At 36.9% G+C, this 72,089-nt stretch overlaps 1 long non-coding RNA gene across 1 annotated transcript; it reads left to right on the top strand.

The window, feature by feature from the left end:
• Positions 1 to 34,955: 34,955 nt before the first annotated feature.
• On the top strand, positions 34,956 to 58,342 carry LOC125267300. Its single transcript, XR_007184646.1, has 3 exons — positions 34,956 to 35,474; positions 54,596 to 54,736; positions 57,532 to 58,342. It is a non-coding gene; the product is annotated as an uncharacterized LOC125267300 (long non-coding RNA).
• Positions 58,343 to 72,089: the final 13,747 nt, after the last annotated feature.

Below are 72,089 nucleotides of genomic sequence, written 5' to 3'. Positions count from 1 at the left end.
TGGATGTTAAAATACTTGCTTCAATCCCAGTTTAATATACAAGAAACAAACTAGACAGCAAATCCCTAAAGAAATGGTCCATCATCTGCTTGGGCCCCATGAACCCCACTGGGATGAATCATAACTGTAAGTGGCCAAAGGCAGTCATGTCTTGTTTGCTCTGTGAGCTCCATCTGGTGCACTGGCTGGTGACTGTGGTAAGCACTCAAGGACCTACCGCCTACTCAGAAAGATGCTCTATTCCAGCAAACTACTCGAAAAAGTATTGTTTCTCTGCCTCTTCGTCTTTCTCCACTAATTTTGTAAGTGTTCTCAGGGAGGTTTTTGTGCCATTGTTGCATTTGGCTGCTCTCTGGGGTCCTGAAGGGATGATTCTTTGTAAAACTCTTGCAGAACATTATGTACTGTGAAAAGTGCTGTAAAAATAAACTGAAATTAAATAAACTTAAACTAGAAAGGTCTGCAGAGGCTACAGAATCAAGATTTCCACTCAAATAGATGATCTGCTCTGATAGGGTCATGGACCGCAGGGAAAAATAATGCTTAATTTGAATAATAAAATGCAACTGGTCGTAAACTGTAACAGTGCATAGTTAGGAATGCAAAAAGGAATTAAGAATCATTCACACCAAGGATTATAACTATATTTCTTGAATCATTTTCACAACATTTTTTTTTTTCCAGCTGATGAATGATAAAAACAATGACAGACATGTTTTCCTGTTTTACTACAGCCCTTTAGTTTATCATAATGTGCTTTAGTCTGTGACAATAAAGCCAACAAAAAACTACAAGACCGAAGCTGTTGCTTGATTTTTTCCTTCTACTGTATTTCATTTGTCTCACACTCTTTTCTGTTGCAATAGAATACAATACAATCACAACGGCTGTTGCTTTTGCTAGTTAGCGAAACACACCTGGCACTGAATCAACTACTATGATTTACACATGTGAGCAAAAGTTAGAAGAGTTTCAGTGACCTGTTGGCGAAGTCGGCGATTTGCTTAAAGGATTATTTACCCAAAATGGCAATTGTTTACTCACCACCAAACTCATATGAAAGAAGAGATCTAATTCCTTGCAGATACTGTACAGCAACAGAGGACCAAAGCTTCAATATTTTCTTTAGGTTATGTACAATATTCCAAGTATTCATATGACAGTGAGTGACAGCTTTGTGTGACAAACAGACCAATATTCAAGTTGCTCTACACTGAAAGTCTTGACACCCGCCTTAGCAAACGTCAAAAATTCTCCTTTAGAGTTGCACAGAAGAAAAAAGTCCTGGCATTTGGGAATGACATGAGGGTGAAGAGATGACAGAAATTTTGTTTTTTGAGTGAACTATTACTTTAAGGATGGAGTTATGAGTGTCTGGCTCAATATAAGTATTTAGCTATACGCCTCAGGCTTGATGCCATTTCAGATTGACTCAAATGCCTCTTTGCTGCATGAATAAACTTTATGTGCAACAGCATGAGAAGAATGACAAAACACTTCCCCTGATAAGGAGGTCAATAACTCATGAAGAACATCTAATGTCACTGACATTGGAAAATTGATCTTTTGCAATACAATTCTGAAATGCCTTAACTCACCATCCAGGTTGTTTGTTGATATGAGGAAACGGCACATTATGATCCACATGGAGTGCTCAGGCAGTCTGTGTTGTCACAGGTTTAGCTAAAAGAAGTGCTTTCAACACAAAAGCAGACAACATTTGTGACCTCTCAGGAGAGATGAGTGCAAAAGAAATTTATTCATGTTAATGAACGCTCTCAGTCTGATGTGTGATGTCTCCGGATAGAATATGACTCGCCCACTCCGAACGAGGCACACTAGTTCTCTCACCTGACAGACATTTTAAAGCACTCAGCCTGGATTTAGACAGGAACTGATGTAGTTGTCTGCTTTCTTCCTGACAGTATGTAAATTTGGAAACACAAGTGCTGATACTGGTGATGCTGTTTCTCTCACACAAATAAGGCATTGAACTTTATCACATTTTATATTCATTTGCATTTCTTAGCATGCGTGTGAAAAGGAAAGGTGGATGTTACAGAATTTCATGCCATGAACCTTTAAACTCTTGGAAAATCCAGTAACTAGTTTATCCTTGCTCACTGTAGCAGCCCAGGAACATGTAAACATGAATTTAGTTTCCAGTGAACTGATAAAACCTTTGCACTCTCGACTCCTGAGAGTTGCATAAAGCCAACCAATGACACCGTCAACTTAGGAAAGTTCTTGCCACTTTTGCATGCTATATATAGTGCTATGCACAAAATAAGAATTCTGTGCATTTCTTCATGCATTCTCACTGATCCATCTCTACATTTAATTATATATTTGTATATATGACTACTATCAATACATATTGTATATAAAATCATGTGTGTGTGTGTGTATGTGTTTGTATGTATATATAATGAACTATTAGTTTTTAGCAAGGACTCTTGGTCAAAAATTACAGACAATAATGTTACAAAAGATTTCTATTTCAAACAAATGCTATTCTACTGAACTTTCTATTCTTAAAAGAACAGAATTCTGAAAAAAATTATCACAGTTCAGAAAAAAAATATTAAGCTGCTCAACCGTTTTCAACATATGAAAATTCAGCTTTGCCATCACAGGAATAAATTACAATTTAAATTTAATAGAAAATAAAATATTATTATAATTTTAAATATTACTATTTTACTGAATTTTTATATACAATATCATCTTATTTACAATAAGGTCTCATTTGTTAACATCAGTTAACAACATTAATTAATGTGAACTAACAATGAAAAATACTTTATTATCCATAGTGGGGAAAAAAAAATACTATGGTAGTCAATGGGGACCATCAACTTGGGGCTGGACGATTAATCAAACAGTAGTCACTTTCACTCGCGTCTTCACTAAACTGTGTCAATTGTATGTGATTTAAGGCTTGCCAGTTTGGACATTCAAGCGATTTTAGACCATCGGATGTGTATTATCAAGCCGCATTTCCACCGTAGGAACTTTACCCAGGAACTAGGAACTTTGGGGTGGTACTCGGTGTGTTTCGACCGCAGGAACCAGGGTCTAAATGAAGTTCCGGGTAAAAAATTCCCCCTCTTAAAGTCCCTGCTCGCTAGGTAGAACTTTTTCAAAATTCTGGAATTGTGGTGCACAAACACTCATAACAGACAGTAACGTTAGCTGCACACCACGTGAAGATTGCATGCACAGAGAGTAGTGCAGAAACTGATTTATCACTAAAGTAGCTTAGAAACTCAGTTACAGCATATACTTTTCAACTTTTGAAGTAACTACTTACAACCCACAGCTTCACAATTAATAGAGAGACGGTATGACTAATTCACACACGCAATTGCTCTCATTAATGCACGTAAAGGTGCCCTAGAATTAAAAATTGAATTTATATTGGCATAGTTAAATAACAAGAGTTCAGTACATGGAAATGACATACAGTAAGCCTCAAACTCCATTGTTTCCTCCTTCTTATATAAATCTCATTTGTTTAAAAGACCTCTGAAGAACAGGCGAATCTCAACATAACACCGACTGTTACATAACAGTCGGGATCATTAATATGTACGCCCCCAACATTTGCATATGCCAGCTCATGTTCAAAGCATTACACAAGGGCAGCCAGTATTAACGTCTGGATCTGTGCACAGCTGAATCATCAGACTAGGTAAGCAAGCAAGAACAATAGTGAAAAATGGCAGATGGAGCGATAATAACTGACATGATCCATGATAACATGATGTTTTTAGTGATATTTGTAAACTGTCTTTCTAAATGTTTCATTAGCATGTTGCTAATGTACTGTTAAATGTGGTTAAAGTTGCTATCGTTTATTACTATATTCACGGAGCCGTCGCTATTTTCATTTTTTAACACTTGCAGTCTGTATAATTCATAAACACAACTTCATTCTTTATAAATCTCTCCAACAGTGTAGCATTAGCCGTTAGCCACAGATCACAGCCTCAAATTAATTCAGAATCAAATGTAAACATCCAAATAAATACTATACTTACATGATCCGACGCATGCATGCAGTATGCATGATGAACACTTTGTAAAGATCCATTTTGAGGGTTATATTAGCTGTGTAAACTTTGTTTATGCACTGTTTAAGGCAAGCGCGAGCTCCGGGGGTGGAGAGCGCGTGATTTAAAAGGGCCGCAACCTGAATCGGCGCATTTCTAATTATGCCCCAAAATAGGCAGTTAAAAAAAATGAATTAAAAAAAAATCTATGGGGTATTTTGAGCTGAAACTTCACAGACACATTCAGGGGACACCTTAGACTTATACTACATCTTGTTCAATGGCACCTTTAAATAAATGTTCTGGTACTGGTAATTTATCTGATTTACAACAAGCAGAAATCTGTAAGAAATGTTACGAACCATGGATAAAATAAATGCTGAAAGGGAGCTGTTGTGTCGAAGCACTCTTTTATTAGGAAAACATATCCCACCTTTAATAGTCAAGCATATTTACAGTACAAACCTTGTCAGTGAACTATAAGGGCAAAATTGTTCATTAATCGTAATCAATGTAAAATGTTCAGTTAATCGAGATTTTGATTTTAGGTCATATCGTCCAGCCCTACATCAACTGTGTGGTTACCAACATTCTTCAAAACATATCTGTAATTCAACAGAATAAAGAAACTCATACAAGTTTGGGTGAGTAAATCATGATAGAATTTTCATTTTGGGGTGAACTATCCCTTTAACTAACAATAACTAATGGACCTTATTGTAAAGTGTTACCAATTCAGCTTTTTTGAGCATAAAAGATTTCTTTCAAGAATATTTTTAAAATCTTACCGACCCCAAACTTTTGATATGATGTACTTTTTTTGCTTCAATTCACAGTTTGCAATGCTGTGATTCATCTCACAGCTGGCTGTTTTTGGTTCATGCTTTAGAACTCTTTACTGATGAAATGTATAAATTCTCTAAGAAGAAAATAAATGGGAAAAAATACTTCCGTAACCGAGGCCTCTAAAAAAGTGGGCCATCGCTGTGGGTGGCTGTATATGCGTCAGGCAGAGACTAAAAGCAGTAAAACCTCAGGAATTGTTGTTTATCTACACTGTTGTTTTTATGATATAAGATGAATTTGTTCCTCTAAACAACCAAATGAAAGGGCAGAACAGCCCATGAAAACAAAATGGTTTCTTCAAAACTAATTCAGGACAAGGGTGTATGCTAATATTCATCATCAAGTACGGCAGCACAATTAATCAAATAAATAACTGAAAATATTGATTACAGTAGTCAATTTGGGTCCATTTTCTATGTACAATTTGATTAATCTAAATTAATAACCACATTTACAACATCAAGGAAAATAAATCAACAAATAAACATGCAGTTGTCATATCTCATTTTCGATATACACCTCCTAAATCAGACATGAAGGTTAAGCGACCTTGGAGACGTTACCCAATATTTTAAATAAATATTCCTTGTGGGCTGACACTGCAATGGCAGATACAAGGAACTGTTAATGCATTCTTCATTAAACTTTTAGCTGTTTATTTTTAAAGCACTTCCACCCCACTGGAAACAGCTATGACTTCCTGTGTTTTGTTTGTCCAAAGTATGGCCTACTTTTTTGTTTCAAAATCCTTCTGATGCTGTTTTGACAAAAACAAGGAGCTATGGAAAATCAAGTTATTCAGACTGCAGAAAACCAGTGTTGCTGTTGGTAACAAACAATTATAAATGTTTCGTTATCAAAATACATAAATATTAGAAAAACTTAAACAACTTAGGGACTTTTACACAACACCGCTTTCAACTAAAAGCTGAAAACTTTTTATGCGTTTTGGTCATTCATTTACTCAACAAGAGTGTTTTGGGGGCCTGAAAATGCAAACTTTTGAAAAGGGGTTTCAAAGTGCAAGTTTTTAAAAAATGATAACATTATCGTCAAAGCTGACGTCATGCACATGCATATTACATGTTTAGTCTATATGCGCATAGTGTTTCTTTACAAAGTGACATCGCCAACTACTGGCCTGGCAGCATAATACAGCGTTTTTAGTTGTTTTCACAGATCCATGTGAATGCAGGAAAACAGACAATCTCTTCAATGTAGTCCACTTCAACTTCCTGTTTAAATAGGAAATTCCTCAACACAGGGGGAAAAAATGGTGTCAAGCCATTTCACAGGGTTTTTAAACACTAAATTGTGTTTAAGAGATCATTCTAAAACAACTCAGCTCACAACAGAATTATTATGAAAGAAAAAGGAGTTCAAAGACTCACAGCAGGAACACAATTATAGTCACAGCTGGCCAATCTGACATTAAGAGAGATGGTCAGGCGGTGTTCTTCTTGAAGCTCATTTCATCAATCTACCCTACAAAGCATTCTCTCAATTATCGATCACCATCCTTTTCATTTGCATTTCTCTTTAAGTAAACTGTTTAAAAGTTCTCCAAAAGCCAATAACTGCTCGCAGAAAACATGAAAAACTGGTGTTTCTAATTCAGCCCAATTTGTCTTATTGAGTCAAGCTGTGGGAACAATTTGAATTATTAATCAGGGTTAAATGGGTTCTTGTGGTCTGTCTGTTTCTGGATTCATGAGCAGATTTCTTTGTAAAGTTTAACAGAATAATTTAACCAACAGATAAAAATTTAATTTACTCACACGCATTGTTCCAAACCAGTATAAGTCTTGCCGAAGTCTTGCAGTAGCTTTGTGTGGCGAACAGACCCAGATTTCATTCTGGTACAAAAACTATAATCAAACTCAGTATATAATTGAATCAAAACATCATAAACATTTATTTCACTGCAAAAAAGTGATGTGATGACTCAAATTAGTTGGAAAATCAGTTTGTACTTGGAGAAAACAGTGTGCAACAGTGCCCGTCACTTTTTTCCATTCTTTTTTCCCATAGGGATTTTAAAAAAAGTCTTTGGTAAAGCATTATAAGCCATGAACTAAGTCAACCAGCTACGAGGTGAATCATAATATTACAAACATTGATTTGAAGCAAAAAAGTATTTGAAAATCTGACAAAAATAAAAAGGTACAAGACTGTTAATGGCTTTAGTGAGGGAAAGAACTACAGCCCCATGAAGCATTTCGAACAGCATAAATCGAATTAAAAATGATGGAGAAGTATAAAACTACTAATTTAAAAATGTTGATTATATATATACATTAAGTTACACATAAATATTGAAATATTAAAATATTTTGAGAGTGTAGGGAGACTCAATTAAGTCGTTCACATGCTTAATGAGAGTGGGAGGAGCTAAAGAAATGTTCATAACAAATTCCACTGTTAAAGGGTTAGTTCACCCAAAAATGAAAATTACCTCATGATTTTCTCACCCACAAGACATCATATATATTACTTTTTCTTTCAGACGAAGGAAAAATATCCATATTTAAAACTTTAAAAATTAAAATAATTAGCTTCCGACAGACAGCCGTACGTATCGATTTACGGTGAAAGAGTGAACTCTGGCCCAGTTGATCCAACTGACAAACACGGAATCGCAGAGGATAGAAGTCTAAAACGAAAATTTTTACAGAGAAATGTTGGAGGATTTTGATATAAGAGAAGAGGAGCTTGAGTTTGTTGCCCAGCTCTATTTGTTTGAAAAGCGAGAGGCGTAAAAGCTTACGATACTCCTTCATCTCGTCAGGGGTTACTCTTTTGGCGTAAACTGACGTGTGTATGGCTGTCTGCCGGAAGCTAGTTATTTTAATTTTAAAGTTGTAAATATGTATATTGTTCTTACACAAATGCATCGCTTCGCTTCAGAAGGCCTTTATTAACCCCCCAGGGCCATGTGGATACCTTTTATGATGGATGGTTGCACTTTTTTGGGCTTCAAAATCTCATCCTCTATTCACTGCCATTATAAAGCTTGGAAGAGCCAGGACATTATTTAATATAACTCTGATTGTATTCGTCTTAAAGTAGAAAGTCATATTCACCTAGGATGGCTTGAGGGTGAGTAATAACGGGGTAATTTTCATTGTTGGGTGAACTAACCCTTTAAACATGATTATTTTAACACCAAGTTGAAATAATGCGGGCTGCAACAGAACTATCGATTATCAACCTAAAAAGTAGTAGGGCTGTCTTTAAAGGTTTATAAATTATATCATTAAAAATCAATTTCCCTATGGAGAAAATGAATAGTTTTTACTTCTGGAACCCAACTGTTGCACTTTATCCACCTTATTTTTCAGGTAAGACTGGGCGTGGCCATTTGTAAATTTAAAGTGTCCTATTATGGATTTTTGAAAATTACCTTTCATGTAGTGTATAACATAGCTCTAAGTGAATGAAAACATCCTGCAAAGTCACAATGAAACATTAGTATATTGCCCACCCACTTATTGTGCGTGCAAACGCCAGGTAAATTCATTTTTTCAACAATACCACAGCAGTACAATCTTTTGTTGTGTTCCCGTCATTTTACTGACGACTGCTTCTCAAACCTCTGGGAGTTTAACACAGGATTCACAAAATGCTTGGTCTTAAAATATGGATCAATGCCCAGCTTATTTGGACCAGCTTGCTCCTCTGAATCTCAACCTGTAAGTATGATTAATAATTGATGTTTATATTTTCTAGCGATCGTTCAAAATTCGTAGTTTTGTATGTTACGTTGTGTAACGTAAAGCCTAGTCCGTATGTCTCCTGCTAACCGGCTAACTCACGTTTCTGTAGTTCTGCTATTCAGATGTGGGCAGGGACGTGCACAGACATTTTGGGGGGCAGGGGCTCAAGTGGAAAAAAGGGCACTTCTCATAATTATTTATTTAAAAAATAATGAACCCTTAAATATATTAAGACAACTCTGACTTCACTTACACTCACGCAATTGTTTTATACTCCACAGATTTCTACAAAATAATCAGTTCACACAGAGACCATGGTCTTCTTTAGTATTCACTAGGTTTATCACAAGAGAAGTCAACAACAACTATTTTCAAGTAGCTATATATTTAGAATAAATGACTGCACCAAGGAGAGGGACATAGTTTCACTAATAATTTGTTTATTTTGCACAAATCAATAAATCGTTTTAATTTTTTGGTGTATTGGAATACTTCTTTAATGAAGTGGACAATTTTAAGATTTTACAATTTTAAGGTCCATTTTTGCTGCCATGTCTTTTACTCTAATGGAAAGAAAACTTAACCTTAACCCTACACATTTAGATGGAGTTTGTTTTAAGCCTACTACCCTCCGTCTGTTTGCATCTGTAGATTTCTTCTAAATTAACCAAAATAAGCTAATCTGCATATTTAAACGCATAAAGAATTTTTTTTCCCTGAACTGTTAATACATTATATATTATAACAAATGCCTGCAGAGGGCGCCAAAAGCCTGCTGATTTTTGTTGTTAGACAGCACAGCACGATCAAATCCACGATCAAAGCCAACCATGATTAAAAAAATATATTATTAGTTAAATAATAATATTCGCCCACTTCTTTGTGATAGAAATGCTACAGCCACTGTAATTTCTTCAACAAGAATATGTGGACATCAAACATGCAAAGACAGAGCGAGGGTTTAAACGTTTATTGATGTATTATCCTGTGTAAGTGTAGATTTAAGAATAGCATTATGTAGCTGATGCTGTATTATGATTTTTAAATAGTTTTAATAAACCATGCATCCTTAGAAAATTGTCTAATAAAGTGGTTCATGGATGTCCGTCCATGGAATGCTTCTCTTCTGGTATTGACAGCCCAACCTATCGGTCAAGTGTTTACCATGGTTCAAAAACGCAATGCATAGCACAATACAATAATTTAAATTATAATATGACACATATTTCATTAGTATCAAATCAGGCAGATGTGTTGATTGTGGTCAAACTATTAATGCAGCGTTAAATGTATAAATAACCCTTAAATAGACAAAACTTTCAGGTTTGTGAACATAGGCTAGCCTACCTGAAAGAAATGCACGGTATACATCCATCTAGGGCCTTTTTTCTTTTTCGCTTCTTATCGCCAGACAGCAGCTGCGTTTTCGCGGGAATAGTTGTCACAAGTTTTCAGCCAGCAGCAAACTCGAGGTGAGGTGAGGTGGGGCGTGGCGCGCGTGCGTGCGGGCATGAATGGCGTGTCACGCAGTGAGGGCATCTGAACTCGACAAAGCCGACCTCATATAGTATTTTTTATTATTATTTGCTTTATACAGTAAATATATTTGTTTGACAGGGAAGCTGTGAGCAAACAGGAATATATATTTATTTATAAAAAAAAAAAAAAAAAAAAAAAAAAAGCACCCCAGAAAAAAGGGCACTTTCTCTCCAGGAAGAAAAGGGGCAGGGGCTCAAGCCCCTTTTTTGTCTATGTGTGCACGTGCCTGGATGTGGGTCCAATATTGTCTAAAAATGTGTCGATTAATGCAGCTTGTCTGAATTATTATTTGGAGTATTGATCAAGGATGGAGCACGACTTTTGTTTACAAAGTGTAACGCATTATTAGCTATTCACATTTGTGCTCGGCTAATGTGGGAGTTTACAACATATCTGTAGGCCCGGTTCGCTTACATCACTGGGAAACAAACTGTTTTTTTCCTCTGCGTTTTTATTATTACAGTAGAGTGGAGCTCTATCTGTATTGAAATAGGATATTAAGATGCTAGTCCACACTAACTAGTTGAAGTATTCTCTCTGTAAACAGTAAACACCCATTATAATGTCAAACAATGATATAGCCATTTCTTACTTTGTTAATAGTTAAGACGAAAAAGTCTGTGTCACATCTGGCCTAAATGTTTATCTTATGTTAAAGGTTTTCAGCTTCGCTTGGCATTCTGATCCAGTTCCCACAGGTGTACATGAAGTATAACAGTGACGCTGCTATCACGTCTTATAAATAAAGCAAACTAAGGTGACACTTACCTATAGAACCGTCCTACTCCAGTCGTGACTGCGAATCAGTTTCTGGCTGATCGAATACTTCAGACGTTTCATCGTCGGACTCAGGCTCGAACTGATACGGTAAAATCGATGCTATCGTTTCTGTCCATAAATTGTATACAATGTCTTGCGAATTGATAGCTGTCATTCAGTTATGGCAATGGGCACGCGGTGCACTCAGTAGACCAATCACAAAAAATTGGGCCATCTGACCAATCAGAGCAGTGTAGGCTCACGGAAAGGAGTTTAGAGAACTGCTTCTAACGAATCGTTTACAAAACATAGATATCTGAGGTGAAATTAAATGTATATTATGAGAAAACGAAAGTGTTTTTGACCTTGCATGCATGTAAACCTGTTGTAGGAGACTCCCAAAACAATATTAGAAACCTTAAAAAAAATAAAATAAAAGGCATAATAGGGGCACTTCCGGTGTCATTCGCTTCCAGTTATTTTTAGCTGTACAAAACCATATTACCATATTATTTTATTATTGTCTTACTTATAAACACACTGGTTTGTAGCACAAACAGTTTTACAATTTGCTGCACTATGATATTCTTCTCGTTATTTCCCTATAGCGGCTAATAAATCAGAAGTCTCGCACATTCACAAAAAACACCTTACTTCCGCATTGAAAACTTTTACATATTTCCTTAACGCATTGTGCAATTATGGACAAGACATGTTGCCATTATTTCCTGCTAAACCCTGGTTAAATACAAGCCACATTTGGCAGTTCATTTGAAAATGTGACCTAAAACTCAACCACTCTCTTTGGTATTCTGCACAGGCACATGGCACAGAACTCAAACATTTTTTTATTTATTTTTTATTTTTTTCCGGCTGAATGACAGTGCTGCTATACAGTGGACACTTGGAGTGTATCATAGATGTCCAGGAATAGCTCAGGAGAACGACACCATTAAAACCGAGCAGGGGTGGAAGATGCCAAATGACAGGTGTGCAAAGATGGAGAGCAAGAAATCTAAGCCACCTCTCCAACCTGAGCTGCAGGTGGCTTACACATTTGACAACAGCCCCATAGTACAAATGTCTAGGATCCAGGAAAAAGGAGAACTGTGGGGGAGCGCACAGACGTCAGTTTTGTTTTAAACATTGGGCCGCCCTTGACAGAAAGACAAGAGGACTGTAGTGATGATAAAAGGGGACAGAAAACAATCAATTTATGTTTAACATGTAGACGCGCGTCAAGGAGCGATGTGTTTCACCCCGCTGGCTTTGCTGACAGCTCAGCTGGTGTGTTTCTGTATGAGCGGGAGGTTCCAGGGGGCTTTTTTCTGCAAGTCAAGAACAAAGAGTTACACAAGTGTGATTATATATTGTAAAAAAATTGATTTCAACATTTTCTGATAAAAATGTGAGTTTTGTTTGGTTGTTTAAACTCACCACCACATCGCTAAGGTGATGTGAGTGGTTTCCAGGGTGTTGCTATGTGGTTAGCATATTGCTAGTGCAATAGTCGGGTTCCGGAAGTAAAAAATCCCATTCATTTTCTCCATAGGGAAACTGATTTTTTATGGCAACTTATAAACCTTTAAAGACAGGCCTACTGTAAGCTATGAGGTTGTCAATCCATGGTATTTGCTTCTGTTGAAGCTATCAGCCTGCATTATTTCAGCTTTTTTTTTTTTGTTTTTTGTTTTTTTAAACTGTGTTTAAAAGTGCAATTCCTGGTGAAAAACTACATTACCCATGATGCTGTACTGCAAAGTACACCAATCAAAGAGTTGGAAAAAAAGCACTCTGGGTGGTTGCTAGGGGGTTGCTATAGTGTTCAGTATGGATTCTAAGAATTCTGGGTGGTTAATAATTCTGGTGCTAGAAGGTTGTTATTGTTTTCTGGATGGATTCTATACATTCTGGTTGCTAAGCGGTTGCTAAAGTGTTCTTTTTGGTTGCCAGAGAATTGCTAAGAGGTTTCTATGATATTCTGGGTGGTTGCTATGTGTCAGTTAGGGCATTGGATATTTCTAAGGTGTTCAGATTGGTTGCTATGGTGTTCTAGATGGATTCAAAGCATTCTGAGTGGTTTGTAAGCAGTTGTTAGAGTTCTGTGTGGTTGCCAGAGAATTGCTATAGGAGGTTTCTATGATATTCTGGGTGATTGTTAGATGTTGCTATAGTGTTCTAGGTGATTTCCAAGCTGTGTAGAGTGTTCTGCATGTTTGCTATGGTGTTGTTAGGCTGCTACTATGGTATCCTGGGTGGTTGCTTGGTGGCCATTGGGGCATTGCCATTGCTAGGAGGTTTCTATGGCGTTCTAGGTGATTGCCAAGCTTTGTCTGGTGTTCTGGATGTTTGCATTGGTGATGCTAGGCTGTTAATATGCTATTTTGCTTGGTTCCTAGGCAGCTGTCAGGTCACTGGCAATTGCTTAGAAAAAAGAATGGCACATCAAACAGGCTGGACATGTGTAAATACTTCGGGCTAGGGTTTCAATCAAATAAAATATGCAATAGTAATGGTGCCGCTTGCATTAGCACAAACCACTAATTAATAAGCACACCATGTCAGCAAATGATTATGCGTTTGATTATTTTAATTCGTTGGAGTAGGTCAGGATTAAAATATTTTGCTGTGAGTGTTTGGATCTGTAATAGATTAACATTGTTCAAAGCAATTAATTAAGGTGTTCTACTTTCCCATATTCCAATTCATTATGGAACTGAACAGGGAACAGAAAACAGTAAACAAAACCTGCGGAGGTATAGAGGTTCAACATGGAGTTAGCTTTTGTCTCATTCTTCAATTAGCACCTCTCACACAGTAATACCAGTAAATTACCGTAAAATGACCAGAATGACTTTACCTGGCTTTTTACTGTTAAGAGACCATTTACACATCAGCATCAAAATACCAGTAAATTCTGTGATGTCAGTCACGGACAATGATCTTTAAACACTGCACTGTTGTCTTGATTCACGCACATGAGGAGACACTATCTGTTCAATTTGACACCACATTTTTGTACTTCTGAGTGACAGACGTAAGGGGATGATCACAAAAAATTCATCTTAAACACATGATCCGTGCATAATAGTATCCAACTGCAGAGCCGCAGCACTGATGAATGAGAAGGCAGGGTCTCGAGCGCTACACGCTGAAAAAGCTGCAAGATGTGGAGCAATAGTCAAAGATGTCCATCTACTGCATATTTACATTGAAAAACTATTAAAAATCAGGAGAGCTCAAAGGATTAGTCCACCTTTAAATAAACTTTTCCTGATAATTTACTCACCCCCATGTCATCCAAGATGTCCATGTCTTTCTTTCTTCAGTCGAAAAGAAATTAAAGTTTTTGATGAAAACATTTTTTTTCCATATAGTGGACTTCAATGGGCACCAAACAGTTGAAGGTCAAAATTAGTTTCAGTGCAGCTTCAAATTGTTCTACACGATCCCAGATGAGAAATAAGGGTCTTATCTAGTGAAACCATCGCTCATTTTCTGAAAAAAAAAATTGAAATTTTATACGTTTTAACCAGAAATGTTCATCTTGAACTAGCTCTCTTCTTCTTCTCTATTAGAATTCCAGCAGTGTAGACACTGCTAAGTGTATTACTGCCCTCCACAGGTTAAAGTTTGAACTAATTGTTATATACTATTGAACTAGCATATTGCATATAAAAATTAGTTCAAAACTTTGACCTGAGGAGGGCAGTAATACACTTAGCAGTGTCTACACTGCTGGAGTTCTAATAGAGGAGAAGAAGAGAGCTAGATCAAGATGAACATTTCTGGTTAAAATGTATAAAATTTCAAACATTTTTAGAAAATGAGTGATGGTTTCACTAGATAAGACCCTTATTTCTCATCTGGGATCGTGTAGAACAATTTGAAGCTGCAGTGAAACTAATTTTGACCTTCAACTGTTTGGTGCCCATTGAAGTCCACTATATATGGAAAAAAATCCTGGAATGTTTTCATCAAAAACTTTAATTTCTTTTCAACTGAAGAAAGAAAGACATGAACATCTTGGATGACATGGGGGTGAGTAAATTATCAGGAAAAGTTTATCTAAAAGTGGACTAATCCTTTAAACAGTGCAGAGTTATCATGTCATCTCCATAAGAACTTTGTTTTTCTTTCTGAAATATTTAAAATGTTGCGTTTGGAGGATGCATGTCAAGATTGTAAGGCATCAAGGCATGTCCAAATACAATGTTAGCTTTACTTCCTGTCTCCTCAACTGATTGATTTTTGGAGGCAGCATAGATGTATCCTTCACTGCCTTTGATATCCCACAATCCTGTGCATTCCATGTTGTGACAGTTAAGCTTTCTGTGTAAACGTTTTCCACTTTTGATGTCATTTCTAGCGAGAAATTGCTATTTTAGTAATTAAATATTCGTTATAGTTTTCACCAAAGCTCTCTCTATTTTGCTGCAGACCATTAAACCGTTATGCTGCCTCAGAAGTCTGTCCAAAATCAGTTTCGTGAGGTACCTTCATGCGTACATGCTCATACCAGAAATCTTCATTCTTTGTTCACACACAGCATCATACCAGTAATTTACTGGTAAGTGGTAATGTTACAACTTTTCATAATGATAAATTGCCTGAACTAATTTACTGGTATTTTTGAAAAGGTCCTGTTCAAACATGATCTATTAAAGGTAAGGTAATTTACCATTAAAGACTCTATATTTGAAAGGGGCCACAATGCACGACACGATTCCTAGATGGATTACTCTTCACTGGAATATCGGTCTTTGATGCACGTTTCCTCTTGCGCCAAGCGCCAACACTGAATGCAAGATGACAGTTAAATCGACTGATCAAAACACTGTTTGTTCACACTGCTTCACCACCTGCAATTAAGATACAGAGGAAAAAATCTATGGAGTCAGTGACAAAGGTTTACAGGATAATTAGAATCGTTCTTCCTTTCTCTTCTTCACTTTATAGCCATGCCTAACCATAATCTTGTCTCATTATATCCCTGGGGGAATTTGGCATGATGAACATTTGGTTTCGCATAAAACAGCAGCTTTCTCATCGTTTCATTTTTATAGCGATTCACAGTGATCACATCCTTCCAGCTTCAAATGTACAAGAAACACTATAAGTATACTATACTTAAATTTTGATCTGTTTTATTCTTTTACATAAAATACATCAGTAATACCCTACTCCTGATTTTTTTAGCTTTTACATGTCTTGAAAAAGTGGCTAAATGGGACTACAGAGGTTGCCAGGGTAATTAAACGTCATCAAGCCAAACAGATACAAAATGTATCTACTCACTAGTCCGCTTTTACAGCCTTGTTGTGTCTATACTTGCACTCTTGCAAACAATTTTTTAGACCGAGATGTAAAGCAGCCTATCACAGTTCGTTTTGTTCCACATCATGTTTAGGGCCGTGAAAATGTAAAGTCGATGCCAGCTTTCATTGGCCAAGGACCGCCCAAGAGGACGTCTGACTGACATGTAAAGCAACTAATCACAGTTTTGTTCCACGTCATGTTTAGGGGCATGAAAAATGTAAAGTCGATGTCCCTACGATAACAGACTGGCATGCAGATAATAAATTATTCATTCAAGAACATTGTGCAAGTTTACTGCAACAATGGAGCTGCAATCTTCACATACTTTTGAAAATCCAATGTTTAACTGATCCCGATAGGCGCTCATAGCACCACAATGACATTGTTTCCAGGTGGACCATTAAAAAAAAGCGACACACACATCTCCAGGAAATTCTATAGAATTCAACCATTCAAAAGACAACTTCGAAACTCCTGTGTTTCCCATTTTGTGTGCCATATGCATCAGACGTTCAGCCAACGGTCCATGGGCGTAACATGTGAGGCTGAGACTATTGTGGTGGTGATGTTGAAATCATGTGACCATGGTGTAGTTTGTTTACAGCTTTAGCCTTTTTCTTGCATTTAGGCTTCAAAATTCATAAAAGTTGGGTTCATTTGTGAAGATTATCCTGATGAACAAAACATTTGTTTGACACAGAGCCTTTTTTCTGCAATAATCCAAAAAGTCAATGGAAAATCCTACTGGCTTTTTGTCGATGGAACCAGGGTGATGCTAACTTCCAGATTGGCCTACAAAAAACTAATCATCCCTGCAGTGCTCTCTTCATTTGATTTTTAAAAAAATATATGCATTAAATATATTGCCACTGTTTTGTATGGAAATCTTCTTTTGTGTTCACTGTAAATAATAACATCATATGGGTTTGGAACAATACGAGGGTGAGTAAATGACAGAATTTTCTTTTTGGGTGAACCGCCCCTTTAAGAATCAAAACAGGTTGAAGCCAGACAGAAGAACTGGGAACAAACTCAGCGTCGCATTCCAAGCGGACAATGCTGTTCTTACGGGTGCACAATCTCCAGGATTTCAGATGAGAATGTATCTGAGATCCTTCCAAACCACTTTGTTTCCTTTGAGAAGCATTCTCTCTTTCTCTCTGCAGCAGTCTCTAGGGATTCATATCACCTAACAACAAAGAGAGCCCCAATTCTGTGCCACTGTACTCTGCTTTGTGTGCATGCATCAAGGGGGGGAAAAAGATTCAGAATGAAGCCCGTTTAAAGATACTAGCAGTCCTGAACACTAGTATTGAATATAAACTTCAAAAGTGAATAATGATACAGGAGCCTATTTTAATGTGCTTTATCTCAATTCTGGCATACAGAAATTTTGTAGTGTTTAAAAAGGATGTCATATCTAAATAGAAAGAATGTGTTTGCGGGTGTCTTTTTTTTTTTTTTTGTCTGCCTTGCATACTAAAGGGCAGCTAGACACAAAAAGACCTCATCTAGACCTTGAATGAGGGTGTGATGTATGACTTTATGCAAGCATATCTATGATTAATAATTGTTCATTCATCCTGCACGGAATGATAGGAACTCCCAGAGTGTTTTGGGTTCAATACAAGCTTTACTGACAACATCAGTAACATATGTCGATTACCACAGAAAATAATAGCAGTTCATTCACAGTTTATCCACAGTAATAGCAAACCACAACAAGCAGACAATTCAATCAATTCCCAATTAATAAAATCAAGTCCCATTCTTCTTCTTTTTTTCTGTTCGAGAAGCCGTTTCACTTGGACATACACCACAATAGGAAAGAAAAGACTATCCCAACTTCCGTTTCATGCCAACTTAAACAATGCAAAATTATTTTCTGTGTTGACTGACAACATGTATCTCGACTTCCCTGACTTCAAACATTTTTTTCCTGCATCTGTTTGCTATAACCGTAAAGGTTAGAGATGATAAATGTTGATCATAGAATAGAATTTTTTAACATCCAAGACATATAAGACATCCAAAGAGTGGTTCAAAGAGAGAGGATTTTAATGTCTGAGATGTTCAAAGAGGAATGACTCATATGTTTAAAACCTTCAAAGAGTTGGGAAAACGTGTACCTTTACATAGTGTGGCACAGCCTCAGCTTCCATTTTAAGCTCTTATATGATGATGCATACCAACCAAATGACTCTTCCCTGTAGACAGAAGAGAACATTTCAAACACAAGTCATACAATTTCATTTAAATAACTAAATCAGTCCAACTTCCTCAGTCTTAATAGCTCTTAGCTTACAGACTTTCAGGGAATGTGTTAGACTTTCTCATTGTATGTCATTTTGATGGACAGGGTTGTAAAAGTTCCGTCATAATCTACTATTACCTTTCATTAATTTGCATAATATAATGATAATAAAACATTTAATAGCTTTTGTTTTCATTTTTAATCATGAATTTGCAGGACAAGCATACAGGCTATTATGCATTTATTTATTTATGAAGAGATCAGATGAATACAGACCGTGCAACACTTTAAAGTTCAACACCACAAAAAGCAGATGAATGTTTGTTTGTTTTCTGCAGTGACAGGAGACCACTAACACACAACCTTTGTGCCTGAACAGGCAAATATGAACAACGCAGCATTACAAAATACAATTACGTAAATGTAAACAAAACGTAATAAATGAACTTAACTGATCTAAACTCAATCGACTTACAGTATCTGCCTGAACACAATTCCTTCCTCCTGGTCCACATGGACTAAACTGGGTGTTCGCCTGTGTGACTGATAAACGTTGTCTGTTGTTTGTCCTTCATCCTCCACCGCGTCCTCATCGGTCCATCTTTTTTCACCTCTTTTATCAACATCATCACAACTATTTGGCCGTTTAAAGAAACTTTTCACACTCAGCTGCTGTGGCATTTTTGCAGTTGTATGTAGCTGAGACTACAGCCATGTAGGACAAAGAGATCACACAATTAATATTGACACAGACCGTGCAAAATACTGTTAAGTTACAATAGATTACCATCAGCGTAATCTTGACAAATCAGGTCCTCCCTCGAAATCCCTCGGGTCTCTAGCGCCTGATGACAATTTCTATAAAATCATAAATGACAAATGCTATTTGAATTATGTTATAATGACCATTAATTTATGTATTAGTTAGCTTATGTACTAGCATAGCATAAAATGCCCTTTCAAGGAAAGTCTGTTCACTCGGTGGCCATATTTGCAACTCCTATTTCGAGCATACTGCGTTGCAGTTTCTCCCATTCATAACTAATAGGAGTGAGCCGTCTTTCTATATCTGTATACAGGTGTGCACATAACTGGTGCACAGGTGCACATGCGTGGTAAAAATAAATGATGCGTACCAGAAAACGTGGAGGGAAGCGCTTCTGAGTACCAACATTTTTGGGGACAGGAACACGTTTACTTGCAGGAGTAGGATTTTTCTCCATCTCTGGTAAGATAGCAATCATGATGATAAGTGTGTTCATTAATTATTAGGGGTGCAACGGATCGCAGTTGATCCGTATGGACCAGGCCCCACGGTTCGGCATGCATGTTATTCACGGATTAACTGCTAAGTTTAACCATCATAATGTGAAAGTTTATCATGGACGTGTTTTGTCTTGCCAATTTACACATTCAAACTATTTTAAATGCGGAAGAAGAGTCGAAAAATGGGACGCACACGCATGCTGAGAGAGAGAAAGAGGCTTTCAGACAGCGCTCGAACACATATTTTATCATTTGTTTCGAATCAGTGGTTCAGAGCTCCAAAATCACATGATTTCAGTAAACGAGGCTTTTGAAAAGATTCAGCTGGGAGAATATCTAGCAATGAATTAAGTTAATTGATATCAGGTCTGTAACATGATATCAGCTATAAAAGGGATGTCTTAGAGAGGCAGAGTCTCTCAGAAGTGAAGATGGGCAGAGCTGTGAAAGAGTGCCTAAAAAGATTGTGGAATACTTTAAAAACAATGTTCCTCAACATCAAATTGCAAAGGCTTTGCAAATCTCATCATCTACAGTGCATAACGTCATCAAAAGATTTAGAGAAACTGGAGAAATCTCTGTGCGTAAGGGACAAGGCCGAAGACATTTATTGGATGCCTGTGGTCTTTGGGCCCTCAGACGACACTGCATCACTCATAGGCATGATTGTGTCGATGACATTATTAAATTACTTTAAGAAACCACTGTTGATAAATACAATCTGCCGTGCCATCTGCAGATGCCAACTAAAGCTCTATCATGCAAAAAAGAAGCCATATGTGAACATGGTCCAGAAGCGCCATCGTGTCCTGTGGGCCAAGGCTCATTTAAAATGGACTGTTTCAAAGGGGAAAAGTGTTCTATGGTCAGACGAGTCCAAATTTGACATTCTTGTTGGAAATCATGGACGCTGTGTCCTCCGGGCTAAAGAGGAGTGAGACCTTCCAGTGACAGTGTTATCAGTGTTCAGTTCAAAAGCCAGCATCTCGGGTGTTATGGGGTGCATAAGTGCAAACGGTATGGGCAGCTTGCATGTTTTGGAAGGCACTATGAATGCTGAAAGGTATATAAAGGTGTCCAGACAACGTCTTTTTCAGGGAAGGCCTTGTGTATTTCAGCAGGACAATGCAAAACCACATACTGAAGCTATTACAACAGCATTTCTTCTTCGTAGAAGAGTCTGGGTGTTGAATTGGCCTGCCTGCAGTCCAGATCTTTCACCCATAGAGAACATTTGGAGCATCATTAAATGAAAAATACGTCAAAGACGACCATGAACTCTTCAGCAGCTGGAAACCTATATCAGGCAAGAATGGGACCAAATTCCAACACCAAAACTCCAGAAACTCATTACCTCAATGCCCAGACGTCTTCAAACTGTTTTGAAAAGAAGAGGAGATGCTACACCATGGTAAACATGCCCCCGTCCCAACTATTTTTAGACCTGTAGCAGGCATCAAATTTGAAATGAGCTCATTTTGTGCATAAAATTGTAAAATTTCTCTGTTTAAATATTTGTTATCTATGTTCTATTGTGAATAAAATATTGGCTCATGTGATTTGAAAGTCTTTTAGTTTTCATTTTATTTAAATTTAAGAAGACGGGTTGTAATTACAGTTCACCTAATACAATTAAAACTGAAGTTTACTTAATCCATTTGTGCTGGGACTACATAAATAATTTTTGTTGACATAACTAAATTGGCAATGGATCTGTAGTTTCCAGCATGCCTGGCAAGGGACTGCATTAGAGTAAATTATGGCTGCCTCCAAAATTGCATAGTCTCTTGAGTAAGTACTTATTTTGAATAAGTTACTACTTCTCAACCACTAAAAAAGTATGTTCTGTATAGTATGAATGTAATCCAGATGTACTACATTTGCCATGTTGTCATTATCACGTGACCTACCACCATCAGTTGCGCCATTTCACTGCCATTTTCAAATCCTCTCCCTTGGCCTCGTGGGATAGTAAAGTGTCCATTAAATGCATACTTCAGAATCTTGCTGGAAGTAGTAAGTCATCCGTGTATTTTTTGCCTTATCTTTAATGAGATGTACTGTGAATTCAAACATCTTTTCAGATACTGGTTTTTGCCTACTATATAGTAGGGAAGTATGCAAGTTCAGATGCAGCCTAAGTGTAAAGGGTATAACATGTTAGTGTTTAATGTTCATTTATGTTGGACATTTAGAAGAATTTCTGTAATATTTTTGAATGGTTTTGAAGCTGTTTGATAGTTACAGTGTGAGTTTACTCAGTGAGTAATAGAGTAACCTCAGTATTGACTGATAAGTCTCTTCTTATTTCTTCATTCTATACATTGGATATAACAACGAATGAAACTGCACTCTTTTAGTCAGTACAATAAGAATGAAACAAGTTCATTTAAACAAATAAGGTTTTGTTGAGCCAACTTTATGGATAAGTTCACTTTCAAATGAAAATTACCCCAAGATTTACTCACTCTCAAGCCATCCTAGGTGTATATGCCTTTTTTCTGATGAACACAATCGGAGAAATATTAATAAATATCCTGACAAATCCGAGCTTTATAATGGCAGTGAGCAGGACCAAACGAGTATGAGCTGAAGAAAGTGCTTCCATCCACATCCATCCATATAAACATACTTCACACGGCTCCGGGGGGTCATAAAAGCCTTCTGAAGCGAAGCGATGTGTTTGTGTAAAAAAAAAATATCCATATTTAACAAATCATGAAGTAAAATATCTAGCTTCCGCCAGACCGCCTTCCATATTCAAATTACGAAAAAAACGGAACTGGCATCGCGTCAGTTAAACTTTTCCGTAAGTTGAATAGGGAAGGCATAGGACGTAGTGTAAGTTTTTTGAACTGCCAGAGTTTTACACTTTCTTCGTAAGTTGAATACGGAAGGCGGTCTGGAAGCTAGATATTTTACTTCATAACTTGTTAAATATGGATTTTTTTACACAAATGCATCGTTTCGCTTCAGAAGGCCTTTATTAACCACCTGGAGCCATGTGGAATATGTTTATGATGGATGGATGGATGTGGATGGAGACACTTTCTTCAACTCATTTGATAACACTTACTACCATTATAAAGCTCGGATGCATCAGGATATTTATTAATATTTCTCTGATTGTGTTCATCAGAAAGAATAAAGTCATATACTGTACACCTAGGATGGCTTGAGGGTGAGTAAAGCTTGGGCTAATTTTCATTTGAAAGTGAACTAATCCTTTAATAAATATAAGTTCTTGTGTCATACTAACCAGCAATAGTGCATGCTATTATGTGTTAGTGCATAGTGCATGACATGTATGGTTAGTATGACACAGTAACTTAAATTAGTTGGCTCAACAAACAAACAAAAACTTGAGAATAAATATGTGGCCTCTTTCTGAGTGTGTATGATGAAATTATTTCTCAGCATTGTGTTATACTCTCCACTGTCCAAATATAGATGCAACACATTTTGACATTTGCAACACACAAGGGTCCATATGTATGGCTTTTCTGATGTAGTAAACTAAACCTGCACAGCACTCAGACCTCATACTTTTTCTCTTTATAACTCATAGCAGGACATAGATCAAAAATGGACTTTTATGCAGCAGGACCACAGAGATGAATGGTGCTTGAGTTATGTAGGAGGAAATGGCTTGCTTTTTCAAACGTTTTCATATTTGAAAAGGAGGGAAAATATGATCCTTTGAGATTTATTTTGCTCAATGTTGTAAAAGCCTAGGATTTTACTTCCTCCTAAACTGGATTTTATGTTAGATCGATCAAACAATTGACAACACAAAGAATGAATGACAGGTGAGGTCACCCACACGCACAATGTACCCACATTATCTCTTGCCAAATCAACTAGACCAACACTAATCTTCATTGCCACCATATTTCAGATTAACTAGAGCCATCAGCTATGTGATGGAATAATCATACAGTCTGTAAATCTGGATATTTTAATTTTCCAAGAAAAATAAATGGATTTGCTATTTTTCCTAACCATATTTACACCGATCAGGCATAACATTATGACCACCTTCCTAATATTGTGTTGGTCCCCATTTTGCTGCCAAAACAGCCCTGACTCGTCGAGGCATTGACTCCACTAGACTCCTGAAGGTGTGCTGTGGTATCTGGCACCAAGATGTTAGCAGCAGATCCTTTAAGTCTTGTAAGTTTTGAGGTGGGACCTCCATGGATCAGACTTGTTTGTTCAGCACATCCCACAGATGCTTGATTGGATTGAGATCTGGGGAATTTGGAGGCCAAGTCAACACCTCAGACTTGGTGTTGTGCTCCTCAAACAATTCCTGAACCATTTTTGCTTTGTGGCAGGGTGCATTATCCTGCTGAAAGAGGCCACAGCCACCAGGGTATACCAGAGTTTCCATGAAAGGATGAACACGGTCTTCAACAATGCTTAGGTAGGTGGTACGTGTCAAAGTAACATCCACATGGATGGCAGGACCCAAGGCATCACAGTGCCTCCGTCTGCTTTCCTTCTTCCCATAGTGCATCCTGGTGCCATGTGTTCTCCAGGTAAGCGACGCACACGCACCCGGCCATCCACATGATGTAAAAGAAAACGTGATTCATCAGACCAGGCTACCTTCTTCCATTGCTCCGTGGTCCAGTTCTGACCACACCGATTCAGCACGCTTCCCCTTTAAATGCTTGCGCTCCCCGCCCCCGAGCTCGAGACTATAATACATTGCATAAACAAAGTTCACACAGCTAATATAACCCTCAAAATGGATCTTTACAAAGTGTTCGTCATGCAGCATACCTGATTATGTACTAGTATAGTATTTATTTGGATGTTTACATTTGATTCTGATTGAGTTTGAGGCTGTGCTCCATGGCTAACGGGCTAAAGCTAACATTACACACTGTTGGAGAGATTTATAAAGAATGAAGTTGTGTTTATGAATTATACAGACTGCAAGTGTTTAATAATGAAAATAACAACATGACTCTGATTTCCATGAATACAGTAATAAACGATGGTAACTTTAACCACATTTAACAGTGCATTAGCAACATGCTAACGAAACATTTAGAAAGACAATTTACAAATATCACTAAAAATATCATGTTATCATGGATCATGTCAGTTATTATTGCCCCATCTGCCATTTTTCGCTATTGTCCTTGCTTGCTTACCTGCATAAAGTCTGATGATTCAGCTGTGCACAGATCCAGACGTTAATACTGGCGTGTCTAATGCCTTGAACATGAGCTGGCATATGCAAATATTGGGGTCATACATATTAATGATCCCGACTGTTACGTCACAGTCGGTGTTATGTTGAGATTCGCCTGTTCTTTGGAGGTCTTTTAAACAAATGAGATTTACATAAGGAGGAGGAAACAATGGTGTTTGAGACTCACTGTATGTCATTTCCATGTACTGAACTCTAATTATTTAACTATGCCAAGGTAAATTCAATTTTCAATTCTATGGCACCTTTAAACTAAAGCAGACTCACACTTTTTGGGGTAAATAACTTGCTTACACTTACACAAACTGGTATAGGAGGAAGTATTTAAACAAAAAGTTATACACTTCAACTTTTAAACATACTGATTAAACATTAAAAAGCAAAGAAGAAGAGAACGTCATGACTGACCTTTAAGACGCCTGTAATATCTCTCATATCAATAGGAAGGCTCTTTCTTTAACTATGGGTCACAGGAGTGGACATTGCTCTGTGATCCTTCTCTTCCACATTGCGAATGGTTGCGAAGAGTCTCGGCCCTCAAACTGAGTCTCACTCCTGTCATCTTGTGCACAGTGAGAAATGGATGTGATTCATTTTGGAGCTTGTAATATCTTCAGGGGTAACCGGTCCCTGGGGGGCACAAGCACGGTATTAAAACTGTCCATCCTCTCGATAGTCACGTCTACATCCTTTCCTGCCATCCTCAAGGGAGTGAATGATGGAGGAGGTGTAAAGAGAGACTAGGGTCAGAGGAAGGATGAGAGAGGATATTGCACAGCTGTCTGCTCATCTGCCTCTGAAGTCAGAAAGGAGCTGTGTGAGGGGACACCGGAGAAATAGAAAAAGCGGCTGGAAAGGCAATTAGCATGAAATTGAGGCTTTGGAAATGAATGGGACCTAGATATTGTCTAATCAATAGATTGAAACAATAAAACACAATATGAATTATGAATTATTTTAATATTATGAATATTTATGATAATTGAATGATAATATTTAGAAATTATAATACAATCTTTTAAATTATATTAAATGATTATTAAACTTAATTAAATTATAAATAATTTAATTCATTTATATTAAATAATTTAATTAAATTATAAATAAATTTAGAGCATAATTTAATTAACTAAAATAAATAAATGTAGACTATAATTGCTGACAACCAATATTAGGAAATTACGACAAAGTTGAATGTTTCTAAAAGGAAATTTAGAACAATATTTTGCCATGAAGACCTTTTTACAAATTGAGTGAAAGGTCAATATTGGTTAAAAAAAAAAACAACAAAATTTTTTATTTTTATTTTTTATTTACTTATTTATAAATAAATGTATTTTATTTGCATGTAATAGTTATTATTATAGTTATCATATTAATAGTTATTAATATGAATATTTATGACAATGATATTTATTTATATACTAATACATTTAGAGCATAAATAAATAATTTAAAATTATTTATTTATCGACAAACCTGATTCCAAAAAAGTTGGGACACTGCACAAATTGTGAATAAAAAAGGAATGCAATAATTTACAAATCTCATAAACTTGTATTTTATTCACAATAGAATATAGATAACATATCAAATTTTGAAAGTGAGACATTTTGAAATGTCATGCCAAATATTGGCTCATTTTGGATTTCATGAAAGCTAAACATTCCAATAAAGTTGGGACAGGTAGCAATAAGAGGCCGGAAAAGTTAAATGTATATACAGTATAAGGAACAGCTGGAGGACCAATTTGCAACTTATTAGGTCAATTGGCAACATGATTGGGTATAAAAAGAGCCTCTCAGAGTGGCAGTGTGTCTCAGAAGTCAAGATGGGCAGAGGATCACCAATTCCCCCAATGCTGCAGCGAAAAATAGTGGAGCAATATCAGAAAGGAGTTTCTCAGAGAAAAATTGCAAAGAGTTTGAAGTTATCATCATCTACAGTGCATAATATCATCCAAAGATTCAGAGAATCTGGAACAATCTCTGTGCGTAAGGGTCAAGGCCGGAAAACCATACTGGATGCCCGTGATCTTCGGGCCCTTAGACGGCACTGCATCACATACAGGAATGCTACTGTAATGGAAATCACAACATGGGCTCAGGAATACTTCCAGAAAACATTGTCGGTGAACACAATCCAGCGTGCCATTCACCGTTGCCGGCTAAAACTCTATAGGTCATAAAAGAAGCCATATCTAAACATGATCCAGAAGCGCAGGCGTTTTCTCTGGGCCAAGGCTCATTTAAAATGGACTGTGGCAAAGCGGAAAACTGTTCTGTGGTCAGACAAATCAAAATTTGAAGTTCTTTTTGGAAAACTGGGATGCCATGTCATCTGGACTAAAGAGGACAAGGACAACCCAAGTTGTTATCAGCGCTTAGTTCAGAAGCCTGCATCTCTGATGGTATGGGGTTGCATGAGTGCGTGTGGCATGGGCAGCTTACACATCTGGAAAGGCACCATCAATGCTGAAAGGTATATCCAAGTTCTAGAACAACATATGCTCCCATCCAGACGTCGTCTCTTTCAGGGAAGACCTTGCATTTTCCAACATGACAATGCCAGACCACATACTGCATCAATTACAACATCATGGCTGCGTAGAAGAAGGATCCGGGTACTGAAATGGCCAGCCTGCAGTTCACATCTTTCACCCATAGAAAACATTTGGCGCATCATAAAGAGGAAGATGCGACAAAGAAGACCTAAGACAGTTGAGGAACTAGAAGCCTGTATTAGACAAGAATGGGACAACATTCCTATTCCTAAACTTGAGCACCTTGTCTCCTCAGTCCCCAGACGTTTGCAGACTGTTATAAAAAGAAGAGGGGATGCCACACAGTGGTAAACATGGCCTTGTCCCAACTTTTTTGAGATGTGTTGATGCCATGAAATTTAAAATAAACTTATTTTTCCCTTAAAATGATACATTTTCTCAGTTTAAACATTTGATATGTCATCTATGTTGTATTCTGAATAAAATATTGAAATTTGAAACTTCCACATCATTGCATTCTGTTTTTATTCACAATTTGTACAGTGTCTACAACTTTTTTGGAATCGGGTTTGTATTTTAAATAAATAAATATTGTGTTGACAACCAGTATTAGTCAATATCAACAAAGTGGAATGTTTCTTTTAAAAAAATGGTTTTACTATAAAGACCTGTACTCTCAGTATTAAGGAACCATAACAAATTACTTGTAAAAGTATGAATATTGTTTTAAAGTGCCCCTATTATGGATTTTTGAAAATTAACTTTCATGTAGTGTGTAACAGCTGTAAGTGAATGAAACATCCTGCAAAGTTTTAAATCTGAAAGTGCAACGTATAAAAAGTTATTGTCTCTCAAAAGTATGAGTCGACTCTGAGTCAATTAAACGAGTCGTTTGTAAAATGAATCACAAGCATTTTCATTGTGACGTCACAACGAAACATTATCATATTCCCCGCCCACTTATTGTGCACGCAGACGCCAGTGAAAATTCATTTTTTCAACAATACCACAGCAGTACAATCTTTTGTTGTGTTCCCATCATTTTACTGACGACTGCTTCTCAAACCTCGGGGAGTTTAACGCAGGATTCACAAAATGCTTGGACTTAAAATATGGATCAATAACCAGTTTATTTGGACCAGCTTGCTCCTCTGAATCTCAACCTGTAAATATGATTACTAATTGTTGTTTATATTTTCTAGCGATCGTTCAAAATTCGTAGTTTTGTATGTTATGTTGTGTAACGTAAACCCTAGTCTGTATGTCTCAGTACTAATCCATAATTGATATGAACAGAATAAAGGGGGTACAGTGCACACAGCACAGTGGAGGATTTGGCTTTCAGAGCCAAAATGCTCCCCTTTGAGGAGGACTATTATTTATCTTGTAGGAAACGGATATTAGTCGACAACATTTGCCATCCAATGGGGAAAGACGCACTAGCACACCTGTTGTCTCCGTCTCTATAAACACAATCAGAGATTTCAAAGACACATATTCAATAAACAAACTGAGAAATAATCTGTCAAAACACTCATATCTGGCAAAATGGGATAAAAGAGGATGAGGGACATCTAATCACGGTTGTGACACTGCTATCTGTGCCGGGTTATGTAAACACAGACGATGAAACGTTCCCCTAGTGTCTCAAAGAGCTCAAAGACAAACAAAACAAAATAGTGAAGGAAACTGGAATTATCTCACTAAACAATATCAAAAAAGCTCTGTGAAAACACCACTGGCACAGCAGATGATATTTAATAATTCATTATCAGGACAATTACAGGATGTTTGAAACTTTATAACCCATTTTATTCTTCCCAACAGAGCGGAAATATGCAAAACCACTGTAAACACATAAGCTTTGTTCCAAAACCTGTCTTCAGTAGCAAAGAAGGCAATCCCAGAAAGCATTGAAACAAGCTGGATGGCAGACAAGACAAGATGAGAGAAATGTTAATTTATAAACATATTTAATTCAATATTGGAAACAAAGTATTGCAAAAAAAAAAAAAAAATGTATTTATTACCTCAGATTTGTGTCCAATGTATAGGTTGTTTGCACATGACGTCATTGCTGTGGGGCAAAATGCAGCTGGAGGGCAGGAAGTGATTTTTCTATAAAGGAATCACTATCACAAACTCAAAATCCCTAAATTTTGCGATGTTTATGGTTGCTCAAATCGATCAAACTGAGAAACCACAAAGAGCTTTTATCATTTACGTAACTTTTATCATTTTTTAACTTTAAAAGTTGTCGCCTTTGCGTCTGGTGATACAGAAATTAATATGGAGACCTGCTTACGTTTTTTGTTTTTGACTTTGTTAAATATTCACATTCTTCATGGTATCGTTTGGAGGGGAGAGAAGACATTTTATCTCATTGCATGATCATTTGGTGTTTTCACTGAAGTTTTGTAGAAATCCGTTCACAATGTTGATCTTGTTACCGTGAAAACCGTGTCACGCGCTGCTGCTTCAGCCATCATATGGTTGAAAATGTCCAAATAAATAAGTGGGGTTTTTTTTTGTATTTATTTCAACAAATGACAACCAAAATCAAACCCATAGAAGCTTGTGAACAGTTCTGAAGTGGCTGCGTGCAAGTTATGCTCATTCACAAGCCAAGTGAGAGTCATACTCGCAAATGTAATGTTAATTATTAAACCAAACAATATACAAAACCTTCAAAAACACTCAGCAATGTGATTATTTTATTGAGTGATAGGCAGTGGGTTTAATCAGTGACATTATTAGATTTGCTATATGGCATCTTCCGGTCACCTCTTCAACCTAGTGTTTTTACATGTAGAAAAGGCAAAAATTACACAGGTATTACACAGTCCCTTTTTTTTCACTTAACGATAATGTAACCTACAATGGAGACATTTTTCACAATCATGACAGAAAATCAAAATACTGCCCTAAACTCACTTGCAGAAAGGCAGCACGATATAAACAAACCAGTCAAGAACTGAACATGGCGTGACGGCAGCTTCATATTCTCTATATCTACCACCTCGATGGCAGACAGGTCTTTAAGTTCAGTAGAAAAATCACTCCTCTTCATAACATAAGGATTATGTCCAACATATGTGGTGATTTTCTGTTGATATCTATAGTGTCTAAACCGCTAAAATAAGGAATTTCCTCTACGTCTTCCATTCTGTTTCTTTACTTCCTGCCCTTCAGCTGAATTTCACGTGTCATCAGACCCATGTAATTGCAAACAAGCTATTAGCTTTGCATGCTTGTTAGCAACATGCTAACATCCACTTTTGAGTCTCCAATGCACTTCAAAGAACTACTAGTACGAGTTTCAGTCTTTGTAGAGCACTCCAAATGAGTCACTTATGAGGCGGTTCACTAGGTTTTGAAATTGAGCTTTAGTCTAATTTATTTTCAACTTAATGCTTATTGATATATTACCTAAAGGAATCAGTGAGAACTAAAGGAAATATTCAGGCAGGAGTTGAAAGTACTGATATAGAGGGAAAAGAGGATTTTTAAACTTTGAAGTTCTTGGCAAACTACAATCCAACTTAATTTTAACTGATTCATCAAAGTTTTGGTTCATTTCAGGCTTTGTTCTTGCGGCTTTGACTACAGGAAACGCTTTTTATTAACTTTACCATAGATTTCAAAACAGAAGCTCCTGGCATGTTGTGATTCAGAGTTAATGCTGTGGAGATTTTAAGGTGTGTTTGCGGCAATCTTTCCATTGAACAATACTATACAAATCATCCATAACTCCAGTGGATGCCCTAAAAATGGGCACCCAGGGCCGGTTTTCTCTCTCATGCTCTGTCTTTCTCTGTTTCTATTGCTCTCTGCAGTGGCACCATTCGTTTTATCCTTCACTATCTCGCCCACACTTTAGACGTCAATATAGATCTGATATTGCTGGCTGTTTGTTCCTTAAAACAAAGTATGGTGAACCTCTGACAGCTCCTACCTGAGTGGCCTAAAGGGGAAAAAGCAGGATGGCTTATTTAAGTTGTTGCATGGATTTAAGATGAATACGCTGCTCATGGATGCATGGACATTTGAGTTGGAAAGGGTTCAGATCAGACCTGAGAATACAATCATAAATCAATTAAGTAACTTATCTGTTGGTCTCTTTCTCTTACATTTCAGTCCTTTTATACAGTAGTAATATACATCGAGCATCTCAAGAAATTGATATTTTCATTTGAACTTTGTGTGAATAATATTACTACTAATTATTGTGGTCTTTGGTTTAGAAATATTCAGTTTTGTGCACATGAATGATAAAGTGAATGTTCAGTGCCATATTTTAATAATATTAATGAGTTGGTTATGACTGAGCTCATAATCAACTAATCTAAAGATAATGAACCACTCTTTGCAGTTTGCTTCTTGCAAAAAAACTTAATATTGGTTAGATACATGCTTAAATAAATCTATATAAGTTGTGTAAAAGTGATTCACTTACACTTACTTTTACAATAAAAAAGAGCTTTTGTCAGCTTGTCCAGATAAAAGCGCACTGTAACGGATTTCTGTAATTTGAACAGTATTTTACTGTAATATGTACAGTAAGATACTGTAATATGTGTATACAGTATATTACTGTAAATGGCAATGGATTATGGGAAAATATATGGTCACTACTGTAATTTTTCTGTACTGTAAATCAATTTACAGTAGTGAACTTGCCCGCGAAAAACTGAATCTGATCTGAATACAAACAGCAGGAGAAACAAAATGTTAAATACAACCAACCATATTTGTAGATAGGAGGAAAAAACACTTACCATATTTTTTGTAGTCAAGGCTATATGTCTAATCAAAATAAACACAGTTTGTGCCAACCATGTTTAGTGTGGTTCATCTTGGATTAAAAAAAAATTAAAACAAATTACTTGTAAATTGTAGTCCGTTGCTGATTACATGTTACATAATGGAAATTTTTGTTGGTAATGTAATCTAGATTACTCATTTTAGGTAATGTATTCTGACTACTTTTTGATTACTTTTAACCTAACTCATTTATCACTTACACTCTAAGAAAAAGTGCTAATATAGTACTAAAGGTGGTTCTTTGGCTCGTAATCATAGGGGAACCACTTTAAGTGCTGAATAGCACCAAATCTTGGTGCTTCAGCGGTTCTTCACCAGTTCTTTGGGATGACTGTGGTGCTATATAGCACCACTACTGTATACAGAACCTGTTAAAGGGTTAGTTCACCCAAAAATGAAAATTATGTCATTAATTACTCACCCTCATATCGTTCCACACCAGTAAGACATTTGTTCATCTTCAGAACACAAATTAAGATATTTTTGATAAAATCCGATGGCTCAGTGAGGCCTCCATCGCCAGCAATAACACTCTCTTTTTCAATGCCCAGAAAGCTACTAAAAACATATTTAAAACAGTTCATGTTACTAGTGTTTCAACCTTAATATTATAAAGCAACAAGAATACTTTTTGTGCACCAAAAATAACAAAATAGCGACTTTATTCCACAATATCTAGTGATGGGACACTGCTTCATGAAGCTTCGAATCTTTACGAAGATCAACGAAGGTCTTACGGGTGTGGAATGACATGAGGGTGAGTAATTAATGATATAATTTTCATTTTTGGGTGAACTAACCCCTTTAAACCCCTGTATGGTTCTTCAGTTGTTCTTTGGGGTGGTTAAGGTGCTATATAGCACCACTGCCATAAAAAGAACCTGTTAAGCCCTTTTAAAGGTTCTTTACAAGCCAAAGAACCACTGTTGATGCTGTTTAGCACCATTTTTGTTGAAGAAATAAAATGCGATATGGCACCTTTTGAACCAAGAACCACTTTTAGTGCTATATAGCTTTTTTTTTTTTTTTTTTTTTAAAGAGTGTAGATATAAATGGGATTATAGTATTATATATATATATATATATATATAGAGAGAGAGAGAGAGAGAGAGAGAGAGAGAGAGAGAGAGACAGAGAGAGACCAAAGAGAAAGAATATATTTTCCATTCTTTGTTATCAACAACATGAAATGCATTAAGAATTACATTATGCCAGGAAAATACTGCAGGGGGATTGTGAGCTGATGAAAACCTAATTAGTTAAATCATAAAAATGTCTAATTAAAATGAATTATTTGAACATAAAAACAATTGAACACTAAAAACATTAATATTTTAGTTGTTTACCTGTATTCAGTGTGAACATTATCCAGCATCAGAGAACTGTGAACATGCAAATGTGCAAATATTTTAGCTCAAAGGGTTTGTCTGACAAAAAAGTTTGGGAATTCCTGCCTTAAATGAACAAACAATAATAAACATGAAAACATCAATGACATTACACATTCAATGTTTTCCAGATTTTAAATATTTTTGTCCAGATCAATAATTAGTGAAGTTCACTGGATATGATGAAGACAGTGTTTCACAGATATACACCGATCAGGCATAACATTATGACCACCGACAGGTGAAGTGAATAACACTGATTATCTCTTCATCACGGCACCTGTTAGTGGGTGGGATATATTAGGCAGCAAGTGAACATTTTGTCCTCAAAGTTAATGTGTTAGAAACAGGAAAAATGGAAGCGTAAGGATTTGTGCGATTTTGACAAAGGACAAATTGTGATGGTTAGACGAGGGTCAGAGCATCTCCGAAACTGCAGCTCTTGTGGGGTGTTCCCGGTCTGCAGTGGTCAGTATCTATCAAAAGTGGTTCAAGGAAGGAACAGTGGTGAACCGGCGACAGGATCATGGGAGGCCAAGGCTCACGGGGGAGTGAAGGCTGGCCTGTGTGGTCCGATCCAACAGACGAGCGACTGTAGCTCGAAGGCAACATTCTCATTTTATAAATAAACTAATAGTTTTAGTTAACAATAACAACACTACTGGAGAGAGACATCAAGAAAACAATATTCAGTGTTTCGATATATTTTTGTTCACTTTCATATGCTAAAATTTTGGTGCTGTGTTTGGTCTCCACCATGTCAAATGTCAAATCTGAGTCCTGAAACGAAACATGTTGAGATTACGTAATTTATAGAGATTTACTCCAGAAATTAAATTCTGTCATCATTTACTCACAGTCATGCTGTTCCATATAACATTCTGCTATAAATAACTTCCACTGTGCTCCATGGAAAGAAAGTCAGACGGGTTTTGAAAGACACAAGGGTGATTTTTCATTTTTGAGTGAACTATTCCTTTATGGAATACTTTAAAGACAAACTCGAGATGCTGTAAATGAGCTTTTGTGGGTATACGCTTCAAAGGCTCAGCGACTACAGTATCGATTACACCGCCACACCAAGTATATTTTGTGGTTTCTCAGCATGGCAGTTCATTGTTACAGTGTGACACTTGCTAGAGCAGTTAGACCTGCTCACTCTCGCTGAGCTTCGAGACACCTCTCCAGCTTGTTTTTCAGCTACAACTGCTGTCCCATGTCAGTCTTTCACACTCTCCCTCCCCTTTTCTCTCAGACTTCTCTTTCATTAACTGCTGCTGTCGGTGGGGAAGACCACTTTTATATCGAGTTTTCCAGCGCAGCACATAATCAGGTCTCCTCCTTAAACTCGGCAGGATTCTAACCAATTTGTCTCGCACAGCTGGAGATCATTGTTTCGATCTGCTCGACGGGAAATGTGTCAGCCTTGGTTGAAATTTTCAGTTCGTGCTGATGCCACTCTTGTGATTGGAGTCCTCGATTTTTGCCAGATGGCCAATCATTGTCAGGGATGCATGTCATGACATGCACAGGTAGCTGCACTAGGGTGGTTTGCATTCGCTGTTGTGTTGAACAGCATGACAAAGGGTTTATTTGGTTTTTAATTGTACAATCCTCAATATACCACAGACCCTTGACCGAGGAACCAGCACTGACATCTGTAGGACATCTGTAGGAATTTCAGAATCATGATTAGTGAAATTAGTTTTTAATTTTATAGTACAGAATATCTGTTTAATATGGAAAGGATGAATTCCACGTTGACTGGGGAACAAGATCAGGTGAGAATCACAAGCCAGGGCTTGTACTTGTGGGTCATCTGAAGCGTTGTATGGTGGAGCGCTGCCCACAAGGCCATGGCTCTGAATGTTTAATTTGAACTTGGATTACTGAAATATTTTGACTTTAGAAAAAGACAAAAATAAGTTGAGTGGTTTTGTATAACTGGCATATTGCCAAGTCTCTCCTCATGTTCATCAGATGAATAGTGAAGCCAATTCACTTTACTCTGTAAAACTAGATAACCTGTAGGGCATGATTTGATTGATCTTGTTTTTTTGTTTTGTTTTTTATTTAAGCTTTTTTTTTTCTTTTTTTTTCTTTTCTTGAGGTCTTTTCCTGCACTCTAAAAAATGCTGGATTGTTTTTTTTTTTGTTGTTTTTTTTAAAACCCAAATCCTGGGTTCTGCTGTGTAATTTTGTTATTTTTAATAGTTTTACCCAGGTGCTGGGTAGTTTTTCTATATCTCAGCTGCTGGATCATTTTTAATGTTAAAGGTGCCATCGAACATTTTTTTACAAGATGTAATATAAGTCTAAGGTGTCCCCTGAATGTGTCTGTGAAGTTTCAGCTCAAAATACCCCATAGATTTTTTTTTTAAATTAATTTTATTAACTGCCTATTTTGGGGCATCATTAGAAATGCGTCGATTCAGGCTGCGCAGCCCCTTTTAATTGCTCGCGCTCTCCGCCCCCTCCCGAGCTCTCGACTCTATCATTGCATAAACAAAGTTCACACAGCTAATATAACCCTCAAAATGGATCTTTACAAAGTGTTTGTCATGCATGCTGCATGCATACATCAGATTATGTGAGTATAGTATTTATTTGGATGTTTACATTTGATTCTGAATGAATTTGAGGCTATGCTCCGTGGCTAACAGCTAATGCTACACTGTTGGAGAGATTTATAAAGGATGAAGTTTTGAATTATACAGACTGCAAGTGTTTAATAATGAAAATAGCGACGGCTCTTGTTTCCGTGAATACAGTAAGAAACGATGGTAACTTTAACCACATTTAACAGTACATTAGCAACATGCTAACGAAACATTTAGAAAGACAGTTTACAAATATCACTAAAAATATCATGATATCATGGATCATGTCAGTTATTATCGCTCCATCTGCCACTTTTGCTATTGTTCTTGCTTGCTTACCTAGTCTGATGATTCAGCTGTGCACAGATCCAGATGTTAATACTGGCTGCCCTTGTGTAATGCCTTGAACATGAGCTGGCATATGCAAATATTGAGGGCGTACATATTAATGATCCCGACTGTTACGTAACAGTCGGTGTTATGTTGAGATTCGCATGTTCTTCAGAGGTCTTTTAAACAAATGAGATTTACATAAGAAGGAGGAAACAATGGAGTCTGAGACTCACTGTATGTCATTTCCATGTACTGAACTCTTGTTATTCAACTATGCCAAGGTAAATTCAATTTTTAATTCTAGGGCACCTTTAATGAACCCCCTCACATACCTACCCAGCGCTGGGTAAATGTAACCCAATGTTGGATGGTCTGTGCCAAACCAGTTAAAACTGGAACTTAACAGTCATTTTGTTTTCTGTTCTGAGAGAAAACTTCCTGATGGAAAATTCCTGAATGAAATTAAGATTTGTATTTTATTGTATTCCTATCAAATTATTACTGTAGAGGAGAACATCTGTAGTCTCACATTTTACCTTTTTTTGTTTACATGTATGCCACAGTCTGCTTGGAATGGAGGCCAGCTAGTAGTCGCTGTGCGAGTAAACCTCACTCCTCTGATATCAAGAGATACTCTAGCTACTGACATTAGGGGTTGCAGCTTTTAGCCTCCTTGTTAGAGCGTCCGACTCCCATGCCGGGGACCCGGGTTCGAAGCCCGCGCAGAGCGAGGCGAGTAGGACCTGGGTAGAAGGGTTACCGTGACCCGGATGGGAGTGAGGTTTGGGGGGGTTAGTGTAACGGAGGTCAGCTAGTAGTCGCTGTGCGAGTAAACCTCACTCTTCTGATCTCGAGATGCTCTAGCGACTGACGCTAGGGGTTGCATCCTTTAGCCTCCTTGTTAGAGTGTCCGACTCCCACGCCGGAGGCCCGCGCAGAGTGGGGCGAGCAGGACCTGGGTAGAGGGGTTACACTAGCCTTCTACAAACGCAGCCAAAGTCCCTTTAAGACAAGTCATTTCACTTGGCGGCCATCTTTGAAACGCCTCTCAGGAATTCAAGTGCAGCTCCTATCTCTTTGAATGGGGAAACATCAAATTCTCCAAAACGTTTCGCCAAGCTTATGATTAAATTTCATGTTTGAAATCACCAATGAAATCTGACAAAAAACTGTCTCACAAATATTTGTTTCTAAACGCTCGAATCATTACAAAAAAAACTGCATTTTTCAGGCTGGACTATGCACAGCCCCAAGCGGGTCACCGTGATTTTGCCAAGTAAGACATGTTCCTGGATCAACATCTTTGTAGATCCTGGAACAACATATCAATCAACCAATCAGATATGAGGGACAAGTTTAACGTTTATGTCAAGTTTAGGCTTGCAACCAGGGTTAAGTGCTTCTATATCAGTGTTATTCACCTATCTTTCCCCTTGATTTTAGGGATAAGTTATGGGTAGGGTTAGGTTTAGGGGTAGGAATAGGGTTAAGACTAAATTTTCAGACTGGAATGTTGTTCCAGGATCAACCAAATGTGTTGATCCAGGAACATGTCTTACTTGGCAAAATCACGGTGACCGTCCAAAGCGCGCGTCTCAGAACACTGACTTACCAATCAGCGAATGGCACTTTTACTTTGAAGGTGGGACTTATTCCACCATTTTATGAGTTGCACTTTCTCCGATTCATAGTAATAGGAGTGCACCATCTTTCTGTATATAAAGTCTTTGACGTTGCACACTCTGAATCTACACTCAAAGCGAATCTACACTATGCGTTTGACGGTTGAAATGTTAATGCCTGAAAGATGAGATAGCACAAGGTAATGTTGTTTTTTATGTAACTTTTCAATAAAAAATAAAAAAAAATATTGTAAATGAACTGTTCCTGTCCTGTCTGTATAGAGAGATTGTACAGTGCACTTTTATTAATAAAAATCAATATCAAATTGACTGACCCAGCACTGATTAAAAAAAACAACCCAGCAAGCTGCAAAAATGACCCAGCATGTGTTCAATATTTACCCATGCTGGGTTGCCAAATAACCCAAATTGGATTGTTTTTTTTAACCCAGCATTTTTTAGAGTGTGATGATTCAAATAAATAAGAGGGCTTTAAATGTCAACCACAAAGGAAATGTGCTTTAAATAGCTTAAAATGTAATGTAAATATTTAATGCCATATCTGGTGATTTGAACTTTCAAACTGTGAGAAATATATAAGATTTTAATATGATGATGATGATGGCTGAAGATGAAGGAATGTAATAAGACGGCCATCAGGCCAAGCGGATCAGAATCAGACGTTTTCAATGTGACATCATGAAGCACCATGGCATCTCTCCTTCCAGATTTGCAGAAGCAGCTCTTAAATCCCCACTTGAATGAATCTGGCAAAAGAAAGATTATGAGGGGGAGTAAAGCAATCAATGTGAAGAAAAAAACTTTAAGGGAACTTAAGTGAACATTGCGTTAAGCTCCTTACACTGCTTTGGTTAAAAGCTTAAAAGCTTTTGGGGAAGATGCAGTTCTGAAACAGGGCATTTAGAATACTCAATAAAAGATATATCGTTAGCCTCATAGCATAATTGCCTAAGTATCATTTGAAAATGAATGACTTAGGCAATTATGCTATGAGGCTAACGATATGATTCATGGGCATTTTTATAATAAAATGCTTGATTTTGGTTTATGAACACAAAATCTGATAAGTAAATTGTGTTAAGTGCAGCAGATGTTCCAAGAATTGTAATTATAAAAGATTTAAATCCAAACATCTCGGTTACAAACTTAATTACTTTTGTGTCAGTAGGAGCAGAATCTTAAATAATGGCGATTTATTCGTGAAGGAATTATTGAGTTTTCTCGTTGTTATAGGCATCATGCTTGTGGCAGTATGTGTGTCCGTATGCAGTTGTGTGTTATTCATGGGGAATTCATTTACAATGAATTGCATGCACTGTTTGTATTGTTATAGTGTCTGTTTTACTAAAGGAATTATGCAAATCAGTTAATGGCACAAATATGCTCATGAAATGCTCATAGAGAGGAGGCGTGTCTGTGCTGAAATGACAATGACTTAATTTGGCAGTTTCAATGCATTTAGTGCCTGGGTTAACTGGAAATACCACAAGCAAAATTGCCGCAACTGTTTAGTGAATTCGTTTCTCAATGACAGTGTAATGGATTCAGCATCAATGAAGTCAGTGCTGAAGTACACTTAAATACGGCCACTACACAGCTTGTTTTTACCAAAAGCAAGAGGGGGCGCATGTACTCATTTTTATTCAGACACAATTACTGTCTGAATTAGTTCTGCTACATGTATCATAATCAACTAACTGTCAGCGTAATTGTGCTGATGCACTTGGTTTTTATATCATTAATTTGCCATCTGTTGAAAAGAGAAAAAGAACAGAGACATATGAAGATGGCGCGCACACACACACACACACACACACACACACACAAAAACTCACCATTATCCAGAAGAATGACTTGAGTAATCAATAGTCAGAGAATGAACTAGGCTATCAATTGCATTCCAATTGTTGGACAGGAATGACATCCCTTGCATATGAAGGATTGATTTCCAACTGATCCTTCGTCATTTGGGAAGAAATGAAAGTAATTCAAAATGAGATGCAGTTCTGCAGTGCCTTTTCAACTCGGTAACTTTTTTACAAAATAAATATGCTTGTGTTGGCATTTAAAGAAGCACTTATTTTTAAAGGGTATATCAGACTTCAACATTTTCCATTTACAGGTTTAGAAGAAAATTAAGATAAAAAAATTATATTATATAGCTATTATATTAAATAATATCAAAATTAAAAGTATTGTGGTCCCACTTTATATTAAGTGGCCTTACCTACTATGTACTTACATCAAAAAATAAGTACAATGTACTTATTGGGTTCATATTGAATTGCAAAACACTTTTGCTGCTATTGAGGTGGGATACGGGTAAGGTTAGGGACAGGTTTGGTGGTATGGGTAGGTTTAAGGGTAGGGGTAAGATGTAAGGGATGGGTCAACAAATGTAATTACAGAAAATAATTACAGATATAATTACATGCAGGTGTTTTTAAAATATAAGTACAATGTAAAAACATGTATGTACACAATAAGTGCATTGTATCAAATGATTAATTTAAATGTAAGTACATAGTAGTTAAGGCCACTTAATATAAAGTGGGACCAGTATTACTTTAAGACATATATGAGAGAAATCTTGGCATTAATAGGTTAAAGGCCCGTTCACACCAAGAACGATAACGATAAAGATATAGTTATAAAAATCGTTCTAAATATAAAAGAATAGCACTGTCCACACCACAGCTATAATAATGATAAAGAGAAACGATATCATTGGGATCACTTTCAGAACGATTTTTTTCAGCTGTTGAATGATAAAACACTGACAATCAATCAGAATCCATTCTATTTTAAGGGTTTGAGTATTTAAAATGGCAGACGACATTGTGGAGAAGTTAATCGCTGAGGTCCAGAAAAATCCACCACTGTTTGACAAGTCAAAGACCTTTTTCAGGGATGCTTTAAAGAAAATGTATATATGGAAAACAATCAGTCATACCCTCGGAATAAATGGTGAGAAGTATTAACAATGAGATCTTTATGCCAGGCTAGCAAACAGTGTAACACAAAATTACCTCAGGTATCCAGCGCTAGTTTCAACAACATTGTCTTGCTTCTTTTGAAGTTGCAGTGAAAAAGACTAGGCGTTTTTTTTATTCCACTATATTGACTTTGTCAGCTAAATTCACTGTTAGATTAGATCGATTACACTAGCTATTCACTCGAAACACTGCATGCTGAGGACATCTGCTGGTTAAAGCCATGTAAATGCAACAAGAACAGCAAAAACATGTTGTACACACTTTTAAACCGCAGCGCTTGAGCTTAGAATAAACAGACTGTTATTGTTCGTTGATGTGGACGCAAATATAGTTATCGTTATCTTTATAGTTATCGTTCTCTGTGTGAACGAGACTTAATAAACTGTCCAACTGAAAATCAGACCAACACATAAATTCCATAAAATAATACAATCAAAAAAATTGGTGAGTAAACAATTGCTGACACAATCTAAGCTACCCTACCACCGCATTTATAATTCATCAAGGATGAAATGTCAACATTTTGGTCCCTATTGGATCCCTGAACTGGTAGAAAACATTTAGCTCAAGCACTCTTGTCTATGACAAATCCCCATCTCTTTAATGAGATGTATTAGCAGCATATTGGGCTTATCAGTGTGACCTAGAAAGATGAAATGGAGGAGTTAGAGAGTTGGGAGCTTGCTCTCCTATAATCCCTGGAGAGGAAAACATCCGTCTCTCTGCGGCCTCCATCCCCTGGGATGAAATTACTGTGAAAAATTCCAGAATCCCACACCACAATGATCTCTACTTAAACAATTCTGTGCTTCCAGGCTCTCCTATAAGACACGAGCAGAATATATATAAATATATAGAAAAACAAATTACACAAAAGTATATAAGAAAGACTGATGGACCAATTTCATGCTTTAAAGAGTGCTTCAAATAATAATGGGGCTCTGGTAAAACATTTACAATAACATAATAAAATAATAGCAATTTATATATATATATATATATATATATATATATATATATATATATATATATATATATATATATATTTGGATTATTTACATACATGATATTAACACCTTTATTGATTAATTGTTAATTTTAATTCGTTTTACAACATTCAGTAATAGCCATGAATTTTGATATATATATATATATATATATATATATATATATATATATATATATATATATATATATATATATAAATAATCAAAATTCATGGCTATTACTGAATGTTGTAAAACGAATTAAAATTAACAATTAATCAATAAAAGTGTTAATATCATGTATGTAAATAATCCAAATAATTAAAATTAATAATTAATCATTTTAATAATTGAATTATTTTTATTAATTTATTTGAATTAATCACTATAATAAAACTGCAATTGCATCAATAATGAAAATAATTAACATTAATACATTTAAATAATACTTAAAATACAAATAACAATGTACTTTATGTATAAATAATCCATATAATGCACCTAAATGTACACTTAATTACTATTTATATACATTGAAATTAATACATTTAAATTAAACATTGAAATTGAGATTTTATATTAAGCAATCTATCAAAACTGCACAGCGCACATTTTATGTGAACTCTGAGGCTCATACAAATTAATGAATAATGACAGCAATTTAAAATTACAGTCAGCCTCTACATTTTCACAGTAACACTTTTAACAGAACATATTATACAAGTATCTGTAACCGAATTAAACAAAGCAAGTGAATGAGGGCGTATATTCATCCAAACCTGCCTACAGCTCTCTCTCATTTATTTACATATGGACGAGCTCGGCTCTGTCCACCTCCAGATAACGAGAGACAAGTGAGGTAGATGTAGCACATCAATTCTCCAAATGAAACCGGTGCAACTGCTTGAAACCGATGACTCATCAGGAGCAAAAATGGCCTTGTTTTGCAAGAAGTTTTGTTACCCATCATTCCATCTTCTACAGTTTTGGTAACGGTTTCCTCCTGAAGTTCACTTGTATAATTTAGGCATAATCTCCATTCATTTGCTTATTAAGACATGACGTCAAACATTACTATTTTACATTTTGCTTGCAAAATATGCAAAGCATTTTAGTTTATTCCAATGAACCATTTAATTTAGGATGTCTATTATTAACTCACAAATGTCTCATTGTTATCAAGTGGTGCTTACTATCCCTTAAGGCAGCGTTTCCCAACCCTGTTCCTGGAGGCACACCAACGCTGCACATTTTGCATGTCTCCTTTGTCTGACACACCCATTTCAGGTCTTGGAGTCTCTACTAATGAGCTGATGACTTGAATCAGGTGTGTTTGATTAGAGAGACATGCAAAATGTGCAGTGTTGGTGTGCCTCCAGGAACAGGGTTGGGAAACACTGCCTTAAGGGATGTAAAGAGTCACTTAATGAAGATATATTTAGATGGGAAATATATGTTAATGATGAATGATTGGTCTATCAGTAAAGCCGGTGATAATGTAGTAGAATTAAATGTGATCCCATTGCCATTTAAACTCTGCCCTAAAATGTGATTGCAATGTAAATTGCATTGTATATTGGTGGTGACAGTCCAATAAAGCGTCTCGCAGCATGTTGGCCTATGGAGACTATTTTCACTCATGCCGCCTGATGCTTTACACAGAGTATAAATGTTTCTGAACACCATGATGTACTTCTGAGGAGATTCAAGTCATGTTATTTCCAATCAAACTTTCAGTGTATTTCTGCTAGAGTTTAAAATAGCTTTTTTGACTGGGAAATCATAGTCCTATAGTCACCTCACTTATTCGAGGAATTTTCTGGTTTGCATTGATCAATATTAAAACAGACACTGCTTTTCAAGGAAATTTTCATGCAGCTCTCTATTAATAAGTTAAATCCCTAAAAATATACCAAACCGAACATGTCACTCTCAGTTCTGTCACATTCACTGTCAAAACACTGTTAGCCACAGGCATCACACCGTTCACTGACCTCATAGTGCACCAAAATGATATCAGCAGTTCTGATCTGATTGGCTGGTTCTACACAACTTTTGGGAACTTCTGAGCATCAGTCCACCTGGAAACAAAGTCATCAAATGGTACACAAAGTTTAGTTTAAAGCTCTTTAAAGTGAACTATCCAAATTGTACATTCTAAAAAATCCTGGGTTAAAAACAACCCAAGTTGGGTTGAAATTGGACAAACCCAGCGATTGGGTTGTTTTAACTCAGTGGTTGGGTTAAATGTTTGCCCAACCTGCTGGGCAGTTTTATTTAACTCAACTACTGTTTAAAAATTGCTTGCTTAAAATGAACCCAAAGTTTATTGGAAATTAAAATGTATTAATATGTTTAATAAATTAACATTTATTAATATGCTTAATGAATAATAATTAATAAACATGTATTAAATTGCTTATTAATAAATGTTCACCTTTTGATTATTATTGTTGCCTATAGTAATTATGTGTCTGATTTTTAATTTCCAACCTATTTTGGGTTAATTTTAAGCCAGCTATATAGTAATTTTTAAACAATAGTTGGGTTAAATAAAACTGCCCAGCACATTGGACAAACATTTAACCCAACTGCTGGGTTAAAACAACCCATTTGCTGGGTTTGTCCATTTTCAACACAACTTGGGTTGTTTTTAAACCAGCATTTTTTTTTTTTTTTTTGAGTGTATATTTCACATTTTTGAGTTATCTATGAAATAACGTTTATAGACAGACAGAAATTCTAATTACTGATTACAAAATTGTGGACTAGGGTTTGACATTATGTACAAGAAATGCAATTTTTATCTTATGTTATATTATGAATGTAAATGTAAATTGGCTGATCAAACAGTCTTGTCTAGAATATAAACAATAATTTGTGCTTGATAAAAATGTACACAATCAAAAACCTCATAACCCCACTATTTCCAATTTGGACCCCTAAAAGGTTAGAAACTACCAGTCAGTTCCACTCAATATCAAAACTAAAACTAAGGCCCTGTTTACACCTGGTATTAAGATGTGTTTTGGTCGATTAGATCACAAGTGGACAACACTAAATACAGGTGTAAACGGGTCTAAAATTTTTGAGATTGACCACTTTTGGTCACTTCCAGAGGTCGAAAACGCATTCGACCGGATTGCTGTTGTAGTGTAAACACTCATGTAGTTGAATGTGTTCAAACGACGAGAATACTTTTTGTGCGCCAAAAAATAAATAAATAACTTTATTCAACAATATCTAGCACTTGTCACTGAACTAAACACTGCTTCATGAAGCTTCGAAGCTTTACAAATCTTTTGTTTTAAATCAGTGGTTCAGAGCATGTATCAAACGATCTCAAACTGCCAAAGTCACGTAATTTCAATAAACAAGGCTTTGTTACGTCATAAGTATTTTGAAATTTCAATGGTTCACGTGACTTTGACACGCTCCGAACCACTGATTCGACACAAAAGATTCGTAAAGCTTCATGAAGCAGTGTTTTGAAATCGCCCATCACTAGATATTGTTGAATAAAGTCGTTATTTAGTTTTTTTGGTGCACAAAAAGTATTCTTGTCGCTTCATTACATTAAGGTTGAACCACTGTAGTCACATGAACTGTTTTAAATATATTTTTAGTACCTTTCTGGGTGTTTGAAAGTCTAAGTTAACTTGCTCTCAATGCAGGCCTCACGAACCATTGGATTTTATCAAAAACATCTTAATTTGTGCTCTAAAGATGAACGAAGGTCTTACGGGTGTTGAACAACATGAGGGTGAGTACTTAATGACAGCATTTTCATTTTTGGGTGAGCTAACCCTTTAATAACAGGTGTAAACATGGTCTAAAAGGCTAGAAACTACCAATCATTTCCACTCGATATCAAAACTTAAACTAAAGAACAACCATTTGCTTTCTTACCTACTTGTTCGCTACCAAGCAGGCATTAAACGCAGCCATTCTGATAATGCTGTCTAAAGGGTTGCAATTACTAACCCATCACTAACATCTTTATTTAACTCCGTACTAATGTACACATTTGTCCAAATTTGAAGATATATGCAACATGACATGATAGGAACAGGATATCCTGTGGCATTATGCCATTTTTTCAACAATATCAGTTCCTGGTTTGAGACCAGCAGACCAGGATTGATATTGAGAAATTTTTCCACACCTGAAGCACCTTTTCTGCAGTGGAAAATGTCTCCAGATTGCGAACTGGCACCCTGGTGGTGGAAAAGGGGCTTTATTAGAGTTCGTCCTTCAATGCATTCTTTGTGTCAAAATTTTAAGAGCTCAAAAAATGCTCAGAACAGTACCATCACGCCTCTCTTCAACAAGCAGCATGATTTGAGGTTTCACTCATGTCTTGAGAACAAATGGTGAAGGATGTGCTACGAGTTTAATACTCGGGGTTAGTGATTTGAACAAATCCATAATCCTAAATCTGCCAGTACTAACAGTGATGCTTGACTTGGTAAGCTCTACTAATTATTACACAAATCTCAAGATATTACAGGAACAGTCTTTCACTTTCACTGTGATCTAGTTTATGGTGTCAGGACGTCTCTGGAGCATAAGCTATTCACAGAAGACAGATTTGCACTTTTTTTTCCATATTCGATGCAGCATGTAATTATAACCTCTAAAGGTGCGAGAGCACGAATGCCATACTGCAAGAAAACTGGCATCTCTCTTACACACATTTAGTCTCATGAGAATGAATTTAAGATGAAAAACCATCTCAGTTTATAATGATGTGCGAATGGAGTGAGAGTTCTCTTTCTCTAGAGGACACTTGAAAAAAGCTTCCTGTCCAATACCTCCCTCATCCTCGATTTATTTGTACTTTGCATGCAGACAATAACAAGAACATCAGCCAGTGTCTAATGATGCCTTTGTCCCAGCACATAGTTGATCTATTTTAAAAAGCAGTCAAATTGAATAAAATATCCTCCTATTCACACTTTCTAAAACATAGACAATTTCATTTATGTACTTAAAACTTCAGAGACGTAATGTTTATGAATCCTGTATAATTTAAGGATTTTTTAAATAATTTAATATACATATTACTATTTAAAGGAAATTAATATAGTTTGGAGAGCTATTAAACTTATTTCATGCACAATTTCCGATGGTGGATAATAACAAAGTAGTTTTACTTTGTTACTGTAGCTACTTAAAGAAATTAAGTAGCTGTTCACCTAAAAGTGAAAATTCTGTCATCATTCATTCACCTTCATATTGTTCCAAACCCATAATTACTTTCTTACATCTTTGGAACACAAATTAAGATCTTTTTGATGAAATCTGAGAGATTTCTGTCCCTCCATAGACAGCCACAGTACACAAGTGACACTTTGACACTTCAAAAAGTTCAGAAAAGATTGTAAAACTAATCTAATTGAGTGGTTTAGTCCAAATTTTCTGAAGAGACATGATCACTTTTTATGAACAGATTGAATTTAGGCTTTTATTCACATATAAACATTGGTCAGCGAATATAAACCGAAGCTCAACCGAACCTGCTTGACACAAGAGAACAAACCTCATTGGTTCTTGAGGAAGCTCAAACGTGCTGCGTAACACAAGAATGAACCTCATTGATTCTCGCACATCAATCAAACATGCTTGAGCTTCTGTTTACCACAACTGATGAGTTGATGGATGCTTATATGTGAATAAAAGCATAAATTCAATCTGTTCATCATACAAAGAGACCGAGTTTCTTCAGAAAATTTGGAACTAAACTTTAAGTGTCAAAGTGGTAGTTATGTAGCCGTTTATGGAGGAACAGAAAGCTCTCAGATTTTATCAAAAATCTCTTAATTTGTGTTTCGAAGATGAATGAAAGTCTTATGGATTTGGAACGACATGAGGGTGAGTAATAAATTACAGAATTTTCATTTTTGGGTGAACTAGTTAAGTCAAGTCAAGTCAAATTTATTTATATAGCGCTTTTACAATTGGTAATTGTTTCAAAGCAGCTTTACATATTAGAAGCACAGAAAAAAGGGAAGTGGTTAAAAATAAGCTGTACAAACAAGCGTGGTAATATGTAACATATACAAGATGGTGCTACATTAAGCCAATGTCGGCTGACTCCCAGGGGTGGAAAAAAACCCCTAGGAGAAAAACCCAGTGTGCTAACACTAGGAAAAAAGTCCTAGGAGGGAAAAAACCCCTTGGAAGATATATATAATATATGTAAATGGATATGGAGATCAAAATCTGAATTATACATTTTTATTATAGAGATTAAAAATAGATTATATATAAATATATGTAAGCGGATACGGGGATTAAAAATCTGAATTATAGATGCAGCCAGAACTGGATCTGTAGGCCCATTGTCTCCTGGGCTACGTTGTAGTCAGGTCCAGACACAGGTTCTCCATCTGATCTGGATACGGCCTGGATCCAGCACCCGGAAAACCTCAGGATAAGCAGAGAGACAGATATTAGCGTAGATGCCATTCTTATTCTGATGTACAGGTATATCTAGTGTTATAGGAAATGTTCTCGGTTCCGGCCGACCTAATTATTGCAGCGTAACAATCCTTTAACGGATTTGAAAAATGTTAATGTATTGATAATGTGTTATGTGTATGCAAGAGCAAAGAGATGTGTTTTTAGTCTAGATTTAAACTGACAGAGTGTGTCTGCTTCCCGAACAATGCTAGGAAGATTGTTCCAGAGTTTAGGTGCTAAATAGGAAAAGGATCTGCCGCCTTCAGTTGATTTTGATATTCTGGGTATTATCAACTGGCCTGAATTCTGAGATCGCAATAAACGTGAAGGACTATAATGCATTAAGAGCTCACTTAGGTACTGGGGAGCTAAACCATTTAGAGCTTTATAAGTAAGTAGCAAGATTTTAAAATCTATACGATGTTTAATAGGGAGCCAATGTAATGTTGACAGAACTGGGCTAATATGGTCATACTTTCTGGTTCTAGTAAGAACTCTAGCTGCCGCATTTTGGACCAACTGTAGTCTGTTTAAAAGCCGAGCAGAACAACCACCCAGTAGAGCGTTACAATAATCTAGTCTTGAGGTCATGAATGCATGAACCAACTGTTCCGCATTTGTCATTGAGAGCATATGTCGTAATTTAGATATATTTTTTAGATGGAAGAAGGCGGTTTTACAGATACTAGAAACATGACTTTCAAATGAAAGATTGGTATCGAAGAGCACACCCAAGTTCTTAACTGAGGACGAAGGTTTAATGGAGCACCCGTCAAGTGTTAGAGAGTATTCAAGGTTTTTTCGTGAGGAAGTTTTTGGTCCAAAGATTAGGATATCAGTTTTTTCTGAATTTAATAATAAGAAATTTCTTGTCATCCAGTTTTTAATGTCAGCTATGCATTCTGTTAGTTTTGTGAATTTGTAGGTTTCATCAGGGCGCAAGGAAATATAGAGCTGAGTATCGTCAGCGTAGCAGTGAAAACTAACACCATGCTTCCTAATTATCTCTCCTAAGGGCAGCATGTACAGAGTGAAAAGCAGCGGTCCTAGTACTGAGCCTTGTGGTACTCCATATTGAACCTGTGATCGATACGACATCTCTTCATTAACTACTACAGACTGATAACGGTCAGATAAGTACGATTTGAACCATGCCAAAGCAATTCCACTAATGCCAATATAGTTTTCAAGTCTTTTTAAAAGAATGTTGTGATCGATAGTGTCAAAAGCAGCACTGAGATCTAATAACACTAATAGAGAAATACAGCCACGATCGGATGATAGGAGTAGATCGTTTGTAACTCTAACGAGAGCAGTCTCAGTACTATGGTATGGTCTAAATCCTGACTGGAAATCCTCACAGATTCCATTTCTTTCTAAAAAGGAGCACAGTTGTGTTGAAACTGCCTTTTCTAGTATCTTTGACAGAAAAGGTAGATTCGAGATTGGCCTGTAATTTACAAAATCTCTCAGATCTAGTTGAGGTTTTTTAATAAGAGGTTTAATAATAGCCTGCTTAAAGGTTTTTGGCACGTATCCTAGTGTTAAAGATGAATTAATTATATCAAGAAGTGGACCTACGACCTCTGGAAGCATTTCTTTCAGTAGTTTAGTCGGCATTGGGTCTAACATACATGTCGTTGATTTTGATGATTTGATAAGTTTAGATAATTCTTCCTCTCCTATAGCGGCGAATGATTCTAGTTTTACCTCAGGGACACTACAGTGCACTGTCTGAAGCGAAACTGTAGACGGTTGCATGTTTTTAATTTTCTCTCTAATATTATCAATCTTGCAAGTAAAGAAGTTCATAAAGTCATTACTGCTGTGCTCTATGGAAACGTCAGCAGTTGAATCTCTGTTTCTAGTTAATTTAGCCACTGTGTCAAATAAATACCTAGGATTATGTTTGTTTTCTATTAAGAGATTTGAAAAATAAGTAGATCTAGCATTTCTTATAGCCGTTCTGTACTCAATCATTTTTCTTTCCACGAAAGGCGAAACACTTCTAGTTTTGTTTTCTTCCAACTACGTTCAGCTTTTCTAACAGCTCGTTTTAGAGCCCGAGTGTGCTCATCATACCACGGCGTTGGATTAGTTTCCTTAATCTTCTTTAGACGTAAAGGAGCGACTGCATCTAATGTGCTGGAAAAGAGAGAGCCAATAGTTTCTGTTGCAGCATCGAGTTCTTCTAAGTTGTCAGGTATACTAAGGCGATGAAACTGCTCGGGGAGATTATTTATAAAGCAATCTTTAGTGGTAGACGTGATGGTTCTACAATATTTATGGCTGGGTGGTGGTTTTGTAGCCTTGGCTAACTGTATTATACACGAGACTAAATAATGATCTGATATATCATCGCTCTGCTGTAGAATTTCAACTGCATCAATATCAATTCCATGCGACAGTATTAGATCTAGGGTATGATTACGACAATGAGTGGGTCCTGACACGTGTTGTCTAACTCCAATAGAGTTTAAAATGTCTGCAAATGCCAATCCAAATGCGTCTTTATTATTATCTACATGGATATTAAAATCACCAACAACAAGGACTTTATCCGCAGCCAGTACTAACTCTGATATAAAATCAGCAAATTCTTTGATAAAGTCATTATGGTGCCCTGGTGGCCTGTATACAGTAGCCAGCACAAATGTCAACTTACATAATGTTACATAAAGCACCATCACTTCAAAGGAATAATATTTGAAATTCTTTTGAATGATTCTGAATATATTACTATAAATTACAGCAACACCTCCCCCTTTGCCTTTCTGTCGAGGATTGTGTCGATAATCATAACCTTGAGGACTAGATTCATTTAAAGTAATGTAATCGTCTGGTTTTAGCCAGGTTTCTGTCAAACACAGCAAGTCTAGTTTATTGTCTGTGATAATTTCATTTACAATAAGTGCTTTTGAAGAAATAGATCTAATATTCAGTAACCCAAGCTTTATCATTTGTTTATCTGATTTATCTGTGATTTTCATTTTTTGAACATCAATTAAATTTTTACCCTTAAAAGGTTTCGGAAGTGTTTTGTATTTACTAGTTCGAGGTACAGACACAGTCTCTATGTGATAATATCTAGGTGAAAGAGTTTCTATGTGCTGTGAATTATTTGAGTTCTGTGACGTGAGGTGGCTAGCAGACGGTCGGTTTAGCCAGTTTGTCTGCGTCCTGATCTGGGCCCTGGTTTGTCATGTTTCAGCTCTAAGACTATTTGCCAAATTTCTAGATAGAAGAGCAGCACCATCCCGGGAGGGATGAATACCATCTCTTTTCAACAGATCAGGTCTGCCCCAAAAGCTTTTCCAATTGTCTATGAAACCTATATTATTCTGCGGACACCACTTAAACAGCCAGCCATTGAGTGATGATAACCTGCTAACTATCTCATCACTCCGACGAACAGGAAGAGGGCCAGAACAAATTACTTCTGCTGACATTGAATTTGCGAGTTCACACACCTCTTTAATGTTAATTTTAGTGATCTCCGACTGGCGAAGTCGAACATCATTTGTGCCGACGTGGATAATGATTTTAGAATATTTACGTTTAGCATTAGCCAGCACTTTTAAATTTGCTTTGATGTCAGGTGCTCTGGCCCCCGGCAAACATGCGACTATGGTGGCTGGTGTCTCTATTTTCACGTTCCGTGTAATAGAATCGCCAATAACTAGGGCACTTTCAACAGGATTCTCAGTGGGTGCGTCACTGAGTGGGGAGAACCTGTTTGATGTTCTAATCGGAACGGAAGAGTGGTGTTTGTTCTTGCCATTATGCCGCCTCACAGTCACCCAGTTAGCCTGCTGCGTGGCTTCTACAACCGTAACCGAATGTGCAGTGTTTACTAGGCACACTTAACTAACCCTTTAAGTACATTTTTCAAGTATCTGTACTTTATTAGAGTATTTTTATTTTATTTTACTTTTACTTCACTACATTCCAAAGCATAATATCATTACTCCACTACATTTCATAAAAACATGTCATTTCTCCTTGCTATTTTGAACTGAAGAAATTGCCACCCGCTTCGAGACGTGATAGCGATGTCCGATTCATGATGTAGGGAACACACCCTAAGAAGTAAAATTAGCTCAAATGAAAAAAATTATAGGGAATTATAAAGAGTTGTTTAGTTTACGACCGAGCACCTGAGTCGTCCAGCGTTCATTTGCTCGAGCCGTAATAAGCTCTTGTAGCGGATATGAATATCCAACAATCGTGAAAACACAGATTAGAGCACGGTAACTTTAAGATCGACAGTTTAAGACATTAAATTTTAGAAGCACATAATACAAGACACTTTCTTTAAAAAAAAAATCTACAAGAGACTTTATTTATTCTAACACAAACTAATCTAACACAAACACAGGGTCTAAGCAGGGTCTTAGGTCCATGTTGTGTAGTCTATGGGTAGAACCCACTCACATTTGAGCTTGCTGGAAAAATTAAAGGAAGTCTCTTTGCCGCTGGAGTTAAAGTTGAAGCGGCACAAGTCGTTGGTTGAACTTTGCGGCAAAACCTAGAAGACTTTCAGCGGAAAAGAAAATTAAGTAAAAGAAAAGAAAAGTGAGTGAAAGTTGGATGGCTTGAATGAGCTGCTTGTCTGTTCTTCTTGTTACTCCATGGTTCTTGGTGTTCTGCTTCTTCTTTTTGTCTTGTCTGGTCTTTTTTCTTGACTTTTTCTAGTTCATTATCTTGCAATATGACTATTTAAACTTAGTTGTTTGTCACACCTCAGAGGAGTTTTGGCCAATCAGATATCATCCTGTTTCAAAAAGGCTTTTCTCTGCCCCCAATCATGAATATGTTTTACTTCCCATCTCTGCTTTAGCAGAGAGTACCATTTAACCACAATTTCTATTAAATGGAATATGATACATTTTAAACAGATTTCATTCAAGCCAGGATTTAGGAAAGAGGAAAAGAATTAAATCAAGTCCAAATAAGGCATACTTTCAGTCAGTCATTCAAGAGTTATCACATTTCGCAGAACTGGTTACACGTAGTATTTGTGGACACATGATGTAAAATGTATGCAGTTAAAAGATGTTTGATAAGTCCATTTAAAATTGTTTGGAACAATTTTGATTCAGTTTTAGAATGGTCTTTGTTGATTTTTCTGTGAAGTTAGGAGACAAAAGGTCGGCATTGTCTCGGTCCCTTTTGATCTGGTGATCAAAGACTCTTTATCTTCTAGGTGACCTTGGTGTCACAAATGGCTGAGTTCTTCACTTCTGCCAGGAAGGATGGGGTTGAAGCCGGAATTCCGATTCCGAATTAGAATTATGTTTTGAAAGAATCATCTGAATGATTCATTTGTCTGGTTCGTCCACGGTTCCTACAATGAACAAGCTGATTCTTTTCAAATACCTATAAAATCAGTTCGCAAATTGCACCAAACGATTCATTCATGAACTGGACGGATCCAATTTGCATGTTCTCGATTCAACAACTCACTGATTCAAATGATCCGGTCAGAGCGAGTCTCCGACTAGTAATTCACTGAATTCACAAGTCTGACTCAAAATGAGCCAAAAACAGGAGATCCTCAGAGCTTGAGCATGCAACTGATGGCGCGAAAAGTTACTAATGCTGACTTTTACGATTTATTAAATGAAAATCATTATGTAGGTCACAACTGTCAGTTGAACTAAATCTGCTGTAAAAGGGGGAGCTGATTAAGCCCATTGAATGAAATGCTTGAATGTCCACATTTGTGTATAAGTATGTTTCAAATGAGTATGTTTCAATAGCATTCTTCTTAAAATGTGATTTCTTAAGACTGCACAATAGTCATAACTGTTAGAACACACATGAATTAGGCTTAGGTGGATGATAATGGGATGGTAATACTGTCCTTTGTCTTGCAGGAGTGAAGATCGTGGCTGGTAGCGAACCAGAGAGTGTGGCAGAGAAGAGACGATAATGGGAGACTCACACGGAGATGGGAACACAGGAGGAGACAGGGAACACGCTGGAATGGAGACGGTGAATATACAAGAGTCCTTGAGGTAAGCATAGAAGGAGTCCATATGCAAACGAGACCGGACGCTGACTGAGGTGAGTGTGAGCCTTTTGTGTCCGTGGTGATTGGGGTGCTGATTGGACGTGTGTGTTCAGAACTCTGGTGAGGCAGTGCGCTGTGAATGGGTGATGGTGGAGCCTGGTGGGTCTGTGACAACATAATATTAATAAAATGAATTAATTAGTACATTATACATACAGGTGCTGGTCATATAATTAGAATATCATCAAAAAGTTAATTTATTTCACTAATTCCATTCAAAAAGTGAAACTTGTATATTATACTCATTCATTACACACAGACTGATATATTTCAAATGTTTATTTCTTTTGATTTTGATGATTATAACTGACAACTAAGGAAAATCGCAAATTAGTACCACACTCTAATCAGCTAATTAACTCAAAACACCTGCAAAGGCCTTTAAATGGTCTCTCAGTCTAGTTCTGTAGGCTACACAATCATGGGGAAGACTGCTGACTTGACAGTTGTCCAAAAGACGACCATTGACACCTTGCACAAGGAGGGCAAGACACAAAAGGTCATTGCAAAAGAGGCTGGCTGTTCACAGAGCTCTGTGTCCAAGCACATTAATAGAGAGGCGAAGGGAAGGAAAAGATGTGGTAGAAAAAAAGTGTACAAGCAATAGGGATAACCGCACCCTGGAGAGGATTGTGAAATGAAACCCATTCAAAAATGTGGGGGAGATTCACAAAGAGTGGACTGCAGCTGGAGTCAGTGCTTCAAGAACCACTACGCACAGACGTATGCAAGACATGGGTTTCAGCTGTCGCATTCCTTGTGTCAAGCCACTCTTGAACAACAGACAGTGTCAGAAGCGTCTCACCTGGGCTAAAGACAAAAAAGGACTGGACTGCTGCTGAGTGGTCCAAAGTTATGTTCTCTGATGAAAGTAAATTTTGCATTTCTTTTGGAAATCAGGGTCCCCTAGTCTGGAGGAAGAGAGGAGAGGCACACAATCCATGTTGCTTGAGGTCCAGTGTAAAATTTCCACACTCAGTGATGGTTTGGGGTGCCATGTCATCTGCTGGTGTTGGTCCACTGTGTTTTCTGAGGTCCAAGGTCAACGCAGCCAAATACCAGGAAGTTTTAGAGCACTTCATGCTTCCTGCTGCTGACCAACTTTATGGAGATGCAGATTTCATTTTCCAACAGGACTTGGCACCTGCACACAGTGCCAAAGCTACCAGTACCTGGTTTAAGGACCATGGTATCCCTGTTCTTAATTGGCCAGCAAACTCACCTGACCTTAACCCCATAGAAAATCTATGGGGTATTGTGAAGAGGAAGATGCGATATGCCAGATCCAACAATGCAGAAGAGCTGAAGGCCACTATCAGAGCAACCTGGGCTCTCAAAACACCAGCAGTGCCACAGACTGATCAACTCCATGCCACGCCGCATTGCTGCAGTAATTCGGGCAAAAGGAGCCCCAACTAAGTATTGAGTGCTGTACATGCTCATACTTTTCATGTTCATACTTTTCAGTTGGCCAAGATTTCTAAAAATCCTTTCTTTGTATTGGTTTTAAGTAATATTCTAATTTTCTGAGATACTGAATTTGGGATTTTCCTTAGTTGTCAGTTATAATCATATAATATAATATACAATATAATATACAAGTTTCACTTTTTGAATGGAATTAGTGAAATAAATCAACTTTTTGATGATATTCTAATTATATGACCAGCACCTGTATTTCTCTAAAAAAGTCTCTTCTCTTCATTCATTCAAGTGAATCTGATTATGGTATTGTTTCTGAGTATTGATCTCTGTCACCTGTTCCAAAAATATTTGTACGACTCAAAAACTGAAATACATAAAAATAAATAAATGTATCAATAAAAATAAAAAAATAAGAGTTTTGCAAAGAACCTGTAAATGCTTTGAGTTTCAGTGTCTCGCCAAATGTAAAAAAACTATATATATAAAAAAAAATACCTACAAAAACTAATGAGTTTTCTCTGAATTGTAGAGTTGTTATTTGTCTTATTTTGTTAATTTGACATTCTCTTTCCATCTAATCCACTGGTTTTGCATTACAATTGAGAATTCACCCCAACACAATGGCAACCCAACAAAATACAAAGCAATCTGAGCCATATTTTCTTAAATTAGTGTTTTAAATCATGTCTTGTTTTTGTTTTTTCAAATAAATAATGACACCAATTTAAAATTTTAAATGTACAGTTCCAATAACAACATTGCATGTTCAGTAGTCATACTGGGTTAACTTTTCAGTTATATCTGGCAGATTAAGTCTACTGCAGTTTAAACCATTAAATTTAATTTCCTCTATAATGACATGAGGTTCACAGACCTCTCGCCCATCTAACCTTGCTGCTAAGACACCTAATGCATGATGTATGAGAGCAAAGAATGCCAGCATATGCATAACCACAGCGGGAGAGACTAGCTAAAGGCGAGGTTATCTCGAGTCAAGTGAAATATAAAGCTTCACCTCTTTCAACAATATTAAGGTTATGATAATGTCTAGATTTATGTTGGTTTCCACGTATGATGGATGCCAGTGGAAGCAGCCTCAAGTTAAAGCAGAATCTCATAGTGGAAAATAAACATGAACCCGAAGGAAGCAGATTCTTGTGTTATGCTTTGTTTTTTTTCTAAGCAAATTTTCATTGGCTGCCAAAATGATTCTGTATGTTATGACTGTGTGATTGAAAATGAGCTATAATCATCATGCTAATGTGTTAAGCACAAAGAGGAAATGAATAATGTCTTTCCTCTCACTCTCCCCAGGCTTTCAATTGGATGATGACCAAAGTTGAAACACCAAGAACAAAATAAGAGAGAGAGGTGCCAAACTCGATCATACCCCATTCATTCATAATGTTCATTTTCAGTCTGCCAGAACAGAGGAGAAAGCAGAGGCATTTATCTTTGTTTATGTGTGCACGGGGGGGGTTTATATCACATGTTTGCATGTTTTACTATGTCTGCATTATATATTTGGAGCTGTGTGCCAATATGATTCTTTGAAGAAAGCAATAAAGCTAAATAAGAGATAATATGCAGTCAGCAGGTCATTATCCCAAAATAAACCCGACAGGGTGATCGGGACCCCGCCGTGAAGCAAACTATCCCTCTGAAAAGGTTTATTTTGTGATAATGACCATCTGACTGCACATTATCCCACTTATTACACAGCTACTTACCAAATAAATAAATGGACATCAAATATTGATTTGAGTTGAAATTATTCTGTTATGTGAGAAGAAAGAGACTTTGGGGTGACAGTAGAGACAACAAATGAACACAGCTATGTGGGAAATCCATTGCCCAGTCAATTATACAATTATATTAAAATATTTTACTGCAGAATGACCAATCAGAATCAAGTATTCCAAATAGCCATATAATATATAAAAATACAATATATAAGAATATTATTTATTTTCACTGTTCAGGTTTATTGATCTATTAACTGCAATCAAAGCAAAAGGCAAAACATGAGTATATGCAATATAAAACCTCCATCATGGAAATTTTCCATCATGTATCCTGGCATCTGCTGTATTTCTCACCTGATTAAAGGGTTAGTTCATCCAAAAATGAAAATTCTGTCATTAAATACTCACCCTCATGTCGTTTCACACCCGTAAGACCTTCATTCATCTTCAGAACAAAAATTAAGATATTTTTGATAAAATCCGATAGCTCAGTGAGGCCTCCATTGCCAGCAAGATCATTCTCAGATGCCCAGAAAGGTACTAAAACAGTTCATGTGACTACAGTGGTTCAACCTTAAAGGTGCCATAGAATTGAAAATTGAATTTACCTTGGCATAGTTTGTAGGGAAAACACCCTAGGAAGTAAAATTAGCTCAAATTAAATATTTATAGGGAATTATAAAGAGTTGTTTAGATTACGACCGAGCAACTGAGTCGTCCAGCGTTCATTTGCTCGAGCCGTAATAAGCTCTTGTAGCGGATATAAATATCCAACAATCGTGAAAACACTGATTAAAGCGCGGTAACATAAAATCACGGTTTAAGACATTAAATCATAGAAGCACATAAAAAAGGCCTTTAAAATCTATAAAAGACTTTATTTATTCTAACACAAACTAATCTACCACGAACACACACATACATACATACATACATTCATTCATACGCGTTGCAGTAAGACAGGAAGTGAGAGAGAATGAGTTATAGGAGAGAGAGAGAGAGTGAGAGAGTGTGATATGATGAATTGCAAAATTATTCACTTTGGAAGATCTGACCTGAACGAACCATGAATTGTTAATTTAAATGCACCAGTTCAGTTTTAATCTGGGGTACTTGCTTGCGTCGACTTTAAATGTGAATTCCCTCGTTGGCTTGCAGAGAAGGGTTTTCCAAGTCGATGGTTTATCTCAGGGTCTTAAAGGTCTGTGTTGTGTTCGGTAGAACCCAATCACATTTAAGCTTGCTTGAAAAATGAAGTCTCTTTGTCGCTGGAGTTTAAAGCTGAAGCGGCAGAAGTCATTGGTTGAACTTGCGGCAAAGCTTAGAACACGAGACTTTCAGCGGAAAAGAAAAGAAAAGTGAATGAAAGTTTGATGGCTTGAATGAGCGGCTTGTCTGTTCTTCTTGTTACTCCATTGTTCTGCTTACTCTGGTCATGGCTGACCGGTTCTTTCTTCTGTTGCTGTTTTCTTGAATTTTTACTTACTCTCGTCACTATCTTGCAATATGACAATTTAAACTTAGTTGTTTGTCACACCTCTGTGGAGTTTTGGCCAATCAGACATCTTCCTGTTTCAAAAGGCCCTTTCTCTGCCCCCAATAAAACATAGGTGTTACATCCCATTTCTGCTTCAGCAGAGAGGGTCATTTTAACATAATTTCTATTAAATGGAGTACAATACATTTTAAATAGATTTCATTCAAGTCATGATATAGGAAAGGGCAAAAGAATCAAATTAAGTCCAAATAAGGCATACTTTCAGTCAGTGATTCAAGAGTTAACACATTTACATGGATTGTGGGTGTCCTAAAGCCTAACTGTTACAGGTATTACCTGTGGACACAATTTAAAATGTATGCAGTTAAAATATGTTAGTTAAGTCCATTTCAAATTGTTTGGAACAATTTTGATGCCGTTTTTATTGCAAAACAGTCTTCATTGGGTTTCCTGTAAAGTTTTAGTTCCTTAGAGAAACAAATGGGGCTTGCATTGTTTCCTCTGTTCCTTCTGATCTGAAGATCAAAGACTATTTATCTTCCTGGGTGACCATTTGGTATGTCACTTCTCCTGCTGTCAGGAGGCATAGGGTGTCGTAAAAATAATCAAGCAAGGATTCTCTGTAGATGAGCTGTAGAAGAATTATGTTTTGAAAGAGTCATCTGAGTGATTCATTTGTCTGATTCGTCCATGGTTCCTACAAGTTGAATAACAAGAGTTCAGTACATGGAAATGACATACAGTGAGTCTCAAACACCATTGTTTCCTCCTTCTTATGTAAATCTCATTTGTTTAAAAGACCTCCGAAGAACAGGCAAATCTCAACATAACACTGACTGTGACGCAACAGTCGGGATCATTAATATGTACGCCCCCAATATTTGCATATGCCAGCCCATGTTCAAGGCATTACGAAGGGCAGCCAGTATTAACGTTTGGATCTGTGCACAGCTGAATCATCAGACTAGGTAAGCAAGCAAGAACAATAGCGAAAAATGGCAGATGGAGCGATAATAACTGACATGATCCATGATATCATGATATTTTTAGTGAGATTTGTAAATTGTCTTTCTAAACGTTTCGTTAGCGTGTTGCTAATGTACTGTTAAATGTGGTTAAAGTTACCATCGTTTCTTACTGTATTCACAGTAAATGACAAGACTGTTGTCATTTTCATTATTAAACACTTGCAGACTGTATAATTCATAAACACAACTTCATTCTTTATAAATCTCTCCAAAAGTGTGTAATGTTAGCTTTAGCCACGGAGCACTATCAAACTCATTCAGAATCAAATGTAAACATCCAAATAAATATACTTACATGATCTGATGACGAACACTTTGTAAAGGTCCGTTTTGAGGGTTATATTAGCTGTATGAGCTTTGTTTATGCAATGTATTATAGTGTCGCGAGCTCGGGTGCGGTGGAGTGCGAGGATTTAAAGGGGAAGCAGCCTGAATCGGCGCATTTATAGGCAGTTAAAAAAAACGAATAAAAAAAATCTATGGGGTATTTTGAGCTGAAACTTCACAGACACATTCAGGGGACACCTTAGACTTATATTACATCTTGTGAAAAAGCATTATAGGGCATCTTTAATGTTATGAAGCGACGAGAATACTTTTTGTGTGCCAAAAAAAAAACTTTGTTCAACAATATCTAGTGATGGGCGATTTCAAAACACTGCTTCATGAAGCTTTACGAATCTTTTGCTTCGAATCAGTGGTTCTGAGTGTGTATCAAACTGATAAAGTCAAGCCCCCCAGTGGTTAACCATTGAAATGTCGAAACACTTATGACATAACAAAGCCTCATTTACTTAAATCACGTGACTTTCATGCTCTTAACCACTGATTCGAAACAAAAGATTTGTAAAGCTAACTCTTTAATAATGATATCCACTTCCATTGCCCAGAACATCACTACAGGATGCTTACAGTGTGATACAGGAGGCCAGTTGAGGTGAGGAGGTTAAGTATCCGTTTAGACAGTTGCAGGTGAAACCAGAGATGAGGGAGAAGGGAAGCGAAAAGGTAAATTACAGCCTGCAGCAGTACATAAGCATAATGAAAGACTACAGTGCAGGTTAAATAGATGGGTTAGAATAAAGATGACACAAGCTTTCATCTTTGATTATAATCTTAAAACAGGCTTAATGCTTCAGGATGACATTCACCTCAAGAGCTTCAACCTAATGAGCAATGTTAATCGAAATGGCATATAATCATATACTGAAACTTCCATATTGTATTCAACACATCATAAAGCAGACAACTTATTTATTTCAATTAGTTGAATAAATACTAAAAGTACTAAAACTAAACTAAAAATAAATGAAAATATACAAAGAAATATTTGCAAAAACAAAATTACTAAAATTAAAATGAAAACTAAAAATTAAAAAAAAAGCTAACCAAGATATTTATAAACACTTTAAAGTATATAAAAATAAGCCTACTAAAATAATACTGGTTAAGAGGGTTAAATTGTTGAACCAATGCTAGAGGAAGTAACTGAACTTTACTTGCAAAACCTTAACTTTGTGACTTCCCCATGTGACAACTTTCTCCATGTCATCCATATGGATACAGGGCTACTTTCACACTGTCAGTGTTTAGAAATTACAACCGCATTTACTTACAGGTGTGAGTCTCCAAAATTTCTGTTTACACAACAGCTTAAAGGGATAGTTCACCCAAAAATGAAAATTCTGTCATCATTTACTCACCCTCAAGTTGTTCCAAACATAGCTGTAACCAAACTGTTGATGGGCCTTATTGACTAGTATGGGGAAAAAAATACTATGGAAGTCAATAGGGTCCATCAACTGTTTGGTTACCAACATTCTTTAAAATATCTTCTTTTGTGTGAAGAAAGAAATTCATACAGGTTTGGAACAACTTCAGGGCATGGAAGCTTGTTTCCGCCACAGAATAAAACTTAAATCCATCTTTTTACATATAAACTTGTCAGAATTTTGAGAAAAAAGTTAGAAATGTGAGTTCATATCATGCATATCTCATTTATATCTCAACTCGAAATTCTGACTTTATAACTCGCAATAACTCACAATTATGAGTCAGACAGAATTGCAAGAAAGTCAGAATTGTGAGATAAAAAGTCGCAATTACCTTTTTTATTTTTTTTATTTGGTGGCGGAAACAAAAATGACAGAATTTTTATTTGTGAACTACAGTCAAACCAAAAATTATTCAGACATTTTTTGTATTTTTTATATATTTTTACTAGTGGGTACAGGACACTATAGTTTATTTATGTAAGTGAGGATAGCAAAATAAAGTAAACTGTGACATATTATACCCAAAAATTCTTCATACTGTATAGTGGACTACCAGTAAAATTGATAAAAATTTGCAACCAAAAATTATTCAGACACATTGACCTGACCACGTTTTGCTTAAGTGTTATCTGACATAATTAAGATTATTTTTTTCTGACAGTTTAACTCTGAGATCTTGTCATATTTTATTACCATTACTTTAAACTATAGTGAATAAACTGTATTAATGAATGAAATGTTTAAGGTGTCTGAATAAATCTTGGGTTGACTGTATCCCTTTAAAGGGGGTCGCACACCGGACAAGAAGTGCATGCAGACACACTTTTGGCAGAGGTTGTGTTATTCACCCTGAGGTTGGTGCTCTAATGTTGATTGACTAGATTTAAAGGGTTACTTCACCCAAAAATTTAATTTCTGCCATTAAAGGTGCCCTAGAACTTCTTTTTAAAAGATGTAATATAAGTCTAAGGTGTCCCCTGAATGTGTCTGTGAAGTTTCAGCTCAAAATACCCCATAGATTTTTTTTAATTATTTTTTTTAACTGCCTATTTTGGGGCATCATTAACTATGCACCGATACATAGGTTGCGGCCCCTTTAAATCTCGTACTCCCCCGCCCACGGAGCTTGTGCTTGCCATAAACAGCAAACACAAAGTTCACACAGCTAATATAACCCTCAAAATGGATCTTTACAAGATGTTCGTCATGCTTGCTGCATACATGCGTCAGATCATGTGAGTATAGTATTTATTTGGATGTATTACATTTGGTTCTGAATGAGTTTGAGGCTATGCTCCGTGGCTAACGGCTAATGCTACACTGTTGGAGAGATTTATAAAGAATGAAGTTGTGTTTATGAATTATACAGACTGCAAGTGTTTAAAAATGAAAATAGCGACGGCTCTCTTGTCTCCGTGAATACAGTAAGAAACGATGGTAACTTTAACCACATTTAACAGTACATTAGCAACATGCTAACGAAACATTTAGAAAGACAATTCACAAATATCACTAAAAATATCATGATATCATGGATCATGTCAGTTATTATCGCTCCATCTGCCATTTTTCACTATTGTTCTTGCTTGCTTACCTAGTCTGATGATTCAGCTGTGCACATCCAGATGTTCTGCCCTTGTGTAATGCCTCGATCATGGGCTGGCATATGCAAATATTGGGGGCGTACATATTAATGATCCCAACTGTTAAGTAACAGTCGGTGTTATGTTGAGATTCGCCTGTTCTTTGGAGGTCTTTTAAACAAATGAGATTTATATAGGAAGGAGGACACAATGGAGTTTGAAACTCAGTGTATGTCTTTTCCATGTACTGAACTCTTGTTATTCAACTATGCCAATATAAATTAAATATTTAATTCTAGGGCACCTTTAAGTACTCACCTTCATGTTGTCCCAAACCCGTAAGACCTACGTTTACCTTTGCAACTCAAATTAAGATGTTTTTGATGAAATCTGAGGGTATCTGATCCACACATAGGCAGCAACGTCATTGCACCTTTTGAGGTCCAGAAAGGTAGAAAAGACATCGATAAAATAGTCAACGTGACTACAGTGGTTCAACCTTAACGTTATGAAGCGACGAGAATACTTTTTCTGCACAAAAACAAAACAAAAATAATGACTTTATTCAACAAATTTGTCTGTCCCCTGTCATACTGCTACACTATTTTCATTGCAGAGTTTCCGTGTTTACGTCCGAAAGCGGGCTCATTATTGGCCGGCTCTGGTCACGTGAGCAGCGCGGCGCCTGCAGTTATAATAGTCATTACAATTCAAGTCTTATTAAAAGTGGTAAAACCTGAAAGCAAGAAAACATCGGTTTTTTTTTTTTTTTTTTTTTTTTTTATCTTTCTTTAGACAATATCACTCAATATTACTATTAAATACTATGGTAATGCCATAAATGAATCATACCTGTCACGATATTCTCTGCCTTCTCTGATAAAATATCATTTTTATCATAGTAAAATCTACATATCGTTCCCAACAAAAGTATTGTGTAGCGTAAAACATGTTGAAGATTAGCAGACAGGCAGATAAGCTATTTCCTGTAGTGAAGCCTCTTCTCCATTGACATCCATTAAAAAAAAAAACAACCTCTGGTCTCCTTTGCTGCGTACCGACACAGCCGAGCATTGCAGGCTTGCCTTCTGGCTTTGACAAAATATTTAGCAGTGCGTAAGTTGTACGGCAGGCTTAGTTTTAAGTTACGCACAGCTGGTGCAACCAGCCCCAGATGGGGTGGAAGACGGTGATTGAATTTAAAACTATTAGAAGACACACAGCTCAAGTCTGTATCTCTAAAAGTTAACCAAACGACACATGAAAACATGCAACACACAAAAGTCACGAGTGGCTCTCTTGCATTATAATATGTGACAGAAAACTAACACGGTTCAGTTCAAACAGCAAGGGTCTAAGAATGTACGGATGTCAATTTGGTTATAGAATGCGGTTGTCACGTCAGTAAATAAACAAACTGTGTGTGAACGTGACCTTATTAACCACTCAAACACAGGACTGACCACTGCTGCTGTGTGAGCATGGCCTATACAGGTGCTGGTCATATAATTAGAATATCTTGAAAAAGTTAATTTTTTTATTGTAAATTATTTAAAAAAATGAAAATTTCATTTATACTAGATTCCCTACATGTAAAGTAAAACATTTCAAAAGTTATTTTTTTTTTTAATTTGTTAATTAGAGTGTACAGCTCATGAAAGTCCAAAATCCAGTATCTCAAAATATTAGAATATTTACATTTGAGTTTCATTAAATGACCATCCCTACAGTATAAATTCCGGGTATCTCTTGTTCTTTGAAACCACACTAATGGGGAAGACTGCTGACTTGGCAATGGTCCAGGAGACAATCATTGACACCCTCCACAAAGAGAGTAAGTCACAGAAGGTCATTACTGAATGTGGTGGCTGTTTACAGAGTGATGTATCAAAGTATATTAAATGCAAAGTTGACTAGAAGGAAGAAATTGGGTAGGCAAAGGTTCACAAGCAACAGGGATGACCACAAGCTTGAAAATATTGTCAAGTAAAGCCGATTCAAACACTTGGGAGAGCTTCACAATGAGTCAAATGAAGCCGGAGTCAGTGCATCAAGAGTCACCACACTCAGACATCTTCAGGAAAAGGACTACCAAGCCACTACTGAAACAGAAACAACGTCAGAAGCATCTTACCTGGGCTAAGGAGAAAAAGAACTGGACAGTGAACAGTGGTCGAAAGTCCTCTTTTCAGATAAAAGTAAATTTTGCATTTCATGTTGAAATCATGGTCCCAGAGTCTGAAGGAAGACTAGAGAGGCACAGAATCCAAGCTGCTTGAAGTCTAGTGGGAAGTTTCTGAAGTTAGTAATGATTTGGGGGGCCGTGACATATGCTGGTGATGGTCCATTGTGTTTTATCAAGTGCAAAGTCAATGCAGCCATCTTCCAGGAGATTTTGGAGCACTTTATGCTTCCATCTGCTGACAAGCTTTATGGAGATGCTGATTTCCTTTTCCAGCAGGACTTTAGCACCTGCCCACAGTACAAAAACCACTTCCAAGTGGTTTGCTGACCATGATATTACTGTGCTTTACTGGCCAGCCAACATGCCTGACCCCTGAATCTATGGGATATTTTCAAGAGCAAGATGAGAAACAGTCGATCCAACAATATACAGATGATCTGAAGGCTCAATAGTGCCTCAGCAGTGCCACAGGCTGATCACTTCCATCCAACACTTCACTGATGCTGTAATTTGTGCTAGGAGCAAGTCATTTGCTGTATTACGTGCTGCCGACCAAGTATTGAGTGTACAAATGAACATACTTTAAAGAACTTGAACTTTTCTGTTTTGAAAATCCAGTTTTTGATTGATCTTAGGAAATATTCTAATATTTTGAGATACTGGATTTTGGACTTTCATGAGCTGTACGCTCTAATAATCAAAATTAAAAAAAAAAAAAAAAACTTTTGAAATGTTTTACTTTACATGTAGGGAATCTAGAATATATGAAAGTTTCATTTTTAAAAATAATTTACAATAAAAAAATTAACTTTTTCATGATATTCTAATTATATGACCAGCACCTGTAGTATGGATACAACTATTGAAGATTTGGATCTAAACCAAGCCAAACTGTAAGAAAAAAAAAAAAAAAAGTCTTAAATATCCAAACAGATTTCTAAAGCTTTTGAGCTCTCTGCTTTGACATCGATTTGCCAGCATGTTTACTTGTTTTGCCTTTCTCAATTAGCGCTAAACCTCAGCGCTCTTGTTTTTCTCAACACGTCGTGTTTTCGCTGTCCCAGCGTTTCCAAAGCACATGCTCTGAATACAAAAATGGCCGACACCAAGCAATCACAATACCTCTGTTCCTGTGCCTACCTTTCTCCAACAGACTGATGGGAAGGTCAAGGAGGACATGGGCAGGGACTGTTTGTGGAGTCCCGGCGAGGATTGAATCAGATCTCCGGCACATCAGCACCGCAGCACAAATTAAGCTCCCCTGTTGCGCTGCTGAAGTATTTGTGAGTGAATTGATAAATGCTTTTCAAAGCAACCGAATTTTCTCCAAACACACACACTGCTGAATTATGTATAGTGTCTGCAACTGCCAGTCTCTTTGTTGCTGTGTGTTTGGATTCTGCTTTACATGAAACCTGATTTAGCAACAAACGAAATGTCAACTTTAGCCAAGTCTGCAAGCACGGGGATTGTTCTTATGCCTTCTGCCGGAAGATCAGACGGTAAAAGCTTTTCTGTAAACTGAACGTATGCGAATGCAACAGTGTAGTATTTGCATCTCATTTACTCAGTTGTGTATCAGTCAAGCATGTGCTTGTGTGGATTTGTGCAGAGTAAAGAAAAATCACCATCTATCTCTTTCACACTCTTTTCACTGAATAAGAAAAGCTCAATTAGCTTAATTTAAACAGTTCACCTAAAAATAAAAATTCGACCATTTACTCGAGTTCCAAACCTGTATGACTTTATTTCTTCTACAGAACACAAAAGAAGATATTCTAAAAGAATGTTAGTAACCAAACAGTTCTGGTTACCACTGACATTCCATTTCTTAAAATATCTTTTGTGTTCGACAGAAGAAAGAAAGTCATACAGATTTGGACTGAGAAGAGGGTAAATACAGTAAATGATGAGAGAATTTTAATTTTTGAGAGAACAACGCCTTTAAGGAAAACATTTTGTTGTTAAATTAAGACTTAAAATAAGAATTTGTTTGAATGGATTTATTCTAGTCTACTGTAAATTCATTAATGAAACCAACTGAACGGGATTCAAACTTATGTCGACACACCACACTTAATATATCAGGCCATGTGCACTGACTCTGCTCCTCTGATGAACTCACTCTCATATATTAGTAATATTAAAATATCACATTAGTATATTACTATATATAATATCATTACACATTTTTAATAATTTCATTAATTTATTGATTCATTCATTTTAAGAATTAGTAGCAAAGACTTTCTTTCTTTGCTTCTAATTCTTCTCTTAATATCTTGGGCTTGACTGAGACCTGGATTCATCCAGAGGACTCAGCAACCCCTGCTGCTCTCTCTAACAACTTCACTTTCTCTTATACCCCTCGCCAGTCTGGGAGGGGTGGGGGCACAGGTCTTCTCATTTCTGTCAATTGGAAATACTCGTCTCATTCCTCTCTTTGCAGCTACAATTCATTTGAGTTTCATGCTATTACAATCTCAATTCCTGTCAAAATTCATATCGTAATAATTTATCGCCCCCCAGGCCAACTGCACTCTAAAAACGAATTCAGGGGACCTTTAGTCATTACTTAAATATATATATATTGTTGTGAAATAAAAAATCAAGTTCTGAAATGCTGTTAGACTTTTTACTTGTAATTGTTATTTTATTGAGCTTGGATGACACACAAATTATGCCTATTGATTCGATATACTATCATGACTTGTCATAGTTTAACATTTTCAGTTAATCAAAAATGTATTTAATTTTAAGTTCTGTTAATGTAAAATACGATCTGATGACGTGTAAACGTGTTTCATTGTTTTGAGTTGTATGAACACTTCTTTTAATTTAGACGAACTTAAGTTAAGTGAAACTGGGCTGGGATTTATATTTCCCATCATGCTTTGCCCATGGCACTTGAAAGGGAGAGTAAATGCTAAAATTAAGTGTTATATAATATTTTTTGCACAAGATTAATGGTAAGGGAGATTTAGCAGTAATTAGTGTTTTGTTATGCTAATTTAGAAGAGTTTCTGTTAATGTGGGTATTTGGAGATTTACCATCATGGTGACAAGCGGTGCTTGGTACGTTCATGTTACTTAGAAACGCGTTTTATTGTGTCCAAAAAGCGTCTTCACCTTACTTAAAAAATGATGTTGGATCAACTTAAATAGTTGCATTCATGTTGACAATTTTTAAGTTCATGTTACTTAGAAATGCGTTTTATTGTGGCAAAAAAACGTCTTCACCTTACTTAAAACATTATGTTGGATCAACTCAAAATATTGCTTTGAATTAATGTAATTCTCCCAATTGGCTTAAGTTAAAAATTCTAGTGGAAAACGTTAACATATTTTTTTTGTTGAACCAATGTTTTATTTTTTAGAGTGTGGGTACCTTTGTAGAGGAACTGGACATGCTGCTGTCCTCATTCCCTGAGGATGGCAGCCCACTTGTAATTTTTGGTGATTTCAACATTTATCTAGAGAAGCCTTATGCTTCAGACTTCCACTCTCTTCTAGCCTGATTCGATCTCATTCGGCTCATCACCACAAGTACACACATATCTGGCAACCAACTTGATCTCATTTACACGCGCAACTGCATCACTGACAACATTTTGGTAAAACCTCTGCACATTTCAGATCATTTCTTCGTTACTTTTAATCTACAACTCCCCATTTGTTCACCACCAACCCCTCTATCAGTTACCTTCCGACGAAACCTGTCTTCTTCTCATCTTTCCTCTACTGTATCATCCTCTCTTCCCTCACCCTCACAATTCTCATCTCTGGATGTGAATACAGCAACAGACACTTTATGTTCCACCTTAACTTAATCTCTAGATAGTATCTGTCCTCTGGCATCCAGGCCTGCACGTGCCACTCCCTCTAATCCCTGGTTATCTGATGTTCTTCGTGAACATTGGACCAAACTCAGGGCTGCAGAGAGGAAATGGCACAAATCAAAAGACCAATCTGACCTAAGTAGCTATCAATCTCTGCTCTCATCCTTTTCTGCTGAAATTCATGCTGCTAAATCTTCCTATTTTCACAAAAAAAAAAAAAAAAAAAATCAACAGAGCTTCAAACACACGCACACTTTTCAAAACATTCAACTCTCTCCTCTGTCCCCCTCCACCACCACCCACCTCATCTCTAACTGCTGATAATTTTGCTAAGTTTTTCACTGACAAAACATCCACCATCAGCAGTCAGTTCTCCGCTCCGCACACACAGGAACTCAGATCAACCACACACAGAACCACACACCTCCTTTCTTCATTCTCTCCCCTCACTGAGACAGAAGTATCCAAACTTCTCCTGCCCTCTAGATCCCATCCCCTCACACCTTCTACAAGCCATCGCTCCTACACTCTTACCAGCACTGACACACATTATCAACACATCTCTCCACACTGGCACTTTCCCTAACACATTCAAGCAGGCTCGGGTAACCCCACTGCTTAAAAAACCCACATTAAACACGTCTCTTGTAGACAGCTACAGACCTCTCTCTCTCCTACCATTCATAGCAAAAACACTTGAACGAGTTGTTTTCAACCAGGTGTCATCTTTCCTCTCACAGAGCAACCAATTGGATGTCAATCAATCTGGTTTCAAGAATGGCCACTCGACTGAGACTGCACTGCTGTCGGTCACTGAATCCTTGCGGATTGCAAAGGCTGATTCCAAATCATCAGTACTCATTCTGCTCGATCTATCTGCTGCCTTTGACACGGTGAATCATCAGATCCTTCTGTCCACCCTCTCATCACTGGGCATCACAGGTACTCCACTTGACTAGTTTGAATCCTATCTCACAGGTATTACAGGTAGGTCTTTCAGGGTTGCCTGGAGAGGGAAGGTATCCAAAGCTCATCAACTGACCACAGGGGTTCCTCAGGGTTCAGTGCTTGGACCCCTCCTCTTCTCCATTTACACTACATCACATGGTCGCATTATACAGGCACATGGTTTCTCCTACCATTGCTATGCTGATGACACACAACTCTTCCTTTCATTCCAACCAGACGATCCCACAGTAGCTGCTCGAATCTCAAGCTGTCTGGCAGACATCTCGGCATGGATGAAAGAACATCATCTACAGCTCAACCTGGCTAAGACGGAGCTTCTCGTCTTCCCTGCCAATCCGACTCTAAATCAAGATTTCAGCATCCAGCTGGGCACATCCTCAATTACCCCATCAAATTCGGCCAGAAATCTCGGAGTAATCCTTGATGACCAACTGACCTTCAAAGACCACATTGCAAAGACAGCTCGGTAATGCAGATTTGCACTATTCCACATCAGGAAAATCAGACCCTTTCTAACAGAACATGCAACACAACTTCTGGTCCAGGACCTGGTCATTTCTAGGCTTGACTACTGCAATGCTCTTCTGGCTGGACTGCCATCATGCACAATCAAGCCTCTACAAATGATTCAGAACACTGCAGCACGTCTCATCTTTAACAAGCCCAAAAGAGCCCACGTCACGCCTCTCTTCATCGCTCTGCACTGGCTACCACTTGCTGCTCACATCAAATTCAAGGCGCTGACGCTTGCTTACAGATCTACCACAGGCTCAGCACCCTCCTACTTCCACTCACTCTTACGAGTCTATACTCCTACCAGAAGCCTACGCTCATTAAAGGAACGAAGGCTTGTGGTACCATCACAGAGAGGCACGAAACCACTCTCCAGAACATTCTCATTCGCTGTCCCTTGCTGGTGGAATGATCTTCCTGCCTTCATCCGGAATGCTGAATCCCTGGCAATATTCAAAAGACTCTTTCATGAGCACTTAACCTCATCTTAAAAAAAAAAAAAAAAAAAAACTCTTATACCTATCCTTTCACTTCCTCTAATCCCTCTCTATTGTAGCTTATGATACTTTGAGCACTGCCTATAACTTGTATTGTGAGCATTTCTTGTCTATTTGTCTCATCATGACGACTCGCTTGTTGTATTCCTCACTTGTAAGTCGCTTTGGATAAAAGCGTCTGCCAAATGAATAAATGTAAATGTAAATTTTCAGTGTTGGGGTAACGCATTACAAGTAACT

Source organism: Megalobrama amblycephala, linkage group LG4 (genome assembly GCF_018812025.1).
Source record: "Megalobrama amblycephala isolate DHTTF-2021 linkage group LG4, ASM1881202v1, whole genome shotgun sequence".
Lineage (NCBI taxonomy): Eukaryota > Metazoa > Chordata > Actinopteri > Cypriniformes > Xenocyprididae > Megalobrama > Megalobrama amblycephala.
Note: the sequence above shows the minus strand (reverse complement) of the source record. Positions and strands in the feature narration are given on the sequence as shown.